General features: G+C 40.4%; 7 protein-coding genes across 8 annotated transcripts in view; 4 read left to right on the top strand and 3 right to left on the bottom strand.

Moving 5' to 3' along the window:
- Window positions 1–2,346: 2,346 nt before the first annotated feature.
- On the top strand, window positions 2,347–8,366 carry inpp5kb (inositol polyphosphate-5-phosphatase Kb). The gene is made up of 13 exons (XM_079566580.1): window positions 2,347–2,715; window positions 3,790–3,888; window positions 3,974–4,082; window positions 4,181–4,297; window positions 4,984–5,159; window positions 5,525–5,636; window positions 5,716–5,825; window positions 6,087–6,236; window positions 6,950–7,163; window positions 7,630–7,767; window positions 7,838–7,921; window positions 7,994–8,098; window positions 8,187–8,366. The coding sequence occupies exons 1-13, from the start codon at window positions 2,504–2,506 to the stop codon at window positions 8,250–8,252; spliced, it is 1,692 nt and encodes a 563-aa protein (XP_079422706.1). The 5' UTR covers window positions 2,347–2,503; the 3' UTR covers window positions 8,253–8,366.
- Window positions 8,367–10,397: 2,031 nt separating this feature from the next.
- On the top strand, window positions 10,398–15,009 carry nle1 (notchless homolog 1). The gene is made up of 13 exons (XM_079565935.1): window positions 10,398–10,459; window positions 10,887–11,042; window positions 11,159–11,379; window positions 11,463–11,542; window positions 11,623–11,699; window positions 11,974–12,071; window positions 12,510–12,702; window positions 13,360–13,495; window positions 13,699–13,745; window positions 13,820–14,022; window positions 14,100–14,259; window positions 14,329–14,399; window positions 14,484–15,009. Exons 2-13 carry the CDS (start codon window positions 10,905–10,907, stop codon window positions 14,494–14,496), a joined length of 1,437 nt encoding a protein of 478 aa, XP_079422061.1. The 5' UTR covers window positions 10,398–10,459; window positions 10,887–10,904; the 3' UTR covers window positions 14,497–15,009.
- Window positions 15,010–15,050: 41 nt separating this feature from the next.
- slc25a1a (solute carrier family 25 member 1a) lies at window positions 15,051–19,145 on the bottom strand. The gene is made up of 9 exons (XM_079565934.1): window positions 18,813–19,145; window positions 17,489–17,596; window positions 17,310–17,409; window positions 16,885–17,023; window positions 16,726–16,810; window positions 16,524–16,628; window positions 16,327–16,442; window positions 16,171–16,244; window positions 15,051–16,092 (listed from the first exon to the last, which is right to left on the bottom strand). The coding sequence occupies exons 1-9, from the start codon at window positions 19,036–19,038 to the stop codon at window positions 15,978–15,980; spliced, it is 1,068 nt and encodes a 355-aa protein (XP_079422060.1). The 5' UTR covers window positions 19,039–19,145; the 3' UTR covers window positions 15,051–15,977.
- Window positions 19,146–20,686: 1,541 nt separating this feature from the next.
- LOC306970765 (F-box only protein 39-like) lies at window positions 20,687–23,977 on the top strand (the record flags this gene model as incomplete). The annotated part of the gene is made up of 6 exons (XM_079566793.1): window positions 20,687–20,697; window positions 20,901–21,069; window positions 21,262–21,513; window positions 22,757–22,987; window positions 23,158–23,334; window positions 23,858–23,977. 6 exons carry the CDS (start codon window positions 20,687–20,689, stop codon window positions 23,975–23,977), a joined length of 960 nt encoding a protein of 319 aa, XP_079422919.1.
- Window positions 23,978–24,186: 209 nt separating this feature from the next.
- On the bottom strand, window positions 24,187–27,670 carry LOC306970452 (uncharacterized protein). The gene is made up of 6 exons (XM_079566432.1): window positions 27,559–27,670; window positions 27,309–27,405; window positions 26,895–27,048; window positions 25,994–26,067; window positions 24,324–24,551; window positions 24,187–24,238 (listed from the first exon to the last, which is right to left on the bottom strand). Exons 1-6 carry the CDS (start codon window positions 27,597–27,599, stop codon window positions 24,194–24,196), a joined length of 639 nt encoding a protein of 212 aa, XP_079422558.1. The 5' UTR covers window positions 27,600–27,670; the 3' UTR covers window positions 24,187–24,193.
- A 6,549-nt stretch (window positions 27,671–34,219) lies between these two features.
- Window positions 34,220–39,218, bottom strand: LOC306970903 (uncharacterized protein). 2 transcript variants are annotated; one of them, XM_079566981.1, is made up of 2 exons: window positions 38,004–38,377; window positions 34,220–37,429 (listed from the first exon to the last, which is right to left on the bottom strand). In XM_079566981.1, exon 2 carries the CDS (start codon window positions 37,398–37,400, stop codon window positions 35,556–35,558), a length of 1,845 nt encoding a protein of 614 aa, XP_079423107.1. In that variant the 5' UTR covers window positions 37,401–37,429; window positions 38,004–38,377; the 3' UTR covers window positions 34,220–35,555. The 2 variants fall into 2 exon arrangements, with proteins under 2 accessions (XP_079423107.1, XP_079423106.1); XM_079566980.1 differs by lacking the exon at window positions 38,004–38,377 and adding an exon at window positions 39,015–39,218 and having other exon boundaries at window positions 34,221–37,429.
- Window positions 39,219–66,455: 27,237 nt separating this feature from the next.
- Window positions 66,456–70,834, top strand: part of LOC306970764 (multidrug and toxin extrusion protein 1-like) — a gene marked incomplete at its 3' end in the record, with an annotated part of 5,500 nt that continues 1,121 nt past the window's right edge. Inside the window, 5 exon segments of the mRNA XM_079566792.1 lie at window positions 66,456–66,741; window positions 67,693–67,794; window positions 69,287–69,355; window positions 69,435–69,583; window positions 70,703–70,745. Coding sequence (XP_079422918.1) covers window positions 66,574–66,741; window positions 67,693–67,794; window positions 69,287–69,355; window positions 69,435–69,583; window positions 70,703–70,745 — 531 coding nt within the window. The 5' untranslated portion in view covers window positions 66,456–66,573.

The raw sequence follows: 70,834 nt of genomic DNA, 5'->3' as shown, positions 1-70,834 counted from the left end.
ATTCCTAGAAATGAAATCAGGTATGGTGCCTCATTTCATTGTATACTCCAAACAAAATTCCACATAAACTTAGTGGAAGTTTTTTTATCAAAAATGTGTAAAAAGATGTAAAGAATGTGTGTGTTATTAGTTATACCTTTATATATGGTAATTATAGTATTTAAAATGTACAACAATGGAAAATGTACGTACACCCAAAAAGTACCATGTAACTTAAAGCAATTAAAGTGTTGCCTAAAAAAGTTACACACAATGTATTCTTCACATTTTATTACTACATTACATTCTACCACTGCAACACAATGATTTGGCACAGTGAACGTTTGGTCTTCTTTCAGATGAGATTACAGCTAAATCTAAAATAAATCACAAACCTTTGAGAGTATACAGTGCCTCTCGAAAGTATTCATACACCTTGAACTTTTGCACATTTTGTCATGTTTACAACCCTAAACATAAAGATTTTATTTTGATTTTTTTACTGAACGTTCACACATAAGTAACAGACAACTGTGAAGTGAAAGCAAAATGATCCATGATTCTGTTATTTTTCAAAAAATAGAAAAGTGAAAAGTGGGGCTTGCATATATATTCATACAGCATTTTCTGAGTGCATTAAATTGCCTTTAAAACATTCCTCATGACTCCAGAATGTTCACACCTTGGCCTAACCATTAAATAGAGGTCACCTGTGTGTAATCTACTCTCAGTATAATTTCAGCTGTTCTTTTAGGCCCTCAGAGCTGTGGTCGGAGTGTATTGGTCACTAAACAACATCATGAAGGTCAAGGAGCGCCAGAGAGGTCAGGGATAAAGCTGTGGAGAAGTTTAAAGCAGCATTAAGTTATACAAAGATTTCCCAAGATTTAAACATCTCCCGGAGCACTGTTCAATCCATCATTCAGAAATGGAAAGAGTTAAGCACCACTGCCAACTTACCAAGACATGGCTGTTCACGTAAACTAACAAACTGAACAAGGAGAGCACTGGTCAGAAATACAACCAAGTGCCCCAAGATAACTCTGGAGGAGCTGTGAAGTCCTGACGCTGAGCTGGGGGAATCTGTACATGGGACAACTATAAGTCGTATCTACACAGATCCGGCCTTCATGGACGAGTGGAAGAAGAAAGCCATTATTGAAAGGAGGCCATAAAAAATCCTGTTTGAAGTTTGCTAGAAGTCATATGGAGGACACAGCTCCATGTGGAAGAAGGAGCTTTGGTCAGATGAGACAAAAATTTAACTTTTTGGCCTATATGCGAAACGTTATGTATGGAGCAAACCTAACACTGCTCATGGTCCTGAGTGCTCCATCCCCAGTGTCAAATATACGGGGGGGAAGCATCATGCTGTGGGGCTGCTTTTCCTCAGCGGGGACTGGGGAGATTGTAAGAATAGTTGTGAAGATGGATGGAGCCAAATTTGGGGACATTTTGGAGGAAAACCTGCTGGAGTCAGCAAGAGAACTGAGGAGATTCACCTTCCAGCAGGACAATGACCCGGAGCACAAAGCTAAATCTACAATGGAATGGTTCAATAAAAACATATTAATGTGCTAGAATGGCCCAGTCAAAGTCCTGACCTAAATCCTATTGAAAATCTGTGGAATAATCTGAAAAATGCTGTTCACAAACGCTCTCCTTCAAATGTGACAGAGCTTGAGTTGTTTTGTAAAGAGGAATGTCAGTCTCTACATGTGCAAACCTTGTAGAGTCAGACCCAAAAGACTTGCTGCTGTTATTGCAGTAAAAGGGGGTCCACAAAGTATTCATGCATGCTGTATGAATACTTATGCATGCCCCACTTTTCGGTTTTCTATATAAAAAAATAACAGAATCATGTATCATTTTGCTTTCACTTCACAGTTGTCGGTTACTTGTGTGTGAACGTTCAGTAAAAAAATCAAAATAAAATCTTTATGTTTAGGGTTGTAAACATGACAAAATGTGCAAAAGTTCAAGGTGTATGAATACTTTCGAGAGGCACTGTACAATTAACCCCCACTACTCTGCATCCCATGCGTAACCTTTCACCCAAATGAGGAGAAATGGATTGAGGCCAAAAGAAGCTAATGCTATTGTGCGGCACTCACTAATGCATGCCTGTAATTATGAATGCTTTGTTCACAATCAGCTGATGTAAACCTCTTAGAGATTTCCACAGAAGTGATGCAAAATTCAAACTTCCATTTCTGAACGCGCATGCCGATTACCAAACACAAAGCCATACACATGCTTGTCTCCTGCCTAAGATTACAATGCAAATTAGACCCACTTTCCCAACTGGACCCCATTGCTGTGCCAATCTTTGCTGCATAGTTGCATGAGTGAACCAGGCAGCACAATCCCAGGACTGACCGGGGCGGCAAATCTCTTCCTGGGTTTCCTTAACTTTTAAGCTGGGGCATTTTGAAGCCAATTTTTCAAATGGCTGAAGTCTAAGTTACTTCTCCAAGTGGATTTGCTCTCCTGGATGAAAGGACATTGGGGAAAGTTGTGAGAGATGGAGAGTTTTGGAGATTTTGGCCGTGTGCGTTCGGACAGCACAAGCAGCTCGGGCTCCAGGTCGAAGATGCTGCTGCGGCAGAGAGTTAACCAGCTCCTCACTTGTATCGAGGACATGAGCTCGGACGATGAGGCCAGTGAAGAGATGTCCCGCTCCCTGGATGAGGTGTTTCAGCTGTGTGGACGCTTCATGCCCACCGACGCTTTCAGGTTTTTAAATAGAAAGCATGAGTGAACAATATGAAAGGATATGGGGGGATAAAGGGGCTTTATGACAAGATAAAAGGCATCGTGCATCTTTTAGTAAATATGCAGTAGTACAGCCAAAAATCTATTATATTGTATTCAGCAAAATGCCAATTTCTTGTTAAAATGGTACTTCATCAAAGAAGAAAGTAACAGAAAATAGCTTTTTGCATATTAATCACTGTCTGACATGAAACCAGAAATAACTTTTATTTTTTAGGTGAAATAGAATTTCAAAACATATTTCTATTTGTTAAATGCCAGAAGACTGAGAGATAGATTTTTTTTTTTCCTTTAGAAATGTTTTTTTTTTCCAACTTTTTACAATTCAGCTTTTTACATGCACTAAAATGACTATACCTTTAGACATTTTGGGAAAGCCTACACCCTGGTACAATGCATCTCTCATTTTTGAGGTTAATGTATAATATTGTACATTGTCTCTGTTCATATAAATAAATAAACTAAACTAAACTAAACTAAACACCATCCCGACTTTGAAATACAGGGGTGGCAGCATCATGCTGTGGGGGTTGTTTTGCTGCGGAAGGGACTGGTGCGCTTCACAAAATAGATGACATCATGAAGAAAAAACATTATGTGGAAATATTGGAGCAACATCTCAAGACATCAGCCAGGAAGTTAAAGCTTGGACGCAGATGGATCTTCCAAATGGACAATTCTCAAAGCATATGGCCAATGTTTTGAAGGTCGTCACAAAGTCCTGATCTCCATTCAGTTGAAAATCTATGGGCCGAGTTATGATGAAATGGATATAAACTTTTGGTTTTGTAAAAAATGATATAAAACCATGGTGAAAATGTTCTCATTCTTCTGGCATTTGCAAATAGAAATATGTTTTAAATTATAATAAACAGGAAAAGTTAATTCTGGTTTCATGTCAGACAGTGAGGGCGGGGAGCTAGTTCTCAATTGAGAATACTTGAGTAACTATGGGACTTAATAACTGGTGCTCACCTTGAGCTCTAACAGCCAAGAGGCTATATGTTAAATGTGTGTTTTGTCTTTGTGTGGCAGGCTGTACATGGTGACGTGGAATGTGGCAACAGCTGAGCCTCCTGAAGACATCAGCTCTCTGCTGCAGAAGGACGGTCAATATGACATATATGCTATTGGGTGAGGAACATCAATTAAAAGGCTTTTGAACTGTCCTTTAGTTTGGCATGACTAAAACATGAGGTCATCTATTTCTGTGTGTCAGTCTGCAGGAAGTAAATTCTACACCAGTCAGGTTCATCTCTGACTTGATGGCTGAAGACTCATGGAGCCATATTTTTATGGAAACTCTTGGACCACAAGGGTTTGTTAAGGTGTGAAACCACATTTACACCCATATATTCTCAGTCATCAAGTATTCTTCACACATGTTTTACACTTATACTTATTTAGTGTTCTCATTGATGTGTAGGTGACGTCCGTGCGCATGCAGGGCTTGTTGCTTTTGCTCTTCGCAAAACAAGTCCACCTCCCGTTCATCAGAAACATCCAGACAACTTACACCAGAACTGGAATATATGGATACTGGGTAAAAGAAAACAACAGTCACATATTCACACCCCTCTTATTAGGACTGCGGTGGTTAAAGACTTGTTGAAAGGTCCTTTGTTTTCTAGTGGCATGTGCTGCAGTTTTGACACAGAAAACAGAGGCTCATTAGTTTTATTCTTTATTCTCTAAAGAATAAATTAGAAACCTTTTGTATTATAACATGGGCTCAAACTAAATGTTTGTTGAGTTAATGATAATTGAAATCAAGTATACTGTATGTGCTTTTACATCATTGTTGTATCACTCAAGTAAAAGTAAGTAGCTTTCCACATAAGTTAGAAATTATGCAATAAAAAATGCACATGACATGACACCAAATGTTTTACAACTAATGTAAAATTGTACTCACACATACAACAATATGCATACAGAAAATAAGAAAAATCAGAGACAAAACAATTTGGAAATATGGGTAAAAAAAAGAGCTTTGAGTGCCTAATATAGGAGGAAAAGCGCTACATAAATAATTGTTGATCTTCTTAAAAATGTAACTGCTCTTGGAAATACAGACTTATTTGAAAATCTGAAAATAGTCAGATCAATGTAAAGTCAAACGCTCATCACCTCAGATGACCTGCCATTCATACAGAGGTATCGCATCTGAACTACAATGGATCCTAAGCACAGAGGATTACCCTAAAAGTAACTTCATTTGTGTTTCAGGGTAATAAAGGCGCGGTTTCGGTGCGGTTCTCTCTTTATGGGAACATGGTGTGCTTCCTGAACTGTCACCTGGCGGCTCACATGAACTACGCGCTGCAGAGAGTCGACGAGTTCGAGTACATCCTGGAGACACAGGACTTCGACATCTCCGACACTCCTCATGTTCTGGATCACAAGTAAGAAAATTTGTCGTATTTGTAATGGCAATAAGGTCATTATGCAGTAAGGTCACTGGGGTGGTCATTTTTTTTATTATTTTTTTTTACCTTTATTTAACCAGGAATGAAAAACGGAAATACACTAAAAGATAGACATATCTTATTTGTTTTAGTGATTCGGTCCTTGATCTCACCTCGCCAAAAACTGTGTGTTATTTCGCATGAATCATTGTAATGTTGATCCCATACAATGTGATGTAAAAAGTAAATAACCTGTGAAATGTTCTGAGATTTATACCGATTATAGGAAATCTATATCAAACAAGAAGGCTTATGTATAATTGGTAGAAAACAGGATTACATAACAAAACATTGTATTTCAGATTGGTGTTTTGCTTTGGTGATATGAACTTTCGTATTGCTGATCATGGCCTGCACTTTCTGCGCTCCTCCATCGAAGGTGGGCGCTTGAATCTGCTCTGGAGCAAAGACCAGGTTCGGTGCAATTTTGTTTGTTTTTGCCTGAGCAAAATGACATAATTTCATCTGTTTAACGTTGCCAATGTTCCTACAGCTGACAATGATGAAGAAGAAAGAGCCTTTTCTCCAAGAATTTGAAGAAGGACCACTGAACTTTCAGCCCACCTACAAATTCATGCGTAACTCTGACACTTACGACACCAGGTAAATCTTCAGACATATATTGTATTACCATCTGGTATTCATCACATGAAAACGTTTTTCTCTCCATTATAACTTTGCGCAGCTATCAGAAGACGTGGTTTGGTTTTAAGTAAGACTCTATATTTTGTGTTGCATGTTTCACTTGGTCACATTGTCAGCGCACAACCCTCTGTCCGCACGTTTACTTCATTTATCCAAAAGGTTGAAAGTAACACAGCCTGATACAGTATGTAAAGTGACAGGACCCTATGTGTCTCTCAGAAAGAGCACTTGGGCGCTGCCTCTAACCATGTACAGACCGCGGCCCCTGCAGCGCTGTAGCACCACCCTCCTCCTCCTCCTAACCTCCCTGTCCTGGGGGCTGCTCTCTGTCTGGTTGGGCACCTGGTACAGGGAGCTAAACCTGCGAAGGTGGGTCCAAGAGGGCACAGGAACAGTCAGTTCTTGATTCATGCAAACAGTGGGTTCAGAAAGTTTTGAGGTGTCTTTTGGATACTAAAAACTAAAATGTGTTTCCTTTTGGTAAACACATTGTCTAACGCACAATATTACACTATTGTATGGAAATGTTTTTGAATGTTTTGAAAAAAAGAAAGAGAAAAAGAGCAACCAAAAAAGTGTTGGCGTGTGGTAAGTTCCATGTATGGCTCATATTACAGAAAGTTGCAGCTGTAAGTGCAGATTTTTTGAGAATAGAAACAATTTTAACCATTTAAGATGGGTGTAAATACTTCCTGAACCCACTGTCTAAATATGATGTGACTTATTACAAAAATAGTGGCACAAGACAAAAAAAAAAAAACTTTTAGGTTTCTCCAACCACTCATTAACCACAGTCTGGTCTGTATTAATATCAGAGTTAACATAGCCCCACACAGCACTGTAATGGATGGCACTTTTACTGGCATGTGTTTCCCCATAATAGAATGCTTGCATGACCCTGACTGACACTGCAAAGACCTTGTTTAGTTTCTAATTTTATATTTTTTAAATGTATTTCTATCTTAATATTTATATTTATATATATATATTTATATTTTTTGGACATGTACTCTGCATAAACTCTTACCTCTGGAATATACTGAGATGGAAGTTTGTTAACATATGTTTATTTTATTTCCCAGTGGTAAGAAGAGGAAACCAGCCTGGACTGACCGGATTATGTGGCGGATCAAACCCAGAAGCCCTCCATCAGAAGAGGATGATGAGACTGCATCCACCTCTACAGATGAAGGGCCTGACGAGTTCCCCGTCCTGGTCACTCAGGACAAATACACCTGTGACATGAGCTACGGGGTCAGCGACCACAAACCTGTCATTGCAGCTTTCAACGTAGAGGTGATGGCAAACATTGTGTTACTGTGATACATTACTGTGTAACAAATGCCTTTTCAGGTCAGTAAAGACAAAAATATAGCAGTAAAAACAAACTTGTACATCATTTTTTATATAATTTTAATATAAATGATTAACACTACAGCTTTATCATATTCACATCTACAGCTTGCACAGTACCAGCCAAAATCGGCATAAAACATTTTTGTGCAGCATATTAACACACTGTTGGTGATTTTGTTTTAGGCTGATAAATCTTTTAGGCTGACACAACATTGGCCAGAAGTATTTTATACATAAATATACACATACTGTATACATGAGCGCCGCAGAGCCTTCATTTCTGTTGTCATGTGTAATTGAGACATTACCACCTCTCAGTGACAAGACTATAATAATAAAAAATCATAAGCGCCTTGCGTGCAAAATCATGACCGTGTATTATATTTTGCTGTTTTGGTCCCTGCAGCTCAGAAAGCACTTTGACACCGCGCTGGTGCATGTGTCTGCGGAGGGCTTGTGGAGCGCAGACCAGGACGCAGCATTGAACTACACAATACAGGAGGAGTTCATGTCCTCCACATGGGACTGGATTGGACTGTACAAGGTACCGCTACTCAATGTTCAGTTAAGATGAAAGATTTGATCGTTGTACTTAGCGTTGATTTCTGCTTCAGATGGGATTTAAAAGTGCTACGGATTACGATACGTTTGTTTGGGTTCAAGAGAATGAGCTGCCGGAAGTGAATGAACTCATACAGGTAAGATATACAACACTTCAAACAATTCATGAATCATGGTTCAGCACTCTGAAAATATGTGTTTGAGTGCAGCTCCCTGTGGACAAAGACTCAATTCCTCTTCTCGGCGGGCAGTATGTGTTAGGCTACTACAGTGCAAACATGCAGACCATTGTTGGCCTCAGTGAATCCTTCCAAGTGAGTTTCTGCATTTTCTGTTACATTATTACATTTAATGATGTAACATAATACAAATAATATTCCTTTGCCTGTGCAACATTTGCAGATTTTGGAGTCAAAATGCGCTGTGATGGAAGGCCTTGTTCCTGAGAACCTCAATGGCCTTAAATGAAAAAAATGAAATAAATGTGCCAATGTTTTTTCATTTTAGAATCAGACAGTGACGCAACTGTTCTGGTCAAGTCCATCCACTGGTTTGGATGACTCCCTAATTACATTGACCACCATTTTGTGCCAATACTGCTCTGAAACACTGTACCAGTCATTTACATTGAAGAGTTTCATATTGATAGATACATTTTATTATAGTCACATTTATTTAAACACTGTTCTGTCCTCAGTTCAGGTCCTGGCTCCCAGACAATTTGATGAATATCTCTCCTCACTTTCACCATGAGATGTCCTGTGACTCCTTTGAACAAAAAACAACTACTATACTTGTACTAGACTAGGTCTTCTTCCTCTTCAAACTGGGTCAGAAAAGTAGACAGTTCTGCTTTTTGTTTTGTTGATGAGATGAAATCTGTGCCAATCTGAAAGGTCAAAATAAATGTATTCGCTCTTTCTTAAAAGTTAAAGGTCATAGATTCATAAATGTTATGTAGGTAAAGTATTACCGCAGGATGCTGACATCTAAAGAGGACGTGAAATAAAAACGACAGTGCTTTACAAAACAAATGTACACATCTGCAATAAATCATGAGTAAATGATAATTACATTTATTTACGCAAAACAATGATTAAAGAAAATGCTTGAAACAACCTTGTATTCTACTTTGTTTTTTTTAAATATAGATGTTTTACGCTTAAGATTTTACACTTAAAATCAGGGGCATTGGACTGGTGCGTAGGGGGTATGGGCCCACCAAATGTTTCTTCCTGCTACACTCATTCATAACCTCAATATCAAACATATTGCTGACAGTCTTGACATAAACAAAACAGTGGTGGCTCGATCAAACCAGGGGCGTAGCCAGACCACCAGGTTTTACAAATTCAGTTTATTATAAATGCATATCTAAAGATGCATATTTTACCAACACTTCTGACAAAGGGCTGCTCGCCATGGCTCAACAAACACTTTGGCTCACAGTTCTGTGGGCACACCTGGGTGCCACGGGTCAGGGGTTTAACTATTTGCTTGGTCATTGTCTGAACAAAGTGCACAGTCAGATGTACAGGTCCTGCAGAAGAGAGAACAGGTTCACATATACTGTATATCTATCTATGATTGGCTAAAATGTCCTTCTGCACTGTCAATAGGAAACTAACTAAATTAATAAGCAATGGACCTAATTATACTTTTAGTCTAGCAACGCCTCTTTACTTTAATGGAGCACCACTTTGTGTCAGTTTCAACATGCCTGATACAAGGCAGTGATTACTAACCTTGAGATTGGGAGACTCCAAATAAGGATCCTTCACACAGAGATTTTAGGTGATGTTTTAATATATTCTATGTTGGTAATGTAATACAATTATCAGCATGATTGTTTCGGGAAATCTTTATTAATTACTGAAAAGAATATAAATGGCTTTAATTTTTCTCCAAAATAAAAAATATGTTGTCAGTTTGGAGAAGTAGTTTGGGGTCCCCAATGTGTCCTTCGTCTGAAGAAATTGGGATAGTCTAACCCAGGGCTCCCCAAACTGTTTTGAAAATTGACACATAAACAACTCGGGACCCCCATTGTGAAAAGTTATTGCTTTAGGTCAGAAACAATTGTAAAAGTTAATATATATTTAAACTGTTTATTTTTGAATAATTGAATGGATTTCACAAATTAAAGGCTGTTTTACACTAAAAAATATGCTAAAAAAACAGTAGCATTTTTCTCTTTGTCTCATCTTGAAATCATCTGGGGACACCCACCCAAGGCCGACCCCCCGAGGGGTCCCGACCCCAACGTGGGAACCACTGGTCTAACCCACCACTGATGTAAGGGAAAGAACCAATAAGAATTTACGGCACATACTACGAAGGTATACTGCATGGGTCGTCACAAAGTCATTGGTTTGTCATAGGCGTAACCGATTGTACTATGAACCTATTTCATTGTTCTCATAAACTTTAAATTACAGCTTTCTTTCTTAATTAAACTGTCAAATAGCAACAATATCCTGCCGCCTTATTTACACAATTTGATACACCGACAGTCTCGAGTCCCCAGCAGTCTATCCACTGTGTCCTGCTTACTAGCCGTCAGTGCTGCAGTGGGCTGGTAAACGCTGATCTGATTTGGCAACCTCAGCTGAGGGGCGGTCCTTCCGCCGTAGACACACGTGGGAACATCATCAGCCAGCTCTGCTAAGCTAAAGGTAAACATGCTGAACATTCTTAAGAATTTGCAAATGGATATTGTAAACAGCTGTCTGATCCATAATGTTTGTCACTGCTGAATAAAAGGAGAGAAAAAGGAGAGCTGTCAGATGCACCGTCACGGACTAATGCTACTCAATGTGGTCATGTCAGCTAGCTATGTGCTATACAGTAATAATTAGTCCTACGACTGGCCTCAAAAGCATTATAAGTTTTGATTTTCAGCGTTAACTGCTGTTTATATTTGGAAGTATAGATATGCTTAACCTACCAGTGTGCGGAACCACTGTAATGAATTGCTAGTAAAGTATCCTGTAAGTTAGTGTTGAATTACATTATAACTTCGTTGTGGGATTATGTTCTGAGCCATGGCTGAACGTATCTCCTCTGCTGCATTAATAATGTTTGATGATTGTTGTGTTTGAGGTCTGAGTTATCAGCATCATGTCGACTGAGGACGTGGAAAGACTTCTGATACAGTTTCAGAATGAGGAGGGAGAGGTGCTGGGTTCACCATTTGATGTTCCTCTCGACATCACCCCAGACAAATTACAGCTGGTCTGCAATGCTCTGCTGCAACAGGTTAGCATCATCTGCATTATTTGATGTGCCTGGACACACTATTGTTGTGTCTTTGGGCAAGACATTTCACCCATTATTGCCTATAAAAAAAAAAACATAACATTTGTCTGATGAAGGAGGACCCAGTGCCGCTGGCGTTCTTTGTGCGCGGTGAGGCCGAGGTGGTGACTTCTTTGAGGATCTGTGTGAAAGAGCTGGGTGTTGAGACTGAGCAGGTTTTGCCAGTGGTGTACCAACCTCAGGCCGTGTTTAGAGTGCGCGCCGTGGCCCGCTGCACCAGCACTCTGCAGGGACACACTGAGGCTGTAATCTCCACTGCCTTTAGTCCCACCGGCATGTGAGTGCTCTTGACATCCTGATGCAAAGTCACCCTTTCCTTGCCACAATATGTTCTGATATATTGTTTGTGCATCTTCTCAGGTATTTGGCTAGTGGATCTGGTGATACAACGGTTCGTTTCTGGGACTTGATGACTGAAACACCTCATCACACTGCCAGAGGTACCAGGGAACTGAAATTTGTGTAAATCTGTTTCATTAATACCAACATAAACATGTAATCGTTATGATGTGTCTTTTAGGACATACACATTGGGTGCTGAGCATTTCCTGGTCACCTGATGGCAAGAAGTTAGCCTCGGGTTGCAAAAACAGTCAGGTGAGTTTGCGTTTACATACAGGCATCATTGTTGAAGCTGCTGTGCCCAATTTGTTCTGTTATTAAACAATGATGGAGTAGGTTGGAAACTGGTAGCAGCCCCTACTCATTTCTAGCCCTCACAAACCCTTCTGCTCATCCTGTTTGTTTACATGCACGCTTTTTTAAGTACTTAAGTACTTAATGGGAGCAATCATAATTGAAATTGTAAAGCTGCTTGCAACAGCTGTAATTGTTTACTATGTAAACTAATTTATTGGTTTCCTTGCCATAGATTTTCTTGTGGGATCCAGCAACTGGTGCACAGGTTGGAAAGACATTAATTGGACACAACAAATGGATCACTTGGCTTTCCTGGGAACCACTTCACCTGTAAGCAACATTTTTCTTTGAAACAAGTGATTTACTATCATACTGTAAATTGGAGGTACGGTGCTACAGCGGGTCCCGGGATCAAACCCCCCTTTCTGTGTGAAGTTTGCATGTCCTCCCCGTGTCTGCGTAGGTTTCCTCCAGGTTGTCCGGGTTCCCCTACCACTAAAAACATGTACAGTGTGAGCTGTTGGTGGTGGTCCGAGGGGCAGCTGAGGCTACAATAGTAGCTTACCACCACCGAGTATGACGTAAATGAATAATGACAGTGTAGCACTTTAAGAGCCCAATGCAAGTCTAAGACATTATTATTATTATCAGGAGTATCTTTTCTGTCCATGAGTTTTAAAAGCAATTGTTTCTCTCATAGAACAGCTCAGTTGCTTTAATTATTTTAATTATTATATTTGTATCTCCCCATGATTATCTTTTCTACAGTAACCCAGAGTGCCGGTTCTTGGCAAGTAGCTCTAAGGATGGCTCAATACGTATTTGGGACACTGTACTGGGGCGCTGTGAGAAGATCTTAACAGGACACACACAATCGGTCACGTGTGTGAAATGGGGAGGGGATGGACTTCTGTATACATCTTCCCAGGACAGGACTATCAAAGTTTGGAGAGCCAAAGATGTAAGTAGTGTACATCATTGATATGTCTGGATCACTTTGTTGTAAATGTTCTCTTTAGTTTTGCATGTTAAGGATAAATATTCATGAGATGTGTTGTTATATAAGACTATGCTTCTTTATTGAATGTTCTTTTTGTAGTCAAGAAAATAGAAATAATAACTTTGAAGGATTTTTTCCTCCCATTTAAAGTTGAATTGCACCATATTATTCCCCCAGATAGTTTCGGGGTTTTTTTGTATGTTGTTTTTTTGTTGGTCATTTGGCGCTTGTGACCTGTTACATAATGACCTTATGGGGTGGGCTTATTATGTGACTACCCATTTGCTGCTTACACAATGTCGATAATCTGCATAAGATCTTACACTGGATTAATTGCCGCCATTTTGCCTTTAAAAAAAAAATCACCTAAAGAATATACAGTGGAGCACTAGTTTATTGTTTTATGAGCTCTTGACTTTAGGCTCTCTATTGCAGGGCTGCAAAATCCTGCTGACCCTGTAGTTTGGATCTCTGCAAACATGGCATTTGATTTTTGTATTGTATTAGTTTACCTGTTTATGTTTCAGATTGTTCTGCTGTACTGTATTCTGCACTGTGATACTTAATATGTAGTCAGATATAGGACTTGTATACATAATGCTTTACACATGAATGCAGGGCGCCCAGTGCAGGACTCTGCAGGGTCACGCTCACTGGGTCAACACGTTGGCACTGAGCACAGACTATGTTCTTCGCACAGGAGCTTTTGAACCTGCCACAGCAACCATCAATCCTCAAGCCCTCAAAGGCTCAAGTTAGTTCATTATTTTATAGTTCATTATTTTATAGACAATTCTTTGTAAAAGAAAAGAAACAATCAAAAAAACAATGTACTGTACTAAAAATGTACTTTACATTATATATATATATATATATATATATATATATATATATATATATACTGTGTATATATATATATAGTGTATATGATTTCAACTGCATTTGTTTATCTTGTAGCGGACGAGTTGAAGCAGCAGGCCCTGGAGAGATATAATAAAGTTAGGGTATGTATATTCATGGTAGAAGGCTTTACTTTAAATTTTCTTGTGTCCCATGTAACTGATTTATCTTTTTACAGGGAACAGCTCCTGAGCGCCTCGTGTCTGGCTCTGATGACTTCACTCTCTTTCTGTGGAACCCGGCTGAAGACAAAAAGCCTCTGGCCCGGATGACTGGCCACAGTGCACTCATCAATGAAGTGCTCTTCTCTCCTGACACTAGACTTATAGCCTCTGCTTCTTTTGACAAGTCCATTAAAATTTGGGATGGACGTACTGGAAAGTAAGCTTCCATATTTTGTCATACCACTTATGTCCAGACGAGGGCACTGTAAATCTTTACATCTTGGCTGTTTACAGGTACCTCATGTCTTTACGTGGCCATGTAGGATCTGTGTATCAAGTGGCATGGTCTGCAGACAGCAGGCTACTCGTCAGTGGCAGCAGTGACAGTACACTTAAAGTTTGGGACGTCAAAACAGGAAAACTCAACATGGACCTTCCAGGTCACGCCGATGAGGTGAGCACAGTTTCAGACCCACCTTCCGAGTTGTTAATAATGTACTTACAGCCTCAACTTTTTATCAAGGTTTATGCGGTGGACTGGAGTCCTGATGGCCAAAGAGTAGCCAGTGGCGGTAAAGACAAATGTCTCAGAATGTAAATATTGCATATATTTATTTATTTATTCAAATATTTTATGAACCAGTTTCATGTTTGAATTGTCTTAATTTATTCTTTTAGATGGAGGAGGTAGCTGCATCTCTTCTTGACCTTGTGTGTGAAGAATTCACGGCTGGACCAAATCAGCAGTATGAATCCTGGTGCAGATGCACAGACCAGCAGCAGTCAAAATGGCTGGCCTCTGTTGAACACTGCGACAGTGTTTACAAAAGGCAGCTTAACATTTCATGAGCATCTGTTGAGACCATAAGCATGCGAAGACTTGTCCATATTGTAATGTATATAGTATGCTCTATTGCTCTTAAGAACTGTGAGTCAAAGTATACATTATGTTTTGGATGTTTGTCACTCGTGCTTTGATTTCTTTTCTACCTTTGTTCTGATTCACCTCAAGTCTCTGTTCATGAATGAGTGCATTACGTAGGTAACAGGTGTGAGCACTAATGCGGTCTGTGATGTTAAACCCTGCACCACTCTTCAGCCTTTAATCTGCTCTGTCCCATAGTCAGCAATGAGACTGTCAAGTGTGTTCAAACATGGAAAAAACATTTGAAGGTTTCTTACTTATTTTACTAAAATAAACAATGTCAACATAGTTTTTGTGTCTTTATTTTTGGCATGTTGGCATATATAACAATGTAACTAATCTTATGTAAACAAATGAACTGCCCACCAAAAATACTTGAACTTAAACTCACTTTTATAAAAGCAGCAGTTGAAAACAAGTCAGTGTAGTAAAAAAATGTGCAGGAGTAGTTCACGACATACAAATGCATATAATAGTTACGAAACAAAAACAAATCCACTGACATGGCTTAAAAGGGAAGCTGTATATTTCTCACAAGTAGATGTGCTACCATGTGCGTCATTTCCCTGGCTAATAAGAATCCTAACGTAAAATCTGACTTCCAGATATTGTATGTTATAGGCAACTTCAAATCAGGTCCATTTGGAAAAGCCCATGTACTGCGTCGACAGCAACGGTGCCACACTGAAATCCATGCAGCATCAATAGCAGCCACAAAATGTACATAGGAACATCTAATGTTCATCAACACAGACACAGCACAGAGAAACTGTGAATGCTAACATGATGACACTACATGCACAATCACGTAAGCACAAAGGTGTTACAGGCTTGCAGTAGTTAAAAAGAGCAGTGTGAGATTGTAGGAGTCCAGTAGTATTTCTGATGATGCTTTGACTAAGTACTCTGTGACAATGGACTCACACCATGGTGGATAACAGTCTAATCTCTGTATTGAAGTGCCATTGCCTTCTACAGCCTCTTCTGCCTTCCTTTGGTAGTAACAATTTTGTGAATTAACCAATGAGTAGACAATTATGCATGGACTTTTTAACTGCAATTTGTTTCTTTAAAAGTACCAGATTCCTCCTTCAATATCTAAAAAAAATTGCTGTGTTAACGACAGTAACACAGCAAAATAAATAATTCATTATTATTTTGACCTCTTCCATTTTCTAATAATTTGCCCCTTTTGAGCAGAGGTGTTGAGTTGTATGAGGCACTGCTTCCTTCAAGGTGTTTTTCTTTTACTGGGTCTTCCAGACATTGTTGAGTAGTTTAACCACCTCCTCATAGATGACAAATACTATGGCCACGTCAAGGCACACACGACCCAGCCTGGGCACCGTCCCCTTGTAGAAGCTGAAGAGTTAACCAATATATAAGTTAAGTGGTTTACACACAGCAGTCAAACAGCATTAGGAGGTGAGGAGGACTTACGCTTGTGGTCCTTCATGCTTCATGATCTGAAAGGCGCAGTCAAATGTGTTTTTGTATCTATGCGCCTCCAAACCCTAAATAAGATTAGAACATTTGTATAAAATAAGGCCTCATTCTGTAACTATGAATATGAAAAAAACAAAAACAAAACAATACCTGCATTCTTGTCTTCACTACATCCAGAGGAGTATTACCAAAAACACTGGCTGCTCCAGCTGTGGCTCCAAACATTGCAGTGACTATTGGGTGCATTTCTTTTCTGGGGTCATCACCTAAAATATGACAATCAAAGACAATGTGAAAAATGCATGTTTGTATATTAACAGAACTATATGAGAGCGTAATGATTCTACCTTTGTACCAATTACGCAAAGAGTTCATCACATAAAATCGTATAGCCTGATTGGTTCCTTGTTTGAGAACAGTTGCTGTCAGACCTTGATACACGCCTCTTATGCCTAAAAAAGAACCACAATAATTATTAAAAATGCACTGCAATTCAGTTGAACATCTCAATGAATTAACAAAATAAAAGATATTGGAACAGTAGCTTGCCTTGCTCTCTAATAATTTCACTGACTCCGTGAAAGAAACCTCTGTATCGAGGTCTAAGCGAGCACTGATCATGGATTAACTTCACCTAAGACAACAACAATAATGATTATTTATGATTCTGATTTGACAGTGACATTAAAACCCAACAGGATGACCGACCTTGAGCGTTTCCATAGGACAAACCACTAAAATGGCCTCTGCTATCCCTGCCCCTAACCCACACACTAGACTCCGTGTGTTGTCCAAACGTCCCGTTGAGTCGCGCATAGGGTTACTGAGCATCTCAAATGTGCCAAATCTGTGAAAACAAAATTATGTTGAGCAACAGGAGGAGGAGTGACTATTGACAATTTTTAAATAAATGCTCAAATAAATGACCTTTAACGGGTTTAAATAAAAATGTAGTTAAAATGTCTCTATTGTGAGATCAACAAAGTCTCAAATCAAAATTCAAAAAATTACAAAAGTTAAAGTCATTCTCATCTAAACCCACAGTAAGAATTATTTCATACTAAAATCTATATTATGGTCACTCAAGTATTGGAAATGTTTCCTTGTCACGGCAACATGATTTGAGTGATCACCTGACTGCAGACTTGGGCATTGATCCATACAGCAAAGAGCTGAGACCTCGATACAACCCTCTGAGCCCATGGTCCTGCACCGTCAGCTTCACACAGTCACCTGCATCCACAAATGGGACCGTTTGAACCAAACTGGACAGGCATGTGCTCAAACTCTCCCCTGCCCTCCCCAGACTCACCAATGCCCCTGTATCGTGGCGGGTTGGCTCTTTCATCCAGTTGAAGTTGGGTCTTCACATACTCTGTAGGGAATGTGATGCAGATTTCTATTGCCCCAGCGAGGCCACCTGAAACAGATGGGACACATATTAACATGTGCACACAAACACGGTATACCATCTCCTGATCATCATGTAGGTTACAGCCAAACCTGGGCCAATGCACAGTATATAAAATTGGCCATTTATCATGTTGGGCTTATTTATGTAGGATTAGTAGCGTGCAAGTATAGTACGCATAACAGTGAACACATTTTCTATGTGTTAAGGGGAAAATCCATGCTACAAAAGACAAAATAATTTGAGAGAACACAAGACCTGAAAGGCACCAGAAAACAGTTTTACAGAGATTTTCTAGTGTATGGACACCTTGATAAAGCTTAATAAATAAAATGCATATGTAAACTGCAGAGTTCTACATTACATTAAATTAAATTAAATATTAGCGGTAGTAAACATTAAAGCAACACCGCGTAACATTTGAATGTAATAAAATACAAGCATTTACTTTACTACAAATATTCTTATCATCAAAAAAACACATAAAAAATACCAAACGGACATGTGTCTTCCTAAGACCTGACTGTAACTTTACAGGGAGCAGGCCGTCTCCAGCTCGATTCCATGGAGATCCAAATCCAATGCTTTGACTACCAACTACAAAGAGCCCATGGAATGTTCTGTAGCTTGACTTTATGAGCATGTTTTGTACAGTTTAATTCAAAATGTTACTTAGTGTGCCTTTAGAAATGCATTGGTTGTCTTATCTAATAATGAAACTGAATAATGCAATGTAAAGCGTCTTTGAGCGTCCAAAACGAGCTATATAAAACTTGCCTTAATATTATTATTATTATTATTATTATTATTATTATTATTATTATTATTATTATTATTATTATTATTATTATTTGGAGGACGAGATCACACTGAGGTCAGTGGCCCCCCATGCATAGTTTGCTGACCACAGGCCAATACAGTAAAAAGGTAATAGGCCATTGGATGATTTGTGGTTTTCCATGAGGATTTAGGCCTATTGACATTACTGAGAATGAAATGTCTAACAAAAATCAAATGTTATTGGCCATCTTGAAGCACAAACATGTATAATGTGTGAACTCGGGGGACCGCTGTACTCAGCTGGCTCAGTGCGTTTGTTTTGACCCACTTACACAGTGATACATTTAATGGGCGACATGACACAGATTACAGTGCACAGCCACACAGCACAATAAACCCTCACCTAAAACAAAGACATGTGAAAGAAAATGATATATTAGACAACCTGCAAGGATGGCCTTTCCTGGGTGTGTGATTTTCCTCCCACCGACCGCAGCGGCCGCCAGGTTTCTCCTCCTCGCCGCGTATGAGCGCTGGTAGAGCGGCAGAGAGCCGAGCCCCGTGACGGCGGCCAGCAGCTGAGACGGAGGGTGATGAAACGGAGGGTGATCTGCTGCATCACAGCCCTCGCGCTGTCCTTTACATGAAAAGGGTTTAAAAAGCGACGACATCTAAAAGGTGTGCCGTTCAGCCAGACAATAACAGACAGCAAACAGTTACAATGTGGCGACAGCGGGAGCAGCGACGTAGGGGGTGTACATCAATATTCAAATAGCGGTCAGCTGACGTAACGCGCCATTGGCTCTCAGCAGCAGCACCAAAATAAATTATCCTGTCACGTGACAAGGCATGACTTCTGACAACCAATAATATTGGTCGAGGATGCTGTTGGGGATCTGACTCAGTAGCTTAGTCTTTCTGCATCTCATTTTGTGTATTTTTTGTTAAACACACACACACACAATTGGCCTAGGTCTAAATACCCGGGCGCATAACATCCGGTGCATTTTGATTTCATAAAATTGACACACACAGGAAACTAAGGCACTCAAAACCTACCTACTGATTATGCTCAAATACAGGCATTTGACCACCACTTTCTTCATGCTTTTAAGTTTTCTGTCTTTATCCAAAGCTGCACATTTTGAAAGAACTATGTTGCTGATGTCCAAGTAGCACCTGCATGTTTTGTTTGCTTGAAAAATAACTTGGAAAAACAAAACAAAAAAAACATTTGTCTTGTTTTTGTTAACCACCACATCAAAACTGACTGATGTGACCCTACAATCAGTGACTTCTCACATCTATGGAGCTATTATTGTTTTATATTTGTGCTTGTATAATATATATATTTCATGAGCCTGACTTTGCTTATCCCGAACAAAAACAACTCACCCCATAAGTTCAAGTTCTACTTTATTTATCATATGCGTCAAGTACAAGGTACCAAAAGTAATGAAAAGAGCGTTGTCACTCTCTCTGCTGACCATGAAAACGAATCTACATATAAAAACATGTATATAATACAACACAAAGCAACCGCCCGCCCCTGGGTGCCGCTTGGCTCTATGCAAGCGAAACGATTGGTCAGCAGTGGCACTTGACTTGTACTCACATGAGTATGTAATTGCCCCAACCAATCACCTCAAAGAAAGAAGAAACTGTTGAGAAGGGTTGGCGGTTTGAATCCTGGATCACGCAGGTGCACACTGTCGTATGCAGACACTCAACCCACATGTCTCCAGAGTCTGCATATACAGGTGTATGAAGGAGAGTGTGAATGGGTTAGTACTGCCTTCAACAAATTAAATTGTACATTTACAAGTGAGAAGCGGTGTGTAAGTAGGGATGTGTTACTAAAAGCATTTATAAATAAACTTTTATTCAAATTCAAATTTCAATTTGAAGCATTAGAAAATTCCAAATAGTCATCTGGACAACACAAACACTATTTGTTGTTTAGGTTTGAATTATCTTAAAACCATCTGCAGTTTTCACACGTTTCAAATCCTACTTCTGCCCTCAGGTAATGCTTTTCTCCATTTATGGAGTTATTACTGTGTTTTTAGTTCAGTTAAACTGTTATATCTTGTGTCTTTTCAGGGTATAGTCTTGATCCAATGAACTCAGAGTTGCTCAGCTGGGCGACAATGCCTTATCCTTGTCTCAAACAAATTTTCAGTTTTCTACCAGACGAGGGTCGGGTCAGCGCCAACTTGGTGTGCCAATACTGGCATACAGTGATGGACTCTCCCTCTCTCTGGCGAACCCGCCATATTCGATTTTGTGGCCAGTGTTGCAGATGTAAGCCTGCGAAGCATGCCACTGCAGTAAATCTTATTGTCAGCTTTGGGAAGTATTTACATAGGCTGGACTTGGATGTGTGCCCAGCTAATACTGCTACAGGGGCTATCCGTCTGGAGAGGGCCATAGTTCCACTCATTAGAACACTTTCAAGGCAAAGAGAGGCACATTCTTATTATTTTAACAAACTTCAAGGTTTTAATTTTTGTTTTAATACATGTTTCTTCAGTATTAGCACACAGCTGTGCTACCTGTCCATTAGAGGGGTGAACCTGAATCATCCGTCATGGACTGAAAGCTTCAGTCATGCACTGGTCGAGGAGCTTATAGACTTCCTGGAGGGATCATATAGGCTCCACTCTTTCCATGTCACAGACATGAACAACGAGATGAACGAGGTGAATATAATACATACACATACATGCAATGTGTTTTCCACCATTTTTTTTGTTTTAGATTATAATGAACCCTGTCCTCAACTCAGATTCCAATAGTATGTTTATTTTCATGGGAACAGTGTAGATCATGGCTGTAATGTCTCCCCTAAGACCCAAAGTGAACACAATTTATTAACTGTTTTTGTCCACTAGGGTTTGGACATGTTAAGTGCCCTGGCCCGCTCAAAGGCGAGCCTTGCTTGTTTGATCATCGAAGGGTACTTTGATCACTCCGTCGCAGTGTACACCAACAGCCTCCTGCCAGGGGTGATACAGAACCTGAAGGCATTGACGGATCTCACCCTGGACTATACATGTGTTTCCGATAACCTGTTGATCGCATTAAGTGAGACCTCCCTAAAAAAATTGTCCATCAGGTGCTGTTCCACCATGCTCCATGATCAGGTAAGCTCAACCCCCACTGATAATTTCTATTTATCGACTTGCTCTATATTTCTACTGTACGTCACCTGGTCAATCAAGATTAAATAAAGGAGAAACTAAACTGGTGCTTAAAGCCACACTGTGCAAAATGTCACTTAATAAATACAGTAAAACAAAAAAATGATTTAGGCACAGGTGTTTCATGGTGAAATGTATCTCAATAAAGATCCATCTTTGCTATGCTCATGCGCACCTCTCCTTAGGCCTGACCTCTGTTGATGATGATGTAGCCAAACATGAGGACGCAGTAGGTCCACTTAGTTTATGCTGGTTCTATCCAAATTCTTCTTTTTATTTTTCATTTGTTATATTTGTTCGGGACAGTGCATGTTAATGAACACACATGGGACTTATGCATGTAAATAAGCCACGTCGGATTGTAGCCATGGGCTGATTTGCATCCGTTGTCTCACACTCACACCCACAAACATCTCATTCATCCTGACCTATTGTACATGTTTTTAGAGATAGGCAAAACCATGTACTCGGAGAAAACCAATACAGACATGGGGAGAATATGCAAATCCACACCATGTGAACTAAAGGTTGAATTTAAAGAGGGGGTATTATGCTTTCTTCAATCACATAGCACCAGTCTATATCACACTACAATGATGACGAAACCTTCTGTTGGTTTGTAAATGCAGTAAATTAAAATAACTGCCTTGTATAAAATTGCTCTCTCAAAATGGCTGTAGCGAATGTCTTGAAATAGGCCTCTGTCTCTTTAAGAACCTCCGACACGCCCCCTCCACACACTGTCTGTGGCATCAGTGGGGAGGGGGTTCTGCTGAGGGGCAGTGGTTGGTTACTCGGCTGGTGACGAAAGATCGGAGGCGTCTCCAGGAGGTGGGGGCGTTCCTAGGAGGACTCAGGCAAACATATCCCTAAAATGGCTGCCATCACAGTTTTTACAGATTACTCAAAAATATGTGAATGTGCCAAGGCAACACTTCAGGCATGTTTTTAATGAGGGAATGACATAATAACATCATGTAAAGCTTGAGAAAGTCGATTTTGCATAATACCCCCCCTTTAAAACATAAACCGCAGATCCAATTACTTCTCATAATCCCTACCACAAAAAAGATGTTTTTCCTTAATCATGCATGCATACTTGTACAACGAAATAGTGCAGTGTTAGCCCAGGGTTGATGTAATAATATCCACGGTTGACAGTGGCTAACATTGTGTCTGTGATTAGGTAGTGTGTCGGGACTCGTGGGTGAATTTCTCATCCAAACGCCCTGACCTGAAAGTAACTATTGTGATAGAGCAAATCATCAACACAGTCGACTTGTCCCAAATCCTGCAGCAAGAAATCCGTTTGACCCGCCTCACCATCACCAATGTCTACTCCAGCCCCGACGAGCAAATGTGGAGTGCTAAAATGATTCTACAAGTGCTGCTGCATCAGTATAACCGCTGCCTGCAGGTCAGCCACACACTCAAACGTTAACAGCGAATGCTAATAATGTTATCCATAAAGTCTACAGTATAATTTATCTGTAATCGTGAGCAATGAATGGAATTTGCTACAGAACCGTTATGAATGTTAAATAAAACAGAAAAACTGATGGAGTTTTTGTGCTGTGGGACTTACAGCATCTGTGCCTTGACCTGAAGAACTGGCATGAGGCCATTGATGATCAGCTGCTGGCACTGATTGCGTCGCAGAAGATTCTTGAAGTCCTCTCTGTGTCTGCATTTTTAAATGTCAGCACTCTGGAAAAGGTCTTGCAGCTCAGGATGACCACCAACTCATCTTTAAACACCATAAAGGTATGAAATTATCCACCTTGTGACAACATAACAGGAACATCAGCTGATATGATTAGTTTTACTTCATAGCAACACACTCATGGCCAATAAAAAGGTCTGGGCCAATGTTAGAAACACTACCTTCCTATTGAATTATGCACAATCCTCAGTAATCATGTCAGCACTCTGTCTGAAACAAAATTCAACAACTGATTTGTGGAAAGTAGCCGTTTGTCAGTATATAACCTACTGTGAAATGTACATCTTCCTTTCCCTAGTTATATGCTGACTCATCTAATTAATACCTGTCCTCCAGACGAAAACCTGTTCAATATTCAATACATCGCTGTCAATCTATAAAACCAAAATTAACTTTATAGCCTTCTTTTGCAGACAATATTTTGGAATTAATAAGCCTAATTTAATACATAAATATAGCGATTGGGTCATATTAAAGTCCTTAACAAACAAAAAACACACTCTCATCCTACTCATCCTACGACAGGAATTGCCACTAACAGTTTTTTTCCCCTGTGTTTTTCAGTTTAAATTTTATACAGTCCGGAATCAGAAGATGCTGAATGATAAACTGAGCCTGTTGTGCAGCAGCATTTCTCTTCCCCCTGAGCTGCGTATGGATGCCACGGTCCATACCCTAACCTGATACACTCAGATTACATCCATGTTAAGCAGAAAGATATTAAAAAATAGTCAATGGCACCACCATGAATGATGCGACTTTGTCTTCAACATACCACTATTGCCACTCCAACTTTAAACTATTTATGCACTGACTGAATGGGAAAAACAACATACAAGTAGCCTAATGTTCCTATAAAATAATAGAGAACGGCATTACATTTTGAAATTTGAGTATTGTTTATTTCTTTGCAGCCCTCAGCTCTTCAAATAGCAGACACTTGGCCTGTGCAGGGGAAAGACATCAGTCTGTAAGCACACTCCTCACAGCACGGTGATATGATTCTAGATTTATGTGTAAGTATGCCAACCTCGTGCCAGCGTAAAGTGTCTGCTGGGAGCCCCAAATGGCAGTGTGGGCAGATGTGAGTGGTATTGGGCATTTCCTGATTCCTCTGTCCCCAGCACGGTCCCTCGCTGTCCCACAGAGGGTGCCCTGGTGCGTGGGACGACCAGGCGACTCCGAAGTGTGGCCTGGGGTCCGTCTGGTACGTCACACGTTGTTGACCGCTAGAGGGCACTGCGGTTGAGGAATCTTCCTGCACACAATCAGGAAAGATGAGTTGCGCACATAAGTTATGCATCACTGTATTGAAGTGAGTCTGGCTGCAAAACGTCACAGTCTAAGTGCAGAACGCCCTCCACAGTCCTCAAACATTCAAACCCACGGGCCCAAAACAGTACCGACTACACTATAGTTGTTTTGCCCGCTAAAACAAATGTATTACTCATCTGAAATCAATCAGTGGTGTATTACATATAAAACCGAAAAATCCAGCTAGAACAGTAATTGCAGGTGGTTCAAAAACATGAATAGTTAATGCTTAACAAAGGTGCAGGTCCAGTGGATAAAAGCAAGGCAGACTAGAATAATTATCAACATCTGAAATGGTCGATGTGGGTAAAATGACAAAGAGCAGGACAGAAATAAAACAGAGAGGTTGGGTCAGATAGGGCGAGCAACTTTTAAGAGTATTTCTGTAACAATTTATATTAAGTAGTGCTCATTAACTGTTAATAATGCATTAATATGCATTAGTAATATACATGTTTTATAAGCAATTTAGACTATTTATAGATGTTAAAAGGCAGTGAAAGCAGCTCATTAATATCTTTGATAAGCAGCTTATTAATACCTGTAACAAGCTGCTTATTAAAAGTATTCATGTATTAATAAGCTGCTTATTAATTTGGGCCTAACTCCAATGTGTGCAACTTGAGGTGCCTTGACTTGACCCCATGACCGTTTGAATTGGACTTACTTAGGACTTGGACCTTCACGACATGGACTTGACTCGAGACTTGCATTTAGTGATTTACTCCCACCTCAAGTAGCCTCAGGATTTTTCTGCTTTGTTCAGTTTGCTCAGTACTTTGCAGAGGAAGGTTATAAGCAAGTTTATCAAGACAGGTGCTCAATAGTGAGTGCAAGCTGAAAAATAAAATATGCTACTTGAAATATCCTGTATTACAGAATTAGGGGCCCAAATCTGATATGTAAATGAGAGAATGCTGTGACTAATAAATGCAGGAATAACTTTGATGCTGATCCACTTTTGCACATACATTTTGCGAGCACACCTGAATGTATTAGGCAAAACGAATCAATGAGAAAGAAAAGCTCATCTAAATTGAAAGAGAAATGTATAAATTCTTATGAAATACTATACATCAATATTTTAAATACAAATATTAAACTAACATCTAGTTGGCAACATTTTTTTTTTTTTTTTTTAATGAAATTTTACACTGGAAATAATAAATCACTATTGCAACCACCAGCCGGAGTATGCCATTACAGTGCATTAAAATTGCAAGAAAAGAATAGAGTCATGAAATTCCATCTGCTGTGTCTCTTCACATCACAGACCTCAGTCTGTGGCTACTCAAGATCTTATTACATTACAGCTTATTATAAGTATTAGAAATCATTCATATGCTTGTCTCTTTTGAACAAAACAAACAGTTATCTGTCTGATACCTGTTTGGGAATCTCCGGACGATACTGTGAGTCCAGGGAGCGCAGGCAGTACCAGCAGGGCTCTGGAGGATGGCCTGTGCAAAACATAAATGTTTATATTAATTTAATTTCACCATTGTGAGATCAATAAAGGCTTATCTTATCTCTCATCTTATCTTAAGCTGATGCTATTGTGGTTGTTGGTGACATTGATGTGCAAAATTCAGATTGATTTCACTTTATCTAATATACCCTTTCCATTGCTATGATAAAACAGTCAAAGCTAATGTTTGTAGCAAGCGCTCTAAATCTAAACTGCAACTACGCAGAACTGAACATGCCATTTCTCATTTGAAAGCAAAGTACAGACAGAATGAATTAGGACTTGGTCAGGGACAGATGCAGGAATTGCGGAGGTAGGAGTGAGTCCTTTATTGTTCATCTCCAAACTGGATTTAGCCAGAAGTTCTGGCAACCCTAAGTGCGGGGCTCATTGTGCTCTGATTGGATAATTGTCTTAAGAACCAAAACAAATAAAATGCAAGCAACTTTTACATCATGTATAGGCTACATTGTTTTTGTAATTGTGAAAAAACAACAACATGACAGTGGTTATCAGTAAAAAAAAATACGACTATTTCATTTTAGCAAATAGCTTTTCTCCACATTAACAGACACTTAACGCTGCATCAGTCATTCACACCATACTCGGTGGTGGTAAGCTACTAATGTAGCCACAGCTGCCGTGGGGCAGACTGACTTCTACCTGCACCTCCGAGCACCACTAACCAGTCACTCTCTCATACCTCAGTTCGTATCGTTACCTAATATCTGGGGACACAGATAGGACATATTTATGAAATATTTAGAAAAATTAAATGTACAGACTTGATAAAGTAAGATAAGAAGCAGGTGAATTTACCCTCACTTTGGGGTGTGAGTTCCTTGGTCTCATCTGGGGGTGTCACATGGTCCTCTGCAGGGGGGTCAGAAGGTGGGGGACCTTCACTGTCCTGTGAGTTTGTGATCTCCTGCTGCGTTGTATCACTGACACACTGTTCTTCATCTGGCACATCCTGAACAAAGGGCATCCACAAAGCTTGAGCTAAAAGAAAGTCAACTAGTCATCAATTCTTATCTCAGTTAATCGACTACTTGAATATTTCAATTGCACCTTTGGGCTGAAGCATAATTTATCTCACTTTAGTGCAAATGTACTCTTGATTCTTGGTTCTTGTTTAGGTGAGTGTTATATTAATATTCGTCAATTAAAACAAATAATTATAATCTTCAACACAAATGATTATGCCTTTTGGGTAAGTTGAGTTGTAACTACCTCTTCACTAATAACTGTACTTTGTGGATCAAGATCAACTTCCTTTTCAGGGTTGTCGGTCTCTTTACAGGTGCTCTCCGCCTCCGGCTGGTCCTCACTAAAGTTGAAGCACATACAAAATTAGTAAAACATGCCCTCTTAAGTGCCTGAGTAGAAGGTTATCAACCAATAGGTCTACAGCTGATTAGGCAGCCAAGCCTCTACTGTTACATGAGTGTACATAAACATCTCTCTGCTCTCCTTGTCTTACCTTTGGCTGTTTTCTGCTGGTGCCACCCTTTCTTCCTCCATGCCCGCTCATGTATCCCCCTCCAAGACTGCTTCTCTTTGATAAATTTCCTCTAATCTCAATTGCTTTCTTGGACTATGCCTCTCTTAAAGCTTACTGTTTGTCCTGTTTGGACAGACCTTGGCAGATAGCTCGGGACCGCCCCCCCTCGGAGTGTGTGTGAAACGGAAACTCCAGTCTTCAATATTTGATGTGTCTGAATAGCTCACAAGCAGGTTTCTGTAAAGAGTAATCAGGTGAGGGCTCTAATGGGCTTTGACATAGGCAGCACCCCCAAAGAGAAACATAGACCTTTTAGTAGCAACAATAGGATACGATGATTGAAAATGTTCAGGTTACTTGGGGATAACATAAAATAATACTGATTTAATCTGTTTGGTTCTGCACAGACCTGGTTAAGAACAAGATTAGCCCTTTATTTTGATCCTTATATTTACTAAATGCATTAGTTAGCCATTTTAGTGAGTTGATTTGGTCAGGAGTGTCCCAAAAATATTTCTTTGCGAGCCACGTATTTCAAAATATTGGCCTGTGAAATTGATTGGGACTAGCCTATCAGATGCTGTTTAATCTTAGCATAAAAAAGTCTAATTTACCAGCTTCTTTTGTTTCAGATACAGTTAATATTCCAAATATTGAGCATCCACCACGTGAAGTTGAACTGTGGTCCTTCTTGTCACTGTATGATTTGTCCAATTTGGCCCCGACACCATAGTTTGGACACAGTTGCCATTTTAGATCTGTACATTGTTATTATTAGCCGAATAGTAGTAGTAGTAGTTATAGTAATAGTAGTTGTAGTCGTAGTTTATATTCATTGTGAATGATATTAGAATTTCGTCTCTATTAGATGCAATTAATAAAACCTTCTTTTACAATAGATTTAAAAACATTTTTATAATCAAACTTGTTTTATAAGATTTTTTTGAAATTCCAATGCCAAATGAAAACAAATTATATAGCTACTAGATCATTTAAAAAAAAAAGTTCTGGATAAACTAGTTGTAATTTGTCATTTCTACCAGCAGAGGGCCGTCGACCCCCACGTTTCCGTCTCGTGGCATATTACGTATAGACCTATTTAAAACCGTATTTTACCGTTCTTTAATGTAGAATTTTCTTTTCTTTGTGCAATGAAACAAAATGTAAACTCGATGACTTCCAAGCTTACCTTTCTGTGTTTCACAGGCTTGTTGATGCAAAACACCAAGAAAAGAAAGGCGCCCGAACTGAAGGTAAAGTGACTACGCAAACTCCACCACCTCACCTTTTATCACAAGGTATAACTAGTTCACACTACTTAGTTCGATTGTTATTACAGCGCCTTCTGTTCTCTGCAGCACACACTGTTGTTTTACAGGAGGGATAAGCAGCTTTCTGCCAATCACCTCTTAAAAAATAGCCTACTGGATAATAATACGTACTAGAATAGAGGAGAATAAAGGGTCTAGAAATTATATTAGATATTATCCCAATGTAGTTAATGATAGTCTTTGTGTTGTTAATCTGAATATAAGAGGGAAGTAGAAAGCCTAACCATATGAAGGCCTACTCATGTAAAAACACTGCTATTTCAAATGATGCATTATTTATAAACTAAATAGGCCTAAGACTCAGTTCACTCACTGTAGCAAATAGACACTTGAGTTGCTGTCATTCGCTGACATGTGCGTGACCAGCACTTTTCCCGTGCAGCAAGAAGGTCCCAGGTTCGATTCCCGAACCATGCTCATACAGGGCCTTTCTGTGTATAGTTTGCATTTTGGTCCTGTATCTGGGTAGAGTTCCACTAGGCATTCAAGTTCTCCCATCAACCCCAAACAATGACCTTAACCTTAAAGTGCGTGTGCCCTGATCAGACCTGGCTCAAGAGGGGGAGACGAGTCCCTTGGCCCTACACTGTGGTGGCCTTCTGCTCCTGACATGTTTCCCCAGCTGCATATAAAGATTGATCAAATGCTGAGGACAGATTTCCTGCCAAGTACCTCAACTAAACTTACCAAACCACTAATAGCTCCAGAAAAGAGTAAAAATATATAGATAGGTGATTATTCCTTAGATAACCTGTTTTTCACATGTTAGTATGTTCCTGAAACCACATTGAGGGTATTTACCGGTCAGTGAAGTGCACGCCTTCCTGTAAATGTGTGGCAGGTACAGACTAATTTCAGTGTTTTTTTTTTTTTCTCCTCCTTGTATGTGTGTGTGTTTGTGGGAGGAGGCAGCCGGGAACATAAGTGCCGATGACTCACCAGTCTTTTGTGACAGTGGCGCAGAGAGAGTGCTTTTCACCCATTCCTCTCCCTTGGGGCTTGCATACAAAACAAGACGTGGAGAGCGAAGGGAAGAAAGAAAGGAAAAATGGCCGGACGATTAGGTGTTAGGGAGCATTAAAAGGTACTGGGGAGGGGTACGGATAATTTAGGGAATAAAAGAGGTAGGAGATGGGAGAAGGGGGGTAAAATGGAGGAGCAGCAGATGAAAGCAGAGAGCCAAATGACTGGGGGAGAGTGTAAACAAAGGGTGCTGTTTCAGAGGGGTCCCCAGTGCAGCCCTGTCCTAATGGGACTTCTGAAAGCCTGCTTCATTTTCAAGAACATGCCCTGAAAAAGGCCGCCCACTACAATCAGAGGTTGGCTGCCAATGTCGTGTTATGAAAGAGAATTCAAAAGGCAGTTTATTTAGTAGTTCAAACACATTTGCATTTACATAGTGAAGTAGACACTGACTGTGTTGGGGGGGGGGGGGACCATATGACGATACAGACTAATTGCCAAGGGTTTTGTGTTTTAACTTTCAGCTCCATTGATTTGTAATATTTATAGTGCCCACCTTGAATAATGATTTGAAAACAGATATATACAACATGTTATTGCGGTCATGTGGCCTGACTTACAGTATATGGATAAATGAACTGAACCTGTGGCTTATGAGGTGTGTCGACATGGACACAAAAAGCAAGCATGGCATTCATTGTTGTGTCATGTCTATGTTGTTGGGCACATTGTGAAGGAAATGCATCTGAAATGGGCTATATTTTTTCCTCCACAGTTCACTCAAAGCACTCCTCCATCAAGGAAAAAAGATCTTCAATGTCTACTGCCCTGGTAATCTAAAATAAACTATTTATAATAACCTATGTTTTCATTATTTAACATCAGAGACTAAAAATGCGGTTTGACGGTATAAAAACACAATATTACATTCTTCTAAAATAGTTTGACATTTTCTGACTTGAAAACAATGGCTGTCTAAAAGCTGTTGCCATGGCGCCTAATAAGACCTCTTTGGTTATATCAGCCGAAGTTATTTCACAAATATGTTTTTTAGAGTCCTGTTATTTTTCATGCTATTTTGGTTAATGCAACTGTGGTATTTGGATTTTTAAAAAGGTTGTCCCAAATCCTGGCAGCTGTGGGGGAAAAACATGATCATTATTTTTAATCAGATTTTAAAGGTCTACATCTAAATGAATCTCATATTAAACCACTGACATTTCTGCATATGTTTTTTCCTGGGCCATTACGGATGAATTGCTGCGCTGTCAGAGTCTTTTGTGGCAAACGCTGGATCTATACCAATTTCTGCGCCTCAGGATTGGAGTCCTATTTTTTTTTGGCTGTTTTCAAATGTATTTTAACTATAGTACACCCACATGGCAAAACATGAAGTAGTGCTATGAAAGGCTTATGGGATCCAGAGCCTTTTTCCTGAGAATACAATCCATTGTGTCAAGTGTAAAATGTTATATGTTTTATGGACATTTGTCTGTGTTTTATTATCCGTTTCCCCTTAACATGATTCTCTACAGGCCTTTAGTCATTTATGAGAAGATTTCATTCAAGATCAGACATGCCTTAATGTCTCTCTGGGAAAATGTAGTCCCTTCCTATGACACCACTGGGACAATTCAGGAGCAGTGGCCACGGGCAACTTGTCACCAAGGTTTGGTAAGAACTACCTATAGCTGGAGGCTTTATCCCAGGTTGATGGCTGAAACCGGAGCGCCTGGAGTAAACCCACCTGGCACAAAGACAATATGCAAACTCCACACAGAAGGACCTCACCTGACCTGGGATTCAAACATGGGATCATCTTGCTTTGAGGGGACAGTGCCAGCCACTCAGTCACCAATGCCCTCAAAGTGGCCAAATATCTGCCTGTCTGTTTTAGGTTCATTATCTATGCCCACTTTAATAAAGTGAGTGACGTCAAATCTAGTTGAGTCAGACAACGTCCCCAATGCGTCACAAACCCCTAATTTTCTTTGAGACCATGTGACACAGTTAATGTTGTTGGACTTTTCTCATCTCCTGTCGCCTCCTACTCTGCCTACAGCTCATTTGTGACTATCTTTCTAAAACACAAACCATGCCTATGCCCAAAATACGTGATGAGTGTTGCCAAAGCCGGATGAGGTTAGAGGTATCTTCAGTATTCATGCCCATTTTAGCTTACCCCCTCTAAATCTCACCGCTGTATATGGCTCATATGGCCCAGATATTCGCAATGTGCTGTAATGCAATGGCAATAAGCCAACTGCAAAGATCTACTGAAATTAGATGTTTTATTCATCACTCAACTGCAACTATAATTGTCCAATACCTTGCTGGAGCTTTTAAATTGGGCTCAAAATGACTGAGATAATAATGTGACTTAGTCACACTTTTTGTCGTGACCATGAGCATAGTCGTGTATAGCTTCAGTTTCCTCTACAAAGGTGGTCAATTGGCACTCTTCTCTCATTCAGGGCGCACCACAGTGAATCATCTGCCTCCATTTAACAAAGTTTTCTACATCAGCTTATCTTGCAGCAACTTTATATCCTTTTTCATTACATCCAGAAATATACTCTCTTCCTCTATACTGCCTGTTTGACAGCTCAGAGCACGGCGCCATCTTACTAATATTCTTTACTTCTATTCATGTCAAACTTCTAAAAATGACTGCTTTTAACAGCTCTCATCCCTGTGCCCCTGCTAAAGGGACCAGTATTGGTAACTGATTAAATAAAAAATATTAATGTATTTTAATGTGTCCATATCCAAAATCATGCAGGGGAAGTATTCATTTCACTTTATCAGCTTTAGGTGATTATCTGTGGTCATTAGCAGCTTTCCAGCAATCTTGTTCTATGCTTCTTTCTGCATAAAAACTGCAGTACCCAATACAACATCAGACACAAGTTTTTTTTTTCCTTTAGCTTCAGCCATGAGTATATCTGTTTTGTATGTCTTTGCCAGATGCCCTGCCATAACTATCACTTTTAGCGGCGGAAGATGTGTGTGAAGTGTCACAAAAATCTACAGTGGACCTGAGAGTGATCCCCAAGCCTCCGGCCAGAGAGCAACTCACTCATGCCAGTCTATTAATGTGAGTCATATTACACTGTGAACACTGTCCACAAGAAACCTCTCAGCAGTTTGAGCTTGTCTGTTCAATTGGACTCCACTCATAAACCTGTTGTTAACACTCTGTGAACTTCTGACACTGATTACCACGCTATGCACTGACCTAGTCATCTACCCATCACTAATTTGACTTTTCTCATGTGTTAAAAGACTTGAACTTCTTGCATTATACATCACATACCTGTAATGAGTTTTTCAGTGCATATTTAATCCATCTGGTGCACTTCTCTCTTTAGTGGCCGTAATGTTATGCTTGATTGTTGTATGTCACATCTGCAAACATACTTTGCATAAAAGAGTCTTCATTCTTCTTCCCTTTTCCCAGCATGCAGCAGCCAAACTGGCCAGAGTCCAGTGACCAGTAGTGTTGTTTTCACAACTAATAATTAAATCCTTGCTTCTGCCGTCTCAACAAATAAGCCTCACGAGAAAATAAAGACTGCAATTAACAATGACTCTAAATTCATAACATGGTGTCTGGAATTGGCGAACAAGTTGAGATAAAGCATGAATCAACTCAGTTGCCTTGAAATACTAAATGCTAAGAAAAATACACTTTTAGATGTAAAATTATTATCATTAAATATCTTCATATGAATATTATTACATAATGTTCCAGTATGCACCACTAAAGTTTATGATTTTATTATTTTAATTTAGCTACTTTTATTTGTAATTCAGTATTTTTTCAGCCATGTAGCAACAATTAAGTACATATTTTTTGCAATGTTTTGGGGTTTTCTTTGTGTGTTTTTTCCCCACCAAGCATCACACGCCAGCATCATATAGTAGGAGGTTGATATGTCCAACACTAATCGAGTATCAAACACGTTTTTCCTCTGCTATTGTTTGGCTTGAGGCTCCTGCAAATGTGTCTCAATCATTATGTTGAATGCCAGCAGTTAACTGACTATACAGCAGTGTGGTCCTGCGCAGTGTACAGATGGATGACTCATCGGGCAATCATGTGACTCATCAATCACTGCAGTTCCCCTCCCTCCTCGCTCCTTTCACTGTTCCTCCCCTTTTCATTTCCAATCTTGTTTTTCACACATTCTCCATTGATTTTTCTGGCACATAATGAACCAGTATAGATTCGTATCATATGCTGCGTGCACACGTCTTCATAGATTACACACGTGCCATCGACTGAAAGTTTTTCTGCAGTAAAACATAGCACTCCTTAAGAAGCCATTAAAAAACTGAACTTTAATAAAATAATTGCTTTTATTTTTTATCATATAGCAAAACTAGTAATCATCATGCTGTTATTTACACATTGCACGGGCATATTTATTTCACACTGTACATGTTACAATGCTAAAGGTGACATCAACAACAACACTCTCCTTTCACAAGACAGATGGCTTCACTGCGGACACAGTGGCCCTCTTCCTTTAGTTTTTTTTTTTTTTTTTTTTTTAAATCACAGTCTATTCAGAGAAAACCATCATCTTGATTTCTCCACACTGTTTGATTTTTTCACTTTTTTTGTTCTTTTCTTTTTTTTCTTTTTTTCAGTTGCAGGTAAAAAGACGTGCATTTAACGGTTTAAGCGCAATCCCTGACTCCCGGCCTGAAACCTTTAGGTGAGTTTAAAAAAAGATCTAAATTCTTGTAGCCTCCCGGTGAATATCTGCTTGTAATAGGCTGCAAAACAGATACAGAAAGCTGACTTCAAGAATTTACGTAAATAATAACTTCAATGCATTTAAAGTGAGGCATTCAATGTAGATGAGGTAAAATATTAGTTGTGAATATGGACCCCCTTTGGTGATGATGCGATGATTTCCTTTATGGTGCATCATACTGTCTGTGTGGGTCCCATTATGAATAAAAACCCTTAGTCCACCAGGTTGGAAGTGTTTAGTGTTAAGTTTGTGCTTTTGGAGTCCACAGGGTTTTTACATCAGGACCAATGAAAATATAACATGCATTATGATAATTCCCTTATAGAACTATGGTGCTTGTAAGGCAAAATTCATCTGGAGTTTGAAAAATGTGTGTATTTGGCACCTTGTAAATTGTTGTGACCAATCAGCAATAAGAAAGGCAACATCACATTGTCAAATACAACAAAACATACTGTCAACACAGCAGTTTTCTCCAATAATACATCTGTGTAGCTATAATAAGTCTAATTAATTTGATTGTGACATACACAAAGTGAACAAATGCTATAAATACGCTGTTTGTTGTAAACATGGTTCTCTTACAATGGGCACAACTGCATTTGAATGCTCACAAAAGTGAAGTGTGTCTTGTAGAAAACTCTGAGATATGTAAGAGCATCAGAGTTCAACCTGAATGAAGACAGACATACTCTCGGTATGTGCTGTTTCAGATGTAAACTGAGCAAGAGGCTGAACATGGTTATAGGGAGCTCAAACTCCTCCCTCTTGACCAAAGAAATAACTCAAATACAGTGATACAATATAAACCAAACTTTTCATCTCAGGACCTTTAAACGTCATTTAAGCTCACAATCTTTGAGTCTTTCTGCACTCAATGACTCTGTTCTGGTCTAAAACAAAGTCTATAGGTCTTTCAATACATTCTGCGTTTCATATAGATCCTCTCAATAAAGTTCTCCAGCTCCTCCTCACTGTCCAGTTGGGGCACCAGCCCATCTTCCTCATAGTCATCTCCCGGAGTGACCGGTGGGTAAAATGGGGGCCGCCGGCCTCTTCGAGGCTGACTGATAGGTTTGGGGGCAGGGAGGGATTGGTATGTCCGTGGGTGAGGCAGGATATAGTTAGAGATATAGGGGGTGATGGGCAGACGAGGAGCAGGCTGCTGCCTCCAGCCTTGTCCTCTATTTTTACCCCCTGCCCAGTTTTTTCTCCTGGGAGGCTGGAGGTCCAGCTCCTGGGGGCCAAAGAGCTGGTCTCTTGGGGGAGGTGGTTTGCCATAATATGGGGATTTGGGATATGGAAAGTAGACTGGGTAGTATGCACGATATGGCTTCTGGTAGTATGGATAAGAAGGAAATGCTAAAAACTGTTTTTGTGGTTTGTACCAGTAGTCAATCTGCTTCTGAGGTTTGTACCAATAGTCCTGTTTGTAAGACTTTACTTTGTCCTTGTGCCACTTTTTGTTGGATTTGTTGTACTTTTGTTTCTTGGGGTTTTTTGAGGCAGTGTAGTGGTAGATAGGTGGAGCAGCCAGAGGTGGAGGTACCAGGGGGCGGAAGCGAGGAATGTTAGGATTTGAGTTGACTGGCTGCTGCTGTAGCTCTTTCCGTTTCTTCTTTTTCTCTTCGACATCACTAATAATCTCAATAACATCATCTGCAGGCAGGTGAAGTTTGCTGCTGATCTCGATGAGCCGATCAATCATCTGCTGGTCCATATCATCCTCGTCCTGGACAATCTCCTCTGAGCGTTTGTCCTCAGCAGCGTTTCCCATGCTGCTTTTCTGCCGGGGCTTCATGTAAGCTTGCTGCTGCTTGCGACCCATATACTGCAGCAGCATGTCTGAGGCGATGTCAGCAAGCCTCTGCTCCTCCTCACGGGCACGCTCTGCCTCCTCCTGCTGACGAAGCACCTCCTGTTTCTCAGCTTGTGCCCGAGCCTCCTCCTCAATCCGGGACAGACTCTCTTCCTCCTCCTCCACCTCCTCCAGCTCCTCACCCTCATCCTCAAAGTCATCCATGAAGTTGCCACCTTTGACAGGACGGTTGCGGTCACTGTTCTCCTCCCAGTGGAGCTTTTTCCCTGCACGTGCTAACTGTGTATTGTACGCTTTATAGCCCTTAAGTGGAGGCAGGATCTCATTGTCTTGGAGACCCAAGTCAATGTTTTGGAAGTAGCCTCTTGTTTTGCGTTGCAGTAAGGGATCATCATTGTCTCCTTGAGAGATATAACTTTCAAGTTGGTTTTCCTCCTGCCTCTGGTTCACACTATCACCCACATCCTCCTCTTCTGTCTTCTGCTTTAAGTCATCACCCTGAGCAGCTGTCAGAGGCCCTACAATTAGCTGTTCAGTCTTATCAACCCCTCCCCTCTCCTCCTTAGGCTGCTCAGCCCTGGGCTCTCGTGGAGAAGCCTCTGGTCTCCTTATCTCACCAGCCTCAGAGTCATCCAGCGAGGGCAGCTCTTGCCCCCCTCCTCTCCAGTCTCTGTCCCCACGACTGGGGTGGTCCAGGGCCTCCAGGAGTGCAGCCAGCACATCATCAGTCACTTTATCTGAGCCTGGATGCTCACCCCGGTCCTGGGACGTATTGATGGGGGAGATGGGAGGCGATAGAGTGTGATCTTGGCTGTCCTCCACCCCTCCCTCCAGCCCCTCGCCCCTTACAGGGGCGGCGTCGGCCAGCTGCAGAGCAAAAGTGAGCAGGACCAATAGGACAAGGCGGGCTGAAGAAGAGCCGTGATGACAGGTCATGACCATGCAGAACCAGCAGGAGGGAGACTAAGCACCTGGGCACAAGCAGACAACATGGAGACAGTGAGACACATTGCATCAGAAAATAATGTGAGCATTTTTTGTTAAAAAAAAAAAAAAAAAGGAAAAAAAATGTGTCAAATAAAAAACATGTAGAGCGTTTGTGTTCGGTATTAACAAGATTTATTTCTTAATTAAGGACAAACCCATTTTAAGGATTTCTGATTGCCTATTAAGCTTCTTTTTGCCCGTCCTTTTTTTTACAAAAAAAAAAACTAAGCAGGCCTATTATTTATTAGCTAGTTTCATCATCATGTACCCTAAACAATGATTCCGATAGGCCTAATTATCACGCCTCCTTTATTTTAGATCGCACGCTGCATTTACGTCCCACTTAGCGCAAAAAAAAAAAAGAAGAAAAATCTAAATGAATTGCCCCTTTGTTCAACCTGATGTCGTTGCTTGTCACTAAAATATAAACATACCGAAATTTAAAAAAATGTGTAGGCCTATATCGCACCAAATGCAAAGAAGAAGAAAAACACGCAAATACTCGCCACGTTTCACCGGACAAATCAAACCTTCTTTCAACCAATTTAAATGTCTCACCTCCTCCATCGGCCCAATCCAACAAGAAAGCGCATTTGCTCCATTTTAAACCGTCTGCTCTTTACAAAACATTACAGACGTCTATAAAGCAAACTAATCTGTGTTTTTGGATGCAGCCTACATCAGCGTATTCCCAATGCTAAATTCCCAAAGGCGACGACAGGACACTGGCGCGGACACGACGCAGCGCAAGGAAGTCATGCGTAAAGCTTGTCGCGGGGGTTTAACCCTACGGCTCCTGAGTGGGGAGCCTGAACTAGAGACAAAATCATGACACAATTTCACCCCAAACAAAAATAATAATAAAAAAATCCTCCATCTCGTTTAACCAGCAGTCCTCGCGTCGTGCGCTCTGCGTTGTGACAGTGGAGGAATGCAGACGTGCTCAGCGCCAGTCCGTTACTAAATAGACAATGTGGCCATCGTTTGGTTCACACTACTCACACTTAGAAATTACGCTAATTGTTTAAATTAACGCCTGTTGATTGTTTTGTGACTTATTGTGTTTCGATGAAAGATGAACGCTGTTGTTCCCAGGTTGCCTTTAGCAGATGCGCAAAGAAGGGAATTAAACGTTTTTTTGTTTTGTTTTTTAAATATATGTATATATATATACATATAAACGTTTTTTTTTCTTCCTCAATACTGACTATATAATTACTTTCCGGGGTCCAAGAACAGTTTTTCTTTTCTTTTCTTTTCTAGCATATTTTCACAATTCAATTAATTGAATTAATTAACTTGCATTTTTATTAATGGGGTTCAAGTACAAAGTAAAGCATCACCACAACCAAAATATTCTTCAAAAATACGGTGCAAGGAACAAAATAAACATTAATATTCACTTCTTCTTCCCAGTCGCACTGTTGCACAAAGCCTGTCTTTATTAAGAGTTCACATTTCGAGAAGTCTTCTCCCAGAGCATGCAGATCGTTCCGTTTGTAACCCAAACTTAAAATCCTGTTATTTAAGTGAGTTTATGAATGGTGCAGGAAACGTGGATTCGCTTACCTGAAGTCCCACTGGGGTGGGCAAATGGTGAAAGTCTCAACTCGAGTAAAGCCAAGATTATTTCATGGAATCACCTGAGAGACTGTTCCTTCTTCAGCTTGTGACAAACAAGAAGCAAACCTGTGCGTATTAAACCTTCTTGCGTGGCAGCCGGACTGGGTAAAATAGTACAATTGAAGTGAATGTTTTCAGCACCACGGCCAGCGCAACTTTATTGTATATACCCTCGGTAGAACCACGTGACCCCCCCACCGCCACCCCCTAGCTGCAGGCACTGCTGACGTCACGCCCATTGATAAGACTGTTGGTGTGGAGATGCACAGTGAGTCTAGGCTGGCCCCAGCTGATGAATGAACGGAAATGGCATGAATGAAATGGTGCTTTTCCTGAATGAAAAGAGAAAATTGTAGAGATAGAGCTGCAACATAGCCATTTTCCTTCTCTCGTATTAAAGGGTAGCATATGTCTTCCTATGTTCCCTCTTCCACTGCTCCTGCTTATTACACGTTTAGGAGCTGCAAAAGACAGAGTGACCCTGTTTGCAGGCTATGAATTAGGGTCATTTGATGACGTGCTCCAACAATCAGTGGCTACATCCACGGCCTCAGACAGATAAGTGGGATGCTCTCCAGCCTGCTCTCTCTTGTAGCCGCTTGTTACGGCTTTTGTGTGAGTTGGGCTCCGCTTCTTTGTAGCTGTGTTGACCAGCCAGGGGCCATCCAGGTAGCACCGATGGTCAGTGTCTGCTCTGTTTCCAGGAACAATTTCCCACCTGTTTCTTCTGGACACTGCTTATCTGTTGGTGACACATTGTCCTCTTAAAGGCCCCCCATCACCATTATCTGACACTTAACAGAGATACAGCTGATCATTGAAACACGAATCAATGCAAGTCCAGGACAATTCAGTCACTGATTTCTTTTTATTAACCTGTGCCAGAGCACTATGATTGTTCCTTCGACCCTCTAAGCACAAGACATGGACAAATCTGTATTTCTACCACAGCTAAAGCTTCCCAGTGTCACAAATTGTGTAATTTACTTGGAATTGGCGCAGCACAGAGAGTAATGTAATAACAATACATTTGCATTTCAGTATTGCTCTGATGTCCCATTTCCATCTTAAAGGTGAATTATGAAACTTGTTATGCCAAGAAAAACTTGATATTTGTGCATAGTTGATCTTTTAGATCTTCACTTTCCATCACAATCAAGGTGGGTTTAAGTTCTCTGGTGAGAGGGTCCGTCAGCAGTGAAAACCTACCAGAAACTCTAAAAACAATAGTTCCTGGAGCAGAGGCATCTGTGATGGAAAGGCGCCACACTTACCGCTCACACAGCCGCTGGGTCACTGGAAGTTCAGTTACGCACATACAGCATATTGAGGGGCTTTGTTTTTTCATAAAAAAGTTGCATAATGCACCTTTAAATAAACATTCACCCCAAAGACCAGTAAATGTTAAGGTGTGTGTGTGTGTGTGTGTGTGTGTGTGTGTGTGTGTGTGTGTGTGTGTGTGTGTGTGTGTGTGTGTGTGTGTGTGTGCGCGTGCGTGCGTGCGTGCGTGTGCATGTTGTTTTTTTAATTCCTTTTTTTCTCATCTGACATAAAAACAACTTCCACTGACAATCTGTTTTCCTCAAGGTCTTCTGTAATGGAGCATTTTGTGCATTATGGTTGAACATTTGGGCCCAAGGACAAATAAATATGCTGTGCTTTTGTTGTTGCCGTGTGGCAGTTCAACAAAGACCTAACCCTGACATTACTGCGCAATAATAGAGAAACAAGTTGATTCACAATGTTTAAGTCAAGTTCATTTACATACACTTTATACATCCCATGGCCTTGTGCACGACTATATTCCGCTTTCAGCCGTCATGTATTAATGTCTTGCTACAGCAACAAAGCTGTTCACAGTAGCTGTCTGCATGTGTCTCTTGTATAAATAATAACGCCTGCATCAGTACAAAATGTAGCATAAAAGGTTAATTACCCATAAGCTTTAGTCATCAGTGTTACAAAAGACAAAAGGCAATTATGACTAACCTATATCCAAGATGACTGTGAAAGTTCCTTTAATTATGCACAGAGGCCACACGCATGGTACAAAATAATATGAATAAAAATAAAATGAGAAAATTATTCTCAAGATTAACAGGGTTTTGTACTGGACACAGTGGACACATTTTTTCCTGTTTTGTGTATTTTTCTTGTACAACTCATGCATATATTTCCAAATAAACACATTTCCAAATCTGTTTATTCTTTAATGTGACTCATAAGCAAAGTCTAATGTGATTTCTGCTTCGATGATCGGGTTCCTCAGTGACACTTGTAAGAAGAGCTGTCAAGGAAAGTCAAAACATGGACCACATCAGTTCTGGGTCAAACAGAAACGTATGAATTAGTCTTTTACAGTTGATTCTGATTCCACTTCTTGATTAATGAAAGTTTGTTTTTTGATTCTGCCTGGTTGTGTGTGTACAAATTCAGCTGCAATTGAAGACAAGATATGTACAAAATGAAGTTGTAATTTGTCGCAATTGCTGGAGGCACCACACGACCTCCCTTTGATTAGATTATACGCCGCTGCTCTCTTTGCTGCAGAATGTGACGGTTGTTATCCCAGGCGACTGTGCAGTCGCATGTATGGGAGCAGAGTGATTGTGGTGCATTGAGAGAGGTACTATGTAAGCTGCAAGCCGCAGGGCAGATGCTGATATAACGGTCCGTCTGGCATTATCAACTGCCACTCAGCATTAGTTGGCCCCTTACCCTCACTTCATGTCCGCACCCCCGCTCTGACTCACGGACTACCGCCTGCTCGGCCACTAGATTAACACCGGTACACAGTGCCGCGTTTAATGGAAAACAAACTGGAGAACACAGCAATAGTTCACCCTCTGTGTCTTTTCTATACAAACACACTTTCCTTGCCTTTCCTCAGTAATGTGCATTAAACTCAACTGAACCTGGACACTGAAGGTTATATGGCTACAAATAGCTACAGCGTGCTTCCTGTTCAACTGTTAGGACAATGTTGTTAGGGCTGGGCAATAAAGCAAAAAAGATTATTTTTTACATTAAAATAAATAACTACAGCTTTTACTGTTATGATTCATAAACAAATAAATAAATAAAACCCAGCTAAAACAAAGGTTTACGTTTTCACTCCAGTATCATTTAACACACAAACATATTCCAGTGTGCACTTCCAAACACTAGACAAAGATGCTGTAATACTGCCAGAGGAGGCAGGTGACCTGATAATTAAACCTGACAATTATTGAAACTGACCAAATTGATATTGAGATTTGGATTAAGTTTTAATCAAATGCCCAGCCATATTGCTTGGATTTTTTTTTATTTTATTTTTTTTGCCTCTATTAGCAGACCTTATGTTTTGTGGCATTGTTATTTCAGCACAGTAAATGACTGTACTGTTACAATATAAAGCCTATTACAGTAATTAACCATTAGGGCTGTATAATATATTGCCTCTGCCTCTGTTTTCTGCTTACTTTTTACCAATTTTTTTATTTCAGTGAAACTCCCCAGAACAAAACTAGAACAGGCAACACTTCCATGCACAGAGCCTATTCCAGTCAGTTGTGCAATATTTTTTAAATATTGTGCAGCCCTAATTCATACCGTCATATAACTTAAATGAGCCTGCATGGATTTTTAGGGCAACTTATGGCAAACCGTATTTGACTTTCTGCTCAAATTGCTCAAGATGTTGTGACAATATGCGTATTGCCATTTTTATTCAATCCAATTCACCCCTACGCTTCAACACTATCTGTGTTTGAGTCCAGGTGAAATAATTGACATGACTAAAACAAGGGTGTAGAATAGATAGGCTTTGGGGAATTTGCTGGCTTCTGCTGACATATTGGCCACAATTATGGTAATGCACAGTGAGGGATCTTTCAGCGTAAGTGTACTAATGCAGTCCCCCTGCACAGAAACAGGGTCCCTACCATGAAGTGATAAAATAAAGCTCATGATTAACAGCAGCCTTTTCACCACCCACGCCACTTTGTCAGGGGAGGGAATAGGGAAGGACAAGTAATTGCACCATAAGGTTTCTACAATAGAATGCCTTTGCTTCTTGATGATGTGTGCAGGACCCAGGCGCCTACACACTGCAGCTTCCTCTCAAAAAGCCGTTTGAAAAGTTACAATTTGGCTTCTGTGCCGCTACATTAACTTACACACATTAATCATCTTTCCACATTTGCATTTTTGGCACATTGAGGCAGTCCACCTGATTCATAGACTTTTATAATATTCAAAAAACTCTTGGAATTGTTATATTAAATGGAGGAGTGGCACTGTTAGCACACTGTTAGCACACTGTTAGCACTGTTAGACTTTCCGTCTAACAAAACAGAGCATCTGCTCCACTGGGACGTCTGCTGTTGCAGTGCTCAAATCAGTGTTTTACGTTGAAGCAGCTGTACTTACACAGTCACTGGGGATGAGCAGCAATTTACAAATGTGATATTTACACTGGGGCACAATATCTACATTGTGTTTTATCAGCATGCAATCTTGGGCTTTGGGCTACCAGATCTGATCAGATTAAAACCTGCTATCAGCCTAGTACATGTGGCAACTATCGCACCTAAATAGGCAGCTCTCTCGGTACAGCTGCATTTTTTGCTTTTTTCTGCGAACTGCATTTGTGGTTTCTGTGCTCCACACTGTTTTACTAGATACTTTTGTATGTCTTTGCCCTGTTTTTGTGGGATTCGGTGGATTGTTTTACTGCAGAGAGCCCATAATGGTCCTGAATAAAGCAGCTTTTTAAAAGTAAACAGCTAGCTTATCAGCTAAACCCATTTGAGACTAACACATTTCTCCATCTGAAACACTGAAGAGGCACCAAGAGCCCAGCACACCTGCAGCACAGTGAAGGCGTCACAAGAGGAGCAACAGGAAACAAGGAAGGGACCAACGAGGAGGTATCCGGGCGAGACTCACAACTAAGCCACACATGCCTTCTATTGTCCTGGCTAATGGGCGTTTACTGAAGAATAAAACATTAACTGCTAAGCTCTTCCCAGAAGATGGTGAAAGACTGTTGTGGAGCGGAGGGAGCTGCACAGGAGTCGCCGCACCGGATCAGAGGAGACTGAAGGCAGCTAACCAGGTTTCCTTCAGGTGCAACGGCTCAGTCGCAGTGACTCAGGACTAACACCTGAACACTATTTTGTTGACACTTGACAAATAAAACACTTACTTACCTTCATTTTATAATAGTAACTGCTTTTTCACTTTTATACCCTTCCTTTATGGTCTAATTGTGATATTGACAGCACAATATTCAGGCGTTATCAGCCTGTCTTTAAATCTATACACTAAAATCTATATTATTTATATAAGTATGATCCTACACAGGTGCACACCATTCAACTCTTCAACCAAGAGTAATGTCTGTGTTCTCAAATCTATTTCTAGATATGTCATCTATAATAAGATAAACTCCTGTTTGATGCATTTGCTGTGTAAAGTAAAGCCTAAGCTGCAAACATCCTCGAACCACCAAATAAATGAAAAACCAAGATAGAAGTTATGGTGCGACCTTATCAGGAGATCTGCTTTATGAATGATGTTGCAAAATTATTCTTCTGCATTGTCTGCGGCTGCTGAGAATGATTTACCTCTTTGAATATTACCTGTAAAAGTGTGTACAGCAACCTATAGCAAAGCGCCAGTTTCAGTAACCGATGGCACTGGCGAGCCGACGTAGGCAATGAATTTGAGGTTGATGAGGCGACTCATATCAGAGAGCGGGATACTGGTGCTCGCCATCAATCTCCTCCCCTCTTCTCTGTCGACATTTGGCACATGCATCACCAAACACACAGCCAGTGGATCTAATGCACACAAACACAGGACCTTTGTCAGAGCCTGCACTGCATATTAAAGGTACAGACACAACGCAGTGACAGCTGATACATAACCATTTCCACATAACCAATAATGTATTGCAACGATGGTATGGTTGATTCTTAATGTCTTTTTATTGTGTCAATTACCACAAAGCGAGCCTTTAAAGGTAGGGTATGTTAGTTGTTGTTACTATTTAATAAACATAACCTTTTTATGTCTCCAGATATAAGGTAAAAATGCTTAAACCACATGTACACAGGCGGTGGGTGGAGTGTCTTGCCTCACAACGAGCCAAGCAGCCAATAAAGGTATATCTCAGTCAGATGGAAGAATTTTGTGGTTTGTTGCGGCTTCTTGTGTGACTTTTGTTAAATACTTATGATTGTGTTGTCATGTAGCAATATGTGATTTGAAGCGGACTTATTCCACATTTGGACTCTATAGTGCATTAGATGTCAGCAAAAGGAGTCGCATGGCTCTTGTTTCCACTTTTTACACAGTTTTAAGCTATTGTTCGTCTATGAACATTTACTAGTACCCACAAACAAGGCAGATTTCCATGGTAACAGTGAATTTATAACATTTCATTACAAACTCTATTGTGTAGCCCTATATAAGTGCTTTTGTTCTTATTTGAAGTCAGACAAAGGGTACATGCACAACGTAAATGACGTAAATATTAGACGTCAGAGCGATGTCTTTTTACTCTTTTCAATCAGCCCCCATTGTCTCATTATTGTTGACTCAATGTCCAGCTTATTTGTTGGGGACACATGTCTCTGCTCTTGCATAGCTTTTCAGAAATTAATCAGCTCCTAGAATAAAACAACATGGGAAGCACAAACCTACAACAACAACAATATTGAGCTGAGTTGAATGAACAGACTTCTTTTCAGTTGTTCTTTAATCGTCCAAGCTTTGCTGATTTTAATGACAATAACTTAGAGGATGTGCCTGTAAACTCCATCTGCAGCAGTTTATATGGACAGCCTGAATATTTTTCAATAATGGTTTGCCAGCTTTTGACTTTTTATGTGCAAAGATTTAATAGGATTTTCCCTCAAGTGTTTTGGCACATGGAGTTAATAATGAAATCAGAGATAGTTCTGGTGTGAACAGCTGCAGGGTCAATGAGACGAAAAACAAAATATGACCCACTTTTTGTTGATTTCAATGTACTGTACTTGAACATAGGCGCGAGCCATACCTCGTGGCAAACAAACAGAAGGAGAGATGAGTCCTCTAAAGCTCCTTGTTGAAATGAAACTGTTATCGGTTATCAGCGCACCACCCGACTGGAAGGGAAGTAATTTGAAAGCTGTTTGAAACGCGGTAATTTGCCGGTGTGACTCATCGCCAACACCTACAGCGACAAAACCTCTGATCCTCTAAAGCAAGAACAGAGTGGCAAACTCCAGTGTGCATGTGTGCCTATATGGGAGCTGCTGCCGCTGTTTGAGCTGCAAAGATAGGAAGCAACAGAAAGGCAGGTGCTTCCAACATATAATTACTTATCATACTTTTAAATGTGTTCTTTTGTAATGCTCATTTACTAACCATTCATTAGAGTAATTACTAAATTCAATGCTAAGATTGGGTTCTTTTACCCAGTAGGCGGTTGACAGGGCCTTTATGAGTTCCTACTGTCACCGTTGTCATTTTAGTTTTTTATTTATTGACAATTTTTGTTACATTCTACTCTTCAACTCTATATTTCAGTGTCAATGGTGATCAGTCAATTAGAAAACGTACGCTGAGAGTTCCCTTGTGTTTTCTATATGTTCCCAATATCCTGAAATATGACTTAGGCTGATGTGCGAAGAGGCTGATCACAATTGATCAAAGTGAAAAACATAGGAATTCTCCTCATAAATCTAATCGAATCTAATATTTTAGTCAGTAAAACAACCCAGTTGATGCTCGCCATCCCCTGCTGATGTGGTGCTCGTCTATACTCTTCGTCAGACTCATTTTGATCATTTCTGTGCACAAATAGTTGCATCCACTACAAATAATGTCTTGCCAATAGCTGGAATCTACAGTTGAACAATGTGACTAAAAATTAGGAACGCTTTACTTTGTATTTTTTCTTCTAACACATTCATCATGTTAAGAATCAAGATGTGAAAAGCCAATGCCTTTGAATTGCTGAAGATGTTGTGCTAAAAAAAAGTTGCAGGATAATAGGTGGTCATAAACGTTGCCCGAATGTTGTGGCTTTAAAGTGACAAATGGTGATATCAGACAGGAAAACAGCGACTTCTTGTTAATACAGTTTTGATTGACCTGATAATATCACAACAAAACAGGCTGCGCTGCCTTGAGGTGTCAGGACGATAGGTATTATCATGATTAATGCAAGGGTTACGACAAGCCAGCAATGTAATCAGGGTCTCACTTGTTAATCATTATCTGCCTCTGATTAGTTTTGGCTTCAGATTTAAAATAAGATATCAAGCATCATTGTGCGGAGCGAAGCCTCTGCAACGAAACTCACCCGCAGCATTGATCCATTTAAAAGAAAAAAAAGAAGGAAAAAAAAACGTCAATCAAATCTGCTGTGTTTTTAGTCGGTTGTTAGGCGCTGGGAGTGCTTTGATAATTACAAAAACAGCCGCTTGAGAGAAAGAAGTGGCACATTTGGAGTAGCTCGACTAACTAATGGCCCGTGACACGTACAGATGTTTTAGTTTTTTTTCCAAGATGTTTTCCATGGTTAAAAACACTAATCAAAGCACCTCAGCTGAAACCACATGGAGGATATTTTTTATGAGTACCGGAGAATGGCAAGACGCAGGGTGGTAGAACAAAGCAAATCCTGATAACAAAATCTATGACCAATCACAATTATCAGCATGGTGCTTTTTAATCAACAGGTCTACATCTAAATTTATATTAGTGAAAGTATTCAGTTTAAAGAAATAAAAAGAGAGGTCACAGAAGACAAATGAGTGGCACTGTCCAAAAGCTGAGTGTGTATACCCAGTCCTAACAAGAGGTTGCAGTAGTTTATTATCAGCAGAACTAAGACAAGTTACTTGGGTAGCTTTTCTGTTGGCTTCAAACCTCCTTTTCCGAGAAACACACAATTTTATGGAGAACCATTATGGCTCTCAACATTATTGATGTGACATTCTTCGCTTCCAATTGCAGCTTTTCTCTTGATTAGCTGTGACCAAGGAAATGGCTGGGCTAGTGCGTTGTTGCTGTGGCAGACATTGGGAAAAGCGCATGTATGACTCATAAAATTACTAATAGTGATGGCAAGTGAAATTAGCCATTGGAACATGCTAACAGAGAGGGAGCGCCGGTGACAAAGGGCTCATGAGAACAAATGACCGGACTAAGGTTAAGTCAATGAAAGAATATCTACGTTTGTAACATTTCTCTAAAAGTTAATCCAATAATGTCTATGTCTGTGAATAGGGTGATACACAACTACCCAGTGCATCACTTAATAGGTGTTCTAAAGCAGGGATCTCCAACTAACTACACAGGCTTTCTACATCTCTATATGCTTGATGAGTCACATTATAGACACATGCACTTTTTGTTCTGAACATGCTGACCACAATCAAGATAAATATAGTGAAGTATAAAGAGGAAAGTCAAGTCAATTTCAGTTGTTGATAATGGCTGCTAACTCTCCAGGGTGAATGTCACATACAAGTCACAGAGTTATAGAGTTCAGGAATGTGATTCCACATCGCTAAGCATCATGGGATTAGCAGCAAAGGCAAACTAATGCAGATTTTAAAAGGTTAAATACTGGAGTTATTGTTCACATTAAAACACTTGGACACAACAGTATATTAGATTCATTTACCAGTAGTTGCTAACGGAGTTGTTCTGCAGCTTTCTTCTCCACTTTCTTTTTTATACCGTTCTTAACTAATGTTAGTCTATAGAAAATGTATCCTAACAGCTGCAAATATGGCCGATCTCCATGGTAACAGTGGAACTCCAGAGCCGGTAGCTCTCTGGTGTTTTTTTTTCTTTCTTTTTTTACATAAAGGTCACAAACTGGGTTAGAAAGGTTGGAGATTACTGTCCTAAAGTTATGAGGTACACACAAAAAGTAGCTTTTTGAGATGTAGCTATTAATATATACAGTAACCATTATTACCGCTGCTGTTACTTCTTCAATGAGAACTTCCAAATATGTCTTCAATGAATGTCATCTTCTGTACTCTGTAGTTGAAGTGTAGAATGTTTCTCATCCATAAGGCTTTGTCAGCGAACTAAAGTTTCAGCTCAACCTGCAAACCAGATAAAGTCAGATAAATCGGGAGGAGTTTAGCTTGGCTCAGTCCCTCCCCTCTATTAACAGCTACTCTCACCTGTAGGTAAACATGTCTGTATTTATAAGTCTTTATAGTTCTTAGTCCTAATGACTGAGCTCACACCTGAGGGCAGGGGAATAGAGGCGAGGGACTGTGGTCCCTGTGGTCTATATCTGGTCTCTGGGCTGAGATGAAGCCTTAGCCGCACTGACGCAGCCTTTTGGAAGAGAGGTGAAGCGTTCTACACTTCAACTACAGAGTACAGAAGAACCTTCATTGAAGATGGACAACGCCAGTGTGAATGACAGCCTACAGACATCTTCCAAATATGTCGTTAAACTATGATCATTTATCATTATGGATGAATGTTTTGTTACATCGGACCTCTTGTGAAAGGATTTTTGAGTAATACAAATAGTTGGTTGATTTTGATTAATGTGAAGTCAACATTTACGCTTTTAATCGCATTAAAGTGTGTGGGCTAATCCTCACATCCCACACCTCTGAATTTACTAGGTCTCAAAATGGAGCAAATGTGAATGGGCTTTGTATCTTTGGATCAGTGTTTTTACCATTGTTGCAATTTAAAAATATTCACTGTACACCAACACAAAATAGTTGCAATATGTAGGAGGTGTCTCAAATAAAAGAAAGAAAAAGAAAATTGGAATCCCTGAGGGAAGACACTGGGTATAAACTGAGTTTGTGAAAGAAAGCAGAAAAAAAGCATCCATATAGCTCAGCAGTTACAAGTCATATCCTGCAGATAACAGCAACAATAGCCATTTTCCATTTAGTTTCAGTCACTTGGGCTAATCCTGACACTGATCTCCTGAAACAATGGTGTGTTTTCATTGTAACCGAATGCCATGACACTTCCCTTGTTCGCAGTCTATTATTCTCCTCTTTTACCGTCACATGCATTCTTTGTGAAAATGTCTGCTCTTTCTGTGGTACTTGTTTTATTTAGGCTTGGACATAAAACACACGGAATAATGTAGAACAGGAGGCTTGGGTATTTTCAAGCAACTTATTTTGCAACGTTGAACATATTTGCAATGATTCAGGAGTGGATAATAATGGCTGCCAATAGCCATTTATTTTCTTACTTACTAGGCTAAGCAATGGACCAATTAAAAAACAAAACATTGTGTCTGAAAACAGTAACTTCAGTCAGTAATTCATATGTTCATTCATGAACTCTCAAGCTAAGGATTATGAAGCTCAAAGGAAGGCACCTGCATACTTGAAGGTCAAGCTCAGATCTCATCGGCTCATGCCACCTTGTGAATGCCTGATCTCGTCAGATCTCGGGATCTAAGCTGGGACAGGCCTGGTTAATAAATGGATGCGAGACCGTGAGGGAATACCAGGTAGCCCATCAGCACAATATCTATTAACTACAAACAAACAATGGGATGTATTGTATGTGAGTACTATTTTGTGTAATCATAGGCCTAATTTCTTTGCTTATCATTATTGTCTAAAGCAGCACAATACAGATGCTAGAATAGAATCACTCACAACAAATACGAGGAGCACTCTAAATAATAATCCAAGAAGATAATTTGCTTGTTACCATGGAAAAGACACAAGTCACAAAGTAACAAACAAACAACTGTTTATGACCATGTCTGTCCAGGCTATAAAATTGTTGACATACTACATTTTAAAGTTGGATATGAGCTGTTGGGCAGTAAATATCATGGGAGACTTGGCAAAAAAAGACCTTTCTCTGATACCCAAAGGCGGCCAACTCCTCATGGTGCTGTAATAGCTTTAACACAGAGAGAATCTGCTCTCATTACAATTGCAACATTCTGCCAGATCTTCTGCCTGGCGCAAGGACAACGTTGCTCCAAACGCAACGTTGGACACACGCCATCTTGCATGTGGCGCGAGAGGGCATCGCTTATATATGAAAAAAAAGGATGTCAACTGAATCGTGGTTTATCACGAGCAGCACTGTGCGCTGCTCTCCTATGGCAGCCTCACATTCTTTCCCTCATTTATATATTCCTTTAGCTTCACAGGCTTTTATTTAAGCTCTATATGGTCAAACTAAAAACGTATTTATCACATCGTGGTAATTCTTGTCCCGAGCCGGTGCAGCAATAGCACGGGTCGATGTCTATGGTCTGCACTCACCCAAAATGGGAAAACAAACAAAAACACGTGTTTACCCCACCTCCTACACTACCCCTCTCCCTTCCTTTTGCTGGTCACACGAGTCTGGTTGGAGAAAAAAAGTTGTTCTACAAAACATCGACATTGGCCATGGGAGAATGTCCTGTCCATTTCATGTACCAGGTCTGGGGAGTGGCAAAATCTCACATTGCGCCCCTCCAAGGCGATAAAATGTTCCGCTATCTGCGTTTAGAAACACAAGATCGGGCCCTCTGTCTTGTCCCAGATCTGAACGTCATGCTACATATTTTAACTCACTAGGGAAAAATGCTTCATTGTGTAATTATGTAAAGTAAAAGAGCATGTTTCCTAATGTCAATCTTTTTCTTCTCAAAAACATCAATAAGTTTTAACTTAACTGATACACAAAGGTCAAATATTCAGAGAACTATAGGTCAAATAAAGCTCCACTTCTTTCGCAAAGTGAATGTCAAGATTATAGGTTATAGGCATAACTAACACAATCCCAGAAATGTATGAAACTGATTTTTGGTTTAAAAACATTTATGCTATTTAATTACCTTAATCGCAGCATATTTGCTCTAAATTTTATAATCCTGTGATAAAATAGGGAATATGTGTAATGTCATCAAAGCCATTCAAGGTATGCATTGAGGCCAACAAAAAAAGTGGGTTCTTGGACCAAATAAGGCAGGACAGCCGAGCATTTTTCGACGTTGGTCCTAAACTGTGGAATGAGCTGCCCCTGTATATTATACAAGCTGATTCCCATCTTGTTTTTAAATCTCACCTTAAGACTTAACTAGTTTGAAGTAGGCCTATTGACTTTTCCTGTTAACACACTGTGTTTTGTGCCACTATTTTGTATTTTTCCATTGTATTTTTATAATGTCTCTGATGAACAGCACTTCGGTCAACCCTTACAGTGCTTTATAATAAACTGGAATGGAAACTATTGTATCATTTCATGGAATCATATGCTGCTTGTCTGTCTTTTTTCCTCTGTGGGTTTTAATCAAATTTAAAAACATACAGTGAGGTCCGAGACCAAAAGAAACATTTTTGACAAACACAGACAGAATTTGGCAAAAAATGAAAAATAAAAATGCGATCTGCTCCACTAGAATAGCATGATATCTAAACGTATGAACTTATCTGGTCCAGGGTATAATGATTCTTGGTCACAAAAGGAGCCTTTTTGGGTTCATTTTGTCAGACACTACTGCAGTTGGCGACTGAAACATGTAAAGGTGAAATATTTCAACATCTCTAACCCTTGTGTCTGACAAAATGAACCCAAAATGTGCTATGTTATAATATCATTCAGGCCTACGTTTTACTACAGTTTCTAACACAGTTAATAAAATAAACTTACATTTGGAATAAAGTGGCGTGAGTTTTGGAGTTCATGGAAGTGACGTCACAGGGTCACAGGCAGCACCGCGCGCGACTTCACGTCTTCGTGTAGAAAACCATCTTACAAAGGAAGGCTGGTCAACTTCATTTTTTGCTACTATGATATAATCTACACTAAATGAATGAATGTATGTAGCATTGCTGCGTCACTGTGTCTGCTTTGATAGATGGCAGCGTTTTTATTTCAAGTTAACCTAGCTAATTGGCTAGCTTTTCATGCGTGCCATATAAAAAGCTAATAAGGTGTCAATGTCGATGTTTAAAATTAGATTGAATGATAATGTGATAATTATTATGCATGTTATGTTGGATGATTAACACTTGCCAATGACTGATCGCCCATTCCAAGCTTTTAGCTGCTAGTTATGCAAATGTATAGCTAAGTTAATTGAGTGAAGTTGTTTCATCATCTCACTCATTAAGTTGTTTATGTTACTAAAGAGGCAAGTGGTGAGAATATGGCTGCAGCACATCAACTAAGGCCAGGAAAGAAATGTCCAGAAAGGGACGCTTCATGGACGTCTCCATTTGTGTTGTGATACAATATTAAAATAAAATGCACACTAACATTATACAGCACGGTTTGTTTTGTTTAAAGGGTCAAGAAGGATCCTCAGCGCTTAAAGGCGTCTCCATGAACAACGTCCAGGTGCAACATGAGACGATCATCGTCCAGAGAAGAGCAAAGAAGTAGAGGTGGGTGTGTCTCATAGTGATGCTGCATTCTTGCACACGCCTACAGAGCACTGCTGCTGCTGTGAGTATGTTATATTCATTTCTCGTTCTACCTGAGGTCTGACTTAGCTCAATGTCAGATCATTTACTCTAAGTAAAATTACATTGTACGTGAGCTACATAGTCATAGTTTAGTAGTACCATCATATTTATGATGAGATCACTATTTTATTTTTTAAAGGAATAGGCCACCGTTTTTACATACTGAGATATTTTCTTACAATATATCCCCGTCTGGTCTTTGTCCGTGCGCTCTGTCACGCAAACGGAGCACATACGCAGCCTCTCCCACATGTCATATAGCTCCAAAAAAGCTCACGATAGAAGCTACCAAGCTCTTCCACGTGTTCCCTATTTAAATAAAGTTACGTGAAGTGTTTTCAAGCAAAGTATATTTACACAGAAATGTAACATGTCGATTTTATAAGCAGATAAAAAGGGGGACTATATTGTGAGGCGTAATGATACGAGGAGCACAACGTCCGGGCAGTAACTAAAGGTTATTGATGGAAGTGAGCGGGGGAAGTCTTGAGGAGTTACTGTGCGGACGTTTTGCTCCTCGTATCATGACTGACTGAAACTTTTCTTTGGATATAGTAACAAATATACAGAGAATGCAGCAAATTGAGTGGACTTTCCACTCAATTTGTGCCGTTTGGTTTGTTCACATGTAGAGCCAACGTGTAACAGCCTGGCTAATGCCAGACTGATGTGTGTGCTTGATTCATTTCAAATTGCACAGCAGCCTGGGGATCATGGCCGAAATCTTCGCATGGATTTGGGGACCAATCACAGAATGAGGAGGGACGGCAAGACGATGACACGCTATTCGACATACGGAAGCTTGTAGCTTGTTTCGGATAAAACATTTTTAAAAGTTTATTTGCGGATCCAACATGACAGCAGCCGATGCAACGCCATTTTTCAATCAAGCTATTTGCGCTCGAAAATTTACAGCAGGTTACGTCATACATCATCTGATAGGATGATATGATTGGCTGTGGCTACATGCAGACGCATATGATGGACTTTAGTAGCGCCCAATAAACGGCTATGGACAATCGTATACCACACCTCTCCTACAAGAAAATGAATTGGTGGTCCCCTGACTAATTATCACTTGTGATATTTAGTCTGGCGTTAGCCAGGCTAAACGTGTAATGCAGAGAAGCATTAAAAGTAACAGTGAGCCTGGTTGGAGTCCCAAAGTTGAGACATTGTATAAACCTTTATCAGCAGACACTGCAGATATGATCGGCTGACAGATACATGACAGGTGATGTTCAGCCCAGAGGAATAACATGCTACGGTTTTCAATTTTTGTCACTCACTAAGAAATAGGATTGTTGTATCTATATCAGTGTCAAACTCTTTATCTGCTGTAGTAATTGGTGGTGTGGTATAACCCTGGTTTAGACCTAGTTCAACTCTTGTTCAGTTCTTGCAAAAACAAAAAACAAGAAAACAATCTAGTTGCAACCCTTTACACATAAAAAAAATAATATTTTCTATAGGATGCTAAAAGGTTGCAGACCCCTGTTATATACTTAGAATATCTGGTTAGCCTTGTCCATGGTTACCTGCGCAATTTAACCTTTTTGGTCTACTACTTTTATCTGTAATACACTTACAGGCACAAGATTGCCTTCCTTTTACCCGTTTAATCATCTACTCTGTATTATTTAATCTTTTTCACCTCATTTCCAAAGTTTGGTGACACTTTTTATCCTCTGATGAGCCAACACCTTCCCCCTCCCCTCTGAACATAAGCGCACTCTGCCTTTCCATCCTTGCTGCAGTCACAACGGATGTATCGTATAGTTTTCAATAGCAGCTACGTAGATTAACCTGAAAAACTTTTAACTTGCAGAAGTAAAATGCTGAGCTGCGGCACCATATAGAGACAGAAGCGGGCAACACGCCCTACACAGAACAGTTGCAGGAGATGTCCGAGAAACACAACAAGCGCTTACATTTACAAAGGATGAGAGGAGCGAGTCTGTTTGATGTTGTGAGCGGCGTGGAGTCTCTTGCAGTGGTAGCAATGTAAACCATATGCACTTATATAATTTCCATTCTCCTCATGACTGAGCAGCAAAATCCAATAATAAGAAATTTCATAAATCAACAGTGCAACTCAACAGATTTTGCAGCTCTCTGCAGAACGTTATGACATCATGTGCATACCCTCTGTTCAATGTCACCGATCTAATATGGTGCTGGAAAACATGGAGAAAAGCAGAGCACAAACATGCTGTGGGCCGCATGTGGTGTTATGCAGCGCGAGCATAGAGCGTATGGAGAGAGACCATGTGCACGTGTCATCAGCTGGCCTCGCACTTTCCTGGTGTGACATTTTTTAGAGTGAATGACAAGCAGCTGCTCCTGAGCGGGCTGTGATTAATTAACATTGTGGTCAACCTTCTGCACCGGGGTTAAACAGTAACCGTAACATCTCTAGGTGATCACTAGGACTCTTATTTCAAAGATTAGCGGAGTAAACATGTTCTATGGCCCATTATTTGTAAAATATTAAGCAAAATAATGAATGAAACATTCAACATTTATGGCCAGAGTCAGTATCAGAGACAGCCTTGAGAGGACAACAGTGTATATCTCCTCTGTTAGCCTGAAACTAATGCCCAGTATAAAATTATTGCACCCAAAACACATTATTTCATCAGACAGCTTGGTGAACGCTCTGCTGAGAATAAAACATCTATCAGGAACAGAAGCACATTGGCATACATCCGCTTAGCCACATGTTTTGTGTAACTAATTGGATAACCACACCGAGTAAAGCACGAAATTGCCTTTTTTTCTTATCCCTCCAGCAGCAGTCGATGCAACCGTCTCTGCAGGGCGTTGGTGAGGCACACCGGCACACACATTTGTGAGTCATACATTTAATATGCACTCCCTTCCTACTCATCATAAACAGATGAACAGCAAGTATCCCCTTTTCTCCTCTTCGGATGCAACTTTGTGCGCGTCTCACGCCCCACTCTGGTGTCCCCTACATCGTCATCAACCACTTCTTCTCCGGCTCTCTAAAACGCTGGCTTTCCAAGTGCTTTAAATCTTGTTTGTACGTGTTTCGTTTGAGACGAGATAAGAGATTACCGTCATTCAGGAAATAATTCAGGTTGTCAGTTGGCAAATGTCTGAAATCAAGCTTGTGCTCTCACTACGTGCTTGTTCGTTTACATGCTAGACACCCCCCCTCCCAAAACCCCTGCCACCCTTTCATGACTGAGGCAAACCGAATAGCCCTCGGCGCAGGAGTGGGCACAGAGAGGTTAGCGGGGCAGATAAAGACAGTCATGGCAGGTCGTGGTGGTGTCGAACCGAGGGGCGGAGACACAGACAGTCAGATGTGGGGATGGATAGAGCATCGTATTGAGGTGGAAATTGAGCACGATTCTGGAGAAGCATAGGGAAAAGAGGTGACTGCTCGTATCATGGCGAAGTGTGGGGGAGTGAGAGAGACTGGTGGTGGGTAATTTAAAAGAGTGGGACACAGGAATGTGTGGAGGGTTATAGAGAGTCTTGTAGAGGTGTATGGAGGCAGGGATGGAGCGATAGAAGGAGGGGTGGTGATCCTGGGGGCCTGATGACTCATGGCTGTGCAGCGGTTTGTGCGTCACTGGCGCTGGCTGGAGGAGGAGATAGTGGAGAGGTCTACGCATTTAATTACAGCCTTCCAATTTAGACACACTGTACACACACGCACACGGAATAATATCACAAATAATTGTCTTACAAGAATTCTAATTTGTATCACACACATACTGACTCCCTCAGCACTCGAAGATGTTTCCCTCAGTGACACTCGAAACATCACCATTTCCATCTGCGTCCATCTTTATTAAAATAAACATAACTAATGTTCATGATCACGAGTACTTGCCAACCTGTGGTCAGCCATCCTAGACGGACCTTGAGGCACCAAACTTATCGAGCCCTAAAAATGTCTCAAATACCAAATCGTACCCTTTGAGCTGTTGCAGCACACGCTTTGTGACTGGAATATGAAATAGACATACAGAAAGACATGCAGGACTGGCTTTGATGACGCAGTGTGCCCAAAAAAACCCTGATCATAGTACAGAGTTTTCACAATGCCATTGGCTGCGTGACGTCAGCATCATCCCGCCGTGTTAAAGGTCATTCTTATAAGGCCGACCCTTCTGCATCACCTGACACGTACGGATTCATTACTAACATATGAATAGGTTTGAACAAAGCTTGTGCCAGCATCACACGAATTTCAGGACCTCAGGTGGAAATATTGTATATATCTCCTCATCACAGTTTATTTTCCTATAATAATCTCCCAGTTCAGCCAAGTTTATGAGAAGAACTGTAAAAACTATAGCCTCCTACAAAGCAAAACATGAAAATGACTTCCTGTAAAGCTGTTGTGTTCCAAGTGACATGAAGAAAACAAATGTTGACAACATAATTACCACCATTTGTATGTGTCATATACTTCTGCTTATCAACAATTAGGACTAGATGAAAAAACGGTCTAGTCTTACTGTGAACACTGTAAAATTCTTGCACCAGCAAAGATACATCCAATAATAGTTGAAAATGTCACTTTGTTTCAAATGAATTGTATTATATTTATTAGGAATTTAAAGTGTTTGACATTACTGTATGCCATTGTTGAGCAATTGTTCCAGCGACTAAACACATTAAATCTGCAGTAAAGACAGAGACAAAGAAAATGTGAAAACAGTGTTTTATAGAGATATAGAAAATCAATATAGAGAAATGGAGATTAGGTCAACAGTAGGAGTTTGTTTTTCCTTTTTGATTTACCTGCTGTTTTCCAAGTTGCACATGATTAAGTCTAGACTAAAGTAGATGAACAGCGGCACAGCGCCTTATCAAACTATGTTTGAGAAAAAGAAAACATACACATAAGTACTTAAGATCTATACTCATAAAGACCTTGTTGTGTCTAAAGTATTATTATGAGTTGTATCTACAACTGGCCGTTCTGAATGGCATGAAGGACATTTTTCTGACTCCCACCCTTTGCATTAGCGCCTCTCCACCTTTTATTTAAATTCCTCTTTTTGTGACTTGTCTTTTCCAGTCACTTTGTGCCAATTATCCCCTCAGTGGTTGGAAGCCTTACATTTAAACAATAGGTGCAATCAGCCCCCCCAGTGCAGTTTGAGCCCCCGCTCTTTGCTCTTCCAGCAGGGAGTGCACAGAAGGGATAATTTTACAAACATCAGCGTTTCCAGCTAAATGACGGGGGGAGGAAAAAAATGTTTGGCTGTCGGCCAGGTCACTCGGGGCCAAAGACACAAAACACATTTTATTTTTAAAGCTGACACAAAAACAAAATAGGCGCTTTACATTTTCATAAGCTAGAACGGCAAAAACAAAAAAGACAAATCAAAGAGGAAAACAAAAGATAGTGTTGGGTATTTACTCAGATATTGCACATTTTATAAAAGTAATAAAGTAAGTATAAATCAAATCCATGGTCTATCTAGATGTTTTTAAGTATTTTGATATAGGTTATATTTTTTTCTTTGCAAATTATCGTCCTAAATGTGTCTAATGCATTGTTTAGTGGTGTGCTTTTCACTGGTGTGTGTCCAGATTTTTCAATTTAACGCCCATTTCCCCTCTCATTCATGCCTACCATCATAAACTGTCAGTGGGCTCGTCCCTGGGGAGGGAAATCCCAGCTGTCTCTAAATAACTTTTCAGATCAAACCAATAAAGCTAATGTCGACCAACACTAAAGGCCACAGAGTCCATTTAACTGCCGCTTAATGCTTGAGCACACAAGCGACGCACACACCCACAGCCTCGCACATATTGTTGTGGATTACTCTAACCAGGCTAATGATCTCCTCAATGGGGCAACTGGGACTCTTCAGAGAGTGTCTTGAGCCAGGGGCCCCACTGGGACCTGCAGAGGGGCCCCAGGGTAATTACAATGTAAATGCTCAGAGTGTGTGTCTTTGTGAGTGTGCGCGCCTGCAAGAGCGAGATTAGGCTAATCTTCAATCTCCTCTTTTGTAAAGAAAATTTTGCTGATTTCAGAAAAGATCTAAATAATTTGTAAATAATTGTCAAAATAACACTGAAATGTGTTGAAGCCAATGATAAAATAGTGATTTTCCACAGTTTGTTGTTAGATATGTATTTGATATGTATTATTTACCATTTAGATAAATCTATTCCTTGTCCTTTTTTCTGCCCTGCACAACAATAACCTATAAAAAGCTTATAAGCTGAATAAGAACTACATGCTCCTTCTATTCAATAATACTGAGTTGCAAGGTGATGTCTATAACATAAGGGATGAAGCACAAAGAGCTTGTAGTGGTTGTTTACTAAGGCCCACATAATTTAACAAAATATATATTTCTAGATCTTGGGTAGAAGGATTCTTGCGTGTGTGCCATCGCGTTATGTTGTGTTAAAATACGTGTTTGCTCTTTTTTGCCGATGTACAGTTCACATCCTCTACGTTTACAAAGTAATATTCACCCTTTAATTTCTATCTGGCCTTTAAGAAAGAAGCCCGGCCTTCTGCCTCTTAGATTTCAAAATGATGTTGTACCGTTTTATATGTATATTTCTCAATTACATATTTATATATTTAAAAAGCCATTTATTAAAATATCCTTAAACCTCTATTGTTTTTTTGTTTTGTTGAGTATCTCTTACTGGAGATACTGGATCTTGTTTGTAAGCAAGGCCATTCCTCTGCCTCAGAGTCCACATGTGTTTCAATATGTGAACACTGATATTGGACGTGTTATTGGACGTGACAGTGGGATTGCAGGCAGGACAAGAAAAGGAGGTGGGCTGTAATTGAGCGCACGGCTAAATGAATGTATGATTGATGCAGGTTTGAGGGACAGGGGAGGGCAGCGCACGCGTCTCTGCTCTGCTGTGCCTTTGTTTCGATTCACTGCACCTCATCATCAGCCTCATCATCACCATTACCCCCTCATTCAACCCCCCCCCCCCTCTCTCTCTCTCTCTGTGTCTTGACCCTTGTCCCGCCCCTCCGAGTGACGCTGGCCATGTCATCAGATCAAAACATTACAGGTCATTATGGCTGTGCTACTGTGTGCTACTGTGGTATCTTAAAAAGGCACAGAAAACTCCAAATGTAAATTAGATCTGCTCTAGCGAAGAAAAAAAAAAAGCCATGTGCATTCAGCGCCTACTCTATAGACAGCCCTTCCAAATAATAGCTGAGCCCACCCACGATTAATTCCTGACCATCTTGTCACCATCTTGTGACCACGTTTCCCTTTACGTTTGCCCACCCAAATTCATATTGATATCTCATTTGGTATCGGACAAAGAGAGTTCAGTTGAGTTCAGTTCTCCAAATTCAGGTCTCTCCATCTAAAATGAGGCTATTGGGGGATTAAATGAAGAAAGTCATGACTAATTCTGTGCTCCTCGGGATATGTTTACTGTAAGGCCATCTAAAGCAGTACGCAAGACAATTTAATTCCCTGCAAAAGTGATGCTTGTGACATTGCCACAATAAATTACCTTGTGCAGCCCACATGAAAATGGTTGATTTCTCTGTGCTCCTATTTTGTGCACCTTAATATCATAGAAAACATTGACGTTAGGCCCTCATGTAAAAATCTGCGGATAGCATCTTGTAAACGCCTGAAGAAAGCACTGATAACTAGAGATAGCACAAAGATGCAAAACGAATTGAAATGGCAAAGAAGATTTGAGATAGGAATGTGGGTGTAAAATCTAGGGTCATAGAGTGGAGTGAAAGGTAGAGAGAGGTATGAACGCTTGAGCTGCGAAAAACATTGTGGTCATCTGCAGTGCGATGAGTCACCTGTCGGTAACACACTCTGGCTCACGCGCGCACGAACACACACACACACACACACACACACACACACACAAGAGAGAGAGAGAGAGAGGGGTTGAGCTTTGTAATCACAGCCCACAGCTGTGTATCTCACCATAAACTCACACAGCATTTGCCTAAAGTGTGGCATTGTGCAAAAGAACACAATCTTCCAAAAGGCCAACTGCAGCTAAAACGTGAGTTCAAAATACCAATGTGGTGTCGCGAAATCGTTTTTGTACTAGTGCAGAAATACAATGCGCGAGAGACAACAATGAAATTCTGCTATAAAAAAAAAAAACTGCCAACACAATACACTTCATATGTAAATGTTAACATCAAGTCTGGAGCCAGAACACCGTCTGTGGTGTTCACCCTCGTTTCCGCCTGCTTCCTGTCGATCAAACACGACAGGCTTCATGCATGAAAATCACAAGCACAAAGTAGCAGCGATAGTTCTCGATCATTTTAAAACCAATGACAAAATAAAGTGTGAATAAGTGGTCTTTCTTCCATATTCAAGTTTATGCCTGAGTCTGCTTATTGAGCTGCTGCTCTCGTCTATAAAGACAAAGGGATCATCATTCATTTGACCTATTTTATTGTCTAGCGCCTTCCCCTTTGCTCTCCTCCTGCCCTCCTCCTGCCCTCCTCCTGCCCTCCTACGTGGGCCACATATTTTCGCAATAATATAGCCATCCTCGATGATTCTATCAGTTTTATGTGTCTGAAAACGAACGAGATTGATTTAGTTAATTTGTTTGAATAAGAAGAGCTGCTTGTTCTGCCGGAGGATGTGACGGACGCCTTTTCACGAGTTTCTGCCTCGGTTTTAAAGTCTCTGTGCAGCTGGATGCCGCTGGTGCGCGGATTCATTGAAATTATTGTCAGCCACTTTGGTATTCATGCACACGTGCGGCTTTTAAAGCATTTCAATCTAGGAACAAGTGCTTTATGCAACATTACAGGTGTTAAAGACCTCGGAGTGCTTATTATAGATGTTGCCATGGCAGCACCGATGCAACTCATTATTGATCTGAAAATCTAATATTGTCCAAAAAAATCTGTCTGTTATTTTGCCCTAGTCCAAATGCAGCAGCCCCTTACAGCTTTTAGCCTGTTCAAACACATGGTTCTTATTCAAATACCAAAAAAACCCGCACTGGAGCTATTTTCTGAGATGATAGTGTCTGGAAAACAGACGGGATATAGCGTTGAATTTTCTCGAAGTTACACTAGTGCTGATAAATATTTTTCCAGAACTTTATCCAGAATTTCTGCAGTTTTTGGACAAAACCAGGGGCATCGAAAGGCTTGATCTCAATTAGTCATGCTCTCTTTGTTGCGGAGGAGAATTTAGACGCAGGTAAATGTGACTTGTGTGGAAGTAGGTTATACAGGTGTGGGCCTCCTTGTCGAGGGCACTGTCACATGATACATCTCCCGCTCCAGTGGCTCAGACTCGGGAAGAACAAAGGCCCCGAGGCAGACGCTGAGAGTGAGGGAAACAGGTTGCCTTCACATCAAGGTCAACCAGCTGCCACAGTCAATGAGGCTCTTCAGTCAAAGTCAACAAAGGCCACAACGGCGTTCGGCTCGACACTGCCATACATACAGGCCAGTGACAAAAGCACTCAGGCACCGCAATAATCTCATGAGCCCTGTGGGAAAGGCTGTCACTGAATGCATGTATGATTGTAGCACTCTGCTTTGACCACAACCAGACAAGTGGTCATGACACCCTTCGCTGCGGTGCGTTGTATTTACCCTTGCAGCTCTGTAGAGGGATCACGCTGCATTGTTTCAGAGCCGGATGAGTCATGAAGACCATTTGAGGAGAAGGCTCTTCTGTTGCATTACAGCTATTAAATCAACACAGGGATGATAATGCGTTCCCACGATGCCTGTTGTAGCTGACCAGACAAGGAAAATCATTTAGGCTTAATCCAACCTAATTACCTTGGAGACGTGACTGTCATACACTTGTGTTTCTGTAATGTGCCTGCACGTCTTTTTTTTTTTTCCTTTGCTGCTCTTTCTCTGTCAGCCTCAGTCACGAATAAATCTTCTGTGCGAAAAAGATCAAACCGCATTTATAGCTCCTCGTACATAACATGAGTGCTGCATTTCGAGTGACTATTTCAAGTAAATACTATATGAGTCACCACAGAAATCCATCGGCTCATACCTCAGAGAGGAGTCAGGTGCCTTTTTTGTGTGACTGAATAACTTGGAGCACTTTTGGGCTGTCATGAGTCTCTGCTTCAGTTATTTGTTCACTGTGACACGTCCAGTGATGTCTAAAAATGGTCAGAAAAAGGAGAATTTCATCTTTTTTTGCCAAATCATGCACCATCCTCTTTGTGGCTGCCTTTTTTTTTTTTATTCGGATAAAAGCAAAATTGCTCAAAATTGCACCCAGACACAACTGGCCCCTATAAATACTCCCATTTTTTTTTGCCTTAAGCAGATCTTATTGGTCCTAATGATATTTAGCTGATGCACTGGGGAGGGTTTCTTCCTGTGCTCCCTTCTCCACCTCTTTGTGTCTCGCTTGCTGCCTCTGACACGCTGCCGCCAGGAGATTGCTTCGTCCACCGCATGTGCCGTGTGATAAGTGTTGAAGCCACGGGCCAGCAGTTTTAGGGTCCCCCAGAATCCACTTATTATTTTGTTATCACTTTAGTCATCATCATTATCAGCCAGAGCAGACGGCCCCTCTGCATCATTGTTCTCAACAAAAATTCAAACCCTCACAGAGATGTGCAAAAGGCGCAAGAACAAAGAATGATCAGAACCTGCCCGTCTCATTGCTTTTGTCTCTCTTGGTCTTGTTCAACCGAGGAGCGTCTTCCTGCGTGGCTCATGCTGCCCTGTCTCTCCAGCCGCCATTATCTGAACCTGCTACATGCTCACCTATTTTCTCACAGTTTAGGAAAAATCCCAGCATACATGTTCAGATAAATGCGCACGCCGACCGTGTGTAAATACTCTGTCCCCTCCCGAAACTCTCCACTTTCTGTTCTCTCCAATTGCACCCCCCACCCTAATCCCCATCACACCACTACCGTCATCAGCCCTTATCTCTCTCCACCAAATCTGCTGTGACTCAAAACAATTTCCTCTCATTTGCGATTTTACTGCCCGCCCCCCGCCTCGTACACCTCTGTCAGCCCACCTACCCCCAGCAGTAAACCCTCTCAACCTCCTCAGTACCCCATTACTACCCATCCGGTGCAAACCCCACCCAATCTCACATGCACACGAGCACAAACACGTATACAAATGCACTCACACGTGTCGCCATAAGAATGACGGCTTGTCGTGTGTAAGGGGCGACTTCCACTGTCATCCAGTGGAGCCCGAGAAGAACTGCAGTGTGACGTCATGTTGGACGAAGACACCGCTGGTTGGAGGAGCACATCTACGTGTATGTGATTCTGGGCATGTGGCTGGGACTGGGGGAACCGGGGGAGTACGATTTGGAGGTGGGTGGACCCGGTGGGCCTCGCTGCATCACTGGCTGTGGAAAATGAATGAGCGCCTACGCAAGGTGTCACCCTGTCTCTCTCTAGTCAGCTAAGCTTTCCCTTTTTCAGTGTTTTACTTTGATGCTCAGCATTTACCGCCCTTTAGGCCCTGAGAAAAAAAACACCCCGAATTGGAAAAATTCTAACTTAATAATGTTCAACTAGATCCTTAATGCTTTTCTTTTTAGTTGTTTATGACTGCCATCAGCTGAGACAAGACATGTTGATCTCTGTTGGTTGATTAAATGATTAAGTAATAGAAAGTTCAGTGAAACAGTTCACTGTGATGAACGTTAACTCTTTATTGGAGCGAAACAGCACCACCTGGTGTATTTTATTCCTAAACCAGGCTAAGTTTACCATCACTTTAAGAAACATGACGTCCTGGAGAAAAGGACAGAAAGTACTTGGAACACTGTTCCATGTACCTTCTTTAAACCTTATCATAGGTTTGAGTTCCAGCTCCAACATTTGCTTAGTGTCTCTCCCCACTCTTCACCCACCTTCACCCTATGCTGCCGAATACATACAGGGCAAAAATCCTTTAAACAAATTAAATAAACATGAACAGTGCCTTGCAACAAAAAGTGTTTTGTTTTTGTCATTTCTATTTTTTATTTTTGTTGGTCAAAACCATGTCTAAAATAACTAATTAGGAAAAAGTTGACCATTTTCAACAGTTCAAGTGCAAAACCCCAATGCTGAGAAAAACTCGGATCCAAGCTTTGACATGTCAGTAGTGCTTCCACAGACATGTGGGCTACTTCCTTTATCCCACTGTCAGATGAGTCATGAATTGCAGGGACAGACACTCAGCAAATTGTCGGGTCTGGGTCCAGAACCCACGACCCTGAGGACAGAGCAATGTTTCTAAATAAATCATAAATAATGTTGTAAAAAAACAAAAACAAGTAGTGCATGAATGTGAAACGTTCACTATTATATTTAATAATTTGGTTGGGACAGTGCATGTTAATGAACATACATAGGACTCATGCATGTAAACACGTCATGCCGGATATGTCTTTGTGTTGAACACTTAGATGTGGTTGTCACGGTTTGATTTAGGACCCAAAAGCTGAACACAAATTGGCAAGTGCACAAAAGGACATTTATTGCATATGTGAATTGGTGGCTGGTAGGTAGATAACAGGCAGGCCAGTAGGTGGACGAACATGCAGGTAGACGAACATGCAGGTAGACAGGAGGGCAGGCAGACAAACAGGTCCTGGACAAAAAGACAAAAATTACTCAAGGTACAAAAATCTTCACCAAACTCACAGAAGCTAAAGCCAAACTAACTGTGGTAGTTTAACTGACGAACTGGCAGCGTGTGGAGGAAGAGCCAGGCTTCTTGTACAGGTCACAAGGTGCAGGTAACGAGCTGTGGATTGGATGCAGGTGCGTAACAGGTTGCAGATCTGCTGGCTCCGCCCAGGTGAGGAAACAGACAAACACAAAAACAAGAGGGAGGGGAGGAGTGGCAAAACAAGACCATGACAGTGGTGTTGCAGACCAGTTTACTCTGTAGTCATGTCAAACATATTTGGACATGCCACATAATCGGTTATTCATTAGTCAGATTCAGTCTCATGTGCCTGGTTAAAGTTATGCTGATCTGACAGCTCATATTCAGTGTCAGAGGTGACTTGTTTTTGTTCACATCTCGGTGTAGCATGGACAGTTGCAGAGAAAATGGGGAGAGCAAAGCAGAGAAAGAGCCTTGTACCTCAGCTCACGATGTTGAGTCATGCTGCGGCTCCTGCTTAAAAAACATCAACTACCGGATTCCTGCTGTTTACAAGAATGAAATAGTGCAGATTTTCAAACTGGCTGGACCTGTGGTACGTTCACTTTTGGTGTGTTTTTACTACTTCCAAAGATTTAGCAAAAAAATATTTGCTCTATTAACAATGACTCATGCTCGTTTCCTCTACAGATAGATTTTAGTAATTTTACTGATGTTAGGACCGGGCAGGTTGGCAACAAACAATTGCATTTTTTTCCTATTGATCGTTCTGAGTCTTCAATTTTTGAATCAATTTTATTCTTCATATTAGAAACAAATGGATTATTTTACTAAAGTGGCTCATGAACTAAAACAAGACCTTTCAACAGGATTTGCTGTAGTCTTTACTCAGGCTACTGCCCCATCCTGTCTCAGAACTCATGGCTTTGACATTGCCCTGATGTGTTGCAGCTCTGACACTTTCAGGTTTCTCATAGAGAGGTTGCACCTTTCCAAATCTGCACTGTGATATACATATATGCCTGATGGTTCTGTGCAGTATTTGTGTAGTTCTTAGAACTGCACTTTTCTGGACCGAAATTTCTGTTGAGATGTCATTGCACTGTAATGTTCACGGTAAAATACTTTTTACACTTGTGAATAAGACTGAGGCGAACTATTTCCTCAGGTGAATTTTAGAAAATCAACAGTTTCTTTCTTTCTTTTTTATTTCAATGAGTCATTGAAGGCCAGACCTTCTTGGTGGTAAACGAGGACATTTAGTTTCTTTTATACAAGCCTTTTTTATGCCACAGGCTGTCAGATTGTACACCCCTCATTTGCTCAAACTATTTTTTAAGAAGAAAAGAAAAACTGTAAGACATTAAGAGAACACAAAAGAGCTACAGGAAAAGTGAACATGACTAAAGTCAGCTGCCAGCTCAAATGGACCGTTATTGCATAAGGCACTTTTGATATGAATAGATCTAGTATGTCCGTTCACTATTTTAGTCATGTTTGCCGTTTTCTTATGATATATTTAAGAGTTGACAACATTTTTTCCCAGTTCATTTCCCAGTCGATGAGCTTCATGATAGGCTTCGTCAGCATGGTGTTCTGCGGTCACCTGGGGCAGACGGAGTTGGCGGGAGTGGCCTTAGCAACAGCGGTAAGACTTGGCTCATGATTGACACAGCTTGAGTGATATTTTAACTTTGAGCCAGACTCGGCCTGTTTGGGTTGATGTTTAAAAACAGTGTAGCTGGGCTTCATGTTGTTCTCAGGATTTGTTAAAGATCAAGCCTGATTTAAAGCCATACTGTGGAAATTTTGCCCAGTAGGATTAAAATAAAAAAAACATTGATTTTTATCACAGGTATATTTATTGATGAAAAATTAGTACTTTAAAGATGCATCTTGACTCTTAGTGGGCTCACCTACTCAGACCTGAATCTTAAAGGAACAGGCCACCGTTTTTACATACTGAAATATGTTCTTACATGAGTTTAGACGAGTTGATACGTACCTGTCTGGTCTTTGTGCATGCCCTCTGTCACGCATAACGAACAAAGATGTTGTTAGCATTTGGCCTCTCCCAATGTATTGGGACTAGCCAGAAAACCACACTTTTAACTTCCCTGCCTCTAGGTCGGAGGCACCAACACTCACTAATAGAATCACAAAGAAGATGCTAACAGGCTAACGGGCAAAGCTAACTGTGGGCTAGCGCCACTTAAACAGTATTTACAGCCAAGTTTGGGTGAAAAAAATGATCTCCATCATGTAATTAGGTTGTGGCACAATGTACAATATCCCTCTCTCTCTTTGTCTTTTCTGTCAGCGTAATATATTTACTCTCACACACAATTAATGATTTAAAAAAAACGCAACATGCTACGACACCTGCAGTGGTGCTTATGGCGTCTAGGGGCATGAGTTACTTATTTATGCTTTAATTTAGTAGTGGGACATCCCCAGCTTATGCCACTGCTTTTCTTTGACTACAGGCAGCCAAACACAAGTTTATTTTAGATCCGCTCTCTTTGTTTTGATACTTGATAGATGAGCAGCAGATGCATGTTTGGTATCGCTTGTTGTTTGTTTTGAGTTGTGATGTACCATAATGGGTAACACTTTATAATAATGGTATATGAGTTCATGCATGATTTTCATGAACTTGTGTATGATTTCATGAATCATTCATGCATTACTAAATCATGACCTCTCAGGAACAAACATGATTGCATGTTGGTTCATGGATGACTTCATCCCTGAATTAAACGTGTAACTACTGTAATGAATGTACATGAAAATCTTAATTATTCATCATGATCAAGAGGATCCTGCATGAACATCATGACTCATATGGAGGAAATCTACTTGTAAATTATATCCCCCTCAACTAAAGTGGTGCATTACCTACTTTTTAACCTGTTAAAGACCAGCTTAGTCCTGAAGAAGAAGCAATGATTTCTGGATTTTATTATATATATTTTTTTGGTTAAGATCTGGTTCAGATCTAGTTAAACCTGTGTGCCCCTGGTGTTCTCTTGGCCTTACATTAGCTTTTGTGGTTCTTGAAATTAACAAGTAAAGGAACATTTAAAAAAAAAAAAGCCTATATATTGTTATTAAGCAATCCGTCTCTCATCTGTTTCAAGGTAATAAATGTCATGGGTATTTCAATCGGCTCAGGGATGTCCTCAGCTTGTAACACTCTCTTCTCTCAGGTTTTTATTTTTTATGATAAAATAAAATACAATAATGTGTATATCTACATGTTTTTACTCTGAGTTCTCTTTCCTGCAGACATTTGGGAGTGGAAACTTGAAACATGTCGGTGTAATACTGCAAAGGTGCATTTTGATCCTACTTTTAGCCTGTTTTCCCTGTTGGGCCATACTTATTAACACAGGGCCCATTTTGTTGGCTGTGCGACAGAGCACCAAAGTCGCCAGGTAAAACCCTTTCGCTTCCTCTATATTTTCTGCTTTCGGCTCATTTCCGATCTTTTAAAATTACTATAAATTTGCCAAAGATTGTATGTGTTGACCTAGTCTAGAAGGGGGATAAACTAAAGTCCAGGGCTACATGTGGTCCTTCCCTCAAAGCATTTAATCCAATTAGATCAGTTCTGAGAATAATCACTAGCACTAACTAAACCATACTTTGACATATTGGCTAAAAGGAAGACTAACACCACTGTGCTCACATGACATTGCGTATTCGTAAATTGGATTTGATTGAAAACCGTTTACCTCCAATAGGCCCTTTACATAGTTACGACACTTCCTCGGAGACGTACTATGAGCATTTACACTAGCCATTAGCCATTAGTTTGTCTGTAGTTTAAAGGGATGCAAGTTGTCATTTTTATACTCACTACTGCCGCCTCAGGTCTAACGCATAACTGCAGTTTCTATATTAACACATTGTGTGCCAAAAACAGAAAAAGTTGTTTTTGCGGGGGGTTAACTATGAAACTAGACACTCTAATATACCTTATGTGTGATATTGGGGGCTGTGTAATGAACAGAACTGAAATAAGGGCTACAAATATCATGAAACAGCTGAATCCCAAAATCAGCGCAGCACTCAATGTGTTAAGCTCGTGCATGACGGCATTTTGGACCCGAATTAAGAACTTTTTGAGTGACAGTGCAGGATTTTAGAGGCAGTTGTGGTGCAGTCTGGGCTCATTCTACACATTAGGACATTGCAGGAACATGGGGGGGGGGGGGGAATACATAATTAACATTTTTTTAAACTCTGTCAAGTCCCTTTAAAGACAGTGTGTGATTTTTTAATATTTACTTATTTGCCAGGCAGCGTCTAAATTTTCCATAGTTTTTCATATAGGGTACTCTATACACTATTCGGAGAGAAAAAGGCGGAAGAAAGGGCTTATTGACCCTCTTTTGGCATGCGTAAGGTTTGAACGAAAGTCTCCCATACCTGATATAGACCATAGACAGCATAGATAGAAATTGGTTGCCTATGCATTGTTTCTAATATTGAATAAGAAAATGTTTCATTATTGTTTTTAACATTTGAGCTGGCTTTTTAAACCCCCAAAGACTTGCCCAGCTGTATGTTAAGATCTTCATGCCTTCACTGCCTGTGAGCTTAACTTCTCTTTTGACACATTCTTGTGTTTCTACAAATTGCTCTCAAGTACGTGATGCACATACTTGAGAGTGATGCACTAT

The sequence above is a fragment of the Gobius niger genome, assembly GCF_951799975.1.
Source record: "Gobius niger genome assembly, chromosome: 11".
Taxonomy (NCBI): Eukaryota; Metazoa; Chordata; class Actinopteri; order Gobiiformes; family Gobiidae; genus Gobius; species Gobius niger.
Note: the sequence above shows the minus strand (reverse complement) of the source record. Positions and strands in the feature narration are given on the sequence as shown.

Bases quoted from the DNA above. Each gene is read 5' to 3' on its own strand.
- inpp5kb (XM_079566580.1), top strand. From the start codon at position 2,504: ATGGAGAGTTTTGGAGATTTTGGCCGTGTGCGTTCGGACAGCACAAGC. The intron at 4,298-4,983 runs GTAAAAGAAAAC...TTTGTGTTTCAG, and splicing joins CTGGAATATATGGATACTGG to GGTAATAAAGGCGCGGTTTC. The intron at 6,237-6,949 runs GTGGGTCCAAGA...TTTATTTCCCAG, and splicing joins AGGGAGCTAAACCTGCGAAG to TGGTAAGAAGAGGAAACCAG.
- nle1 (XM_079565935.1), top strand. From the start codon at position 10,905: ATGTCGACTGAGGACGTGGAAAGACTTCTGATACAGTTTCAGAATGAG. The intron at 11,543-11,622 runs GTACCAGGGAAC...TGTGTCTTTTAG, and splicing joins ACCTCATCACACTGCCAGAG to GACATACACATTGGGTGCTG. The intron at 11,700-11,973 runs GTGAGTTTGCGT...TCCTTGCCATAG, and splicing joins CGGGTTGCAAAAACAGTCAG to ATTTTCTTGTGGGATCCAGC.
- slc25a1a (XM_079565934.1), bottom strand. From the start codon at position 19,038: ATGTCGTCGCTTTTTAAACCCTTTTCATGTAAAGGACAGCGCGAGGGC. The intron at 16,629-16,725 runs GCAAGCTACTGT...GTTCTTTTTTAG, and splicing joins TGAAATTATTAGAGAGCAAG to GCATAAGAGGCGTGTATCAA. The intron at 16,093-16,170 runs GTAAGTCCTCCT...TTAACTCTTCAG, and splicing joins AAGCATGAAGGACCACAAGC to CTTCTACAAGGGGACGGTGC.
- LOC306970452 (XM_079566432.1), bottom strand. From the start codon at position 27,599: ATGGAGGAAGAAAGGGTGGCACCAGCAGAAAACAGCCAAAG. The intron at 27,406-27,558 runs GTAAGACAAGGA...CTTCAACTTTAG, and splicing joins CCAGCAGAAAACAGCCAAAG to TGAGGACCAGCCGGAGGCGG. The intron at 26,068-26,894 runs GTAAATTCACCT...TGTTTTGCACAG, and splicing joins ACTCACACCCCAAAGTGAGG to GCCATCCTCCAGAGCCCTGC.
- LOC306970903 (XM_079566980.1), bottom strand. From the start codon at position 37,400: ATGGTCATGACCTGTCATCACGGCTCTTCTTCAGCCCGCCTTGTCCTA.